This window comes from Abramis brama (genome assembly GCF_963993115.1).
Source record: "Abramis brama genome assembly, chromosome: 22".
Taxonomy (NCBI): Eukaryota; Metazoa; Chordata; class Actinopteri; order Cypriniformes; family Leuciscidae; genus Abramis; species Abramis brama.
In genome coordinates, this window is record NC_139984.1 from 11,728,469 (window position 1) to 11,800,557 (window position 72,089).

General features: G+C 40.7%; 1 protein-coding gene and 1 long non-coding RNA gene across 3 annotated transcripts in view; both read right to left on the reverse strand.

Moving 5' to 3' along the window:
- The window catches only part of LOC311072765 (uncharacterized protein), a 17,568-nt gene extending 5,517 nt beyond the window's left edge, over positions 1-12,051 (reverse strand). For both annotated transcript variants that reach the window (XM_084097994.1, XM_084097993.1), the window contains exons 1-2: positions 11,942-12,051; positions 6,559-6,708 (exon numbers count right to left, since the gene is read on the reverse strand). In XM_084097994.1, coding sequence (XP_083954120.1) covers positions 6,559-6,708; positions 11,942-12,023 — 232 coding nt within the window. In that variant the 5' untranslated portion in view covers positions 12,024-12,051. The remainder of the gene's footprint in view (positions 1-6,558; positions 6,709-11,941) is intronic.
- Positions 12,052-44,491: 32,440 nt separating this feature from the next.
- On the reverse strand, positions 44,492-50,827 carry LOC311072766. Its single transcript, XR_014604054.1, has 3 exons — positions 50,044-50,827; positions 48,352-48,453; positions 44,492-44,906 (listed from the first exon to the last, which is right to left on the reverse strand). It is a non-coding gene; the product is annotated as an uncharacterized lncRNA (long non-coding RNA).
- Between the last annotated feature and the right edge of the window lie 21,262 nt (positions 50,828-72,089).

Genomic DNA, 72,089 nt, shown 5'->3' on the forward strand with positions numbered 1-72,089 from the left:
AAGTGCCTTTATTGTGTGTGTATGTGTGCTGGGGGATTAGAATAAAGAGCAGGCAAAATTAAAGGACCTGATAAGGGAGAAAAAAGCAATTCAGAATTGAACATCTTATAGTTTTACACCAGTATTCTTAATGTTGCCAGATTGGATAGTTTTCCAGCCATTTGGTTGGTTCTCTTACGAGAGGTCTCTCGTACTGCGAAATATCTTACACTAGGGGAAAATCTCTTTTCCGCGAGATATTGAATCATTATTATTGAAAAATTATTGAAATTATTGAAAAATTATCCTTAATTTTGAATTAATTCTTGCATCGCTGGATCCTGTGAGGAAGAAGCTGCGCTGTCTGAGAAAGCCTTCTGCGGGACGAGTCTTTGCATCTGAAGCCGCTGGTCGACAACTCGCCGCCTTCAGTCGCCGTTCCTGCTACTCTATCCGGCGTATTATATCCTTTTCTCTGCTAGTGTGTGTTCGCCGCTGTGACACTCTTCTAAAAGAGTAATTTCCTACGAGGCGCTGTTTCAAATGCCTCGCACACTCCCGCTCTCTCTCTCCCTCTGTTCGAGCCGTGCAAACTGCGCCGTTCACAAGGGATGTCGGAAGCAGACAGTCACGGGGCTAGTTTTCTTTACGTTAAAGAAATTCTCAGTCCCCTCTTAAGTTCAGGAGGCTGGAAATATTAATATTGCAGTAAACAAGCCTGTTATAATACACGCACGCCTGCAAACAAACGGCGACACAAAGCATGACACTCTCTTATATGCTCGCGCTAACTGAAAGCTCATGTGTTTCCCCCTGTGGCTCAGTGGTGGAATCTTAGGCTTTCGTGCCAGAGACCCGTGTTCGAATCCCAGGTCTAGCAGCAGATAAAAATTATGCCGTCAAAGCTTTTCGCTCTGTCAGTCACCTTAAAAAGGCGACTGCAGATGTGTATTTTGCAGCCAACGAACGCGTTGTACAACCCGCTCGCCTGCACCCACACCGTTTCTAAAAACGAGACCTCAAAGTCTTCCTAGCCCGCCTAGGAAAGCGACGGTGTTCAAGTCCCGCTGTGGCCAGACTTCCACCAAAACTTCCCGCTCGTTCAGTTCCAGAAAATGCGACTGTTCCAGCGGTTCCACAGCCGGTTCCACAGCCCGTTTGCCTGCACACAAACACCGTTTTTACGGAGACCCAGATGAATCTCGTAAAGAGTGTAATTTCTGGTATTCCGGCCATGGCCGATGGTGTTATGAGTGTAGTAAAAATGCCCACAGCCCAGTGCTCATTCCTACACACAAGCACAGCCCACCACACAGGGCTTGCACGCATAAAATCGACTCAGGTCGATCGTGCATTAAATGTAGTGAATGTGCCCACGACCCAGCTCCCACAAACACTACACACTGCATGTCTCACGGTTTCTGTAAAACGAAAACCAAAACACGTACAGTCAGCTCAAGCCGACGGTGTTTTCAGTGTAAATGTGCCTGCTGTCCCGCGCCCACATCCACTCACAGACATGACAAGCCCCACGGGGCTCACCCCGCTCGCTCTCTCTCAGCAAACTGCCATAAGAGAACCGAGCGCGGGCAGGCTGCCCGTTGTGATCAACGCGCCCCCCGCCTCGAACGCTGCAAGCACGGCGTCCATGTTACAGCACACCGATGCTCTCCGGTCACCACCATCTCGCGGCCAGAGCCGCATGCACTATTCATGCAAGTGCATGGGCAAAGCTTCCCGGGGTATCAGAATGGGTGCTGAACATTATAAAGAGAGGCTATTCGCTACAGTTTGCGCGTCGCCCCCGCCGTTACGCGGCGCGAGTCGAAACTACGGTAAAAAAGGAAGTAGCACATCTACTTCGAGCCGAGATAGCGAAACTTTGAGCAAAGGAGCCATAGAGCCTTTATCTCAAGCTCAGAGCGAAGGGGGTCTATACAGCAGATACTTTCTGGTACCGAAAAAAGACGGGGGTCTCAGATCCATTCTAGATCTAAAACAACGAGACGCAGGTTCAGGATGCTCACAACCAGGAAAATCCTCGCGCAAATTTGCCAAGGGGACTGGTTTATGTCAATAGATGGGTTAACAAATAGATTTATTTCAGGGACTGGCTGCATCGAAACAGAGTCTATCCAGGTGGATAGTTGATGCTATAGCGCTGGCTTACACTTCTAAGGGCCTGCAGTGCCCGTTAGGTGTCAGGGATTGCCTTGCAAGATATATGTATGGCGGCAGGCTGGGCCTCCACGTCTACATTCATAAGGTTTTATAACCTAGAGGTTCCCGCTTTACAGGCTAAGCTGCTTTCGGTCAAATAAATCAGTATTATCTGCCCCGAAGCTACTGGCTCAGAATACTGAAACTGTTCGAGCGCCGCTCGATGATCGATTAAATAGCTCTATGGGCATTGTGTAAGACCCATTATATTCATCAGTCCAGGCCGAGTTTTTTGCCCTGGCTGAGTTAGTATTAATGATCCTGTGTCGGACCAGCGTACACCTGAGAAGGACGGTGAGAGTGTATAGATGCTAAAGACCTGTGTGCTCATGTGTGATTGAGATAGTGATAGTAGCTTCTTGACGGGACGCCGTCACCTTACTTCAGGGAATTGTATTGTATTTTTAACAACTGCAAGTTGTTTAAATTGTCCGTGGTGAAGTCAGATTCGTATTAAGAATTTCCACAACAACCTGCAGTTGAGCGTTGTTAAACTCACACCGCTGAATGCGGTTGCACACCACAATGAGCGTTGTTAAACTCACCGCTGAATGCGATTGCACACCATAAGCGTTGTTAAACTCACCGCTGAATGCGGTTGCCTGTGAACGCGCTAAACCTTTGCGCAGAGGCCACTTTGATATCAGATTGCGAGGGTATTAAACATCAAAAACCAGTTGGAGGGCCAGATAAAGATCATCTGGGGGCCGCCATTAGAAGTAAATCGGACTACCCTGCACGTTGAAAAATAACGCCAAAGGTATACCCAGTGCGTTAAAAAGTGACGCCAAGGGGTCCTGGCCAAGCGTCCATATGTGACGAGTCCAACTGCGTCCTGTAAAACGCCTGTAGGTTGCATTGATGAGCGCGTCTCTCACACATGATAAAGGGTGTGTGTTGAATTCGGCCAATATACTCCTGCGGGCAATTAAGGGATGATCATGGAACCTATATTGTTGTGTTTTTAGTTAGGATACCTAGCACACATTCACGTTTAAACTGAGTAGGCTTCCACAGGCTAATTTAAAACTAAACGAAATTGTAGCCTACGCACGCTACTGTTGCTGAAAGCGTCTGATATCACGCACTTGGATTGGCTAGCAAAGTCCAACTGCGTCCTGTAAAACGCGGGTGGGTTGCATTGGAGGTGGTTAAGTCAAACATCTATCACAGACAATAAGGGTGTTGAAAATGGCAAATAGACTCCTCTTGAAAGATAAATAATGGAAAACAATGACCTCCTATGTTAGGTGTAGGCAGTCCTAATCATAGAGCAAACATAAGTCGTTGTTGCTGAAAACGTCTTTAGTCTGTGTAGTCGGTCAATGTTTAGGTAAATTGATGACTGCCGAAGCCCTGAGCGTGTAATAACATTGCGGATGGTTTTACATTGAAGTTGGTTGAAAGCCATGGCCCATGTGCGTGTCATCTATAGCATAAGGGTGCTATATGCATGGGCAGAAAACGCAGAAGGCCAAGACAAAACAGCTTTTTATGGCCCCGTTCACACCGCAAGTCTTAATGCTCAATTTTGATTTTTTGCTCAGATCCGATTTTTTGATTGGCTGTTCACATTACCTTTTAAAATGTGACCTATATCTGATTGCAGTGTGAACTGTTTGAGGTTTCAAACTAACCCGCATGCGCAAAAGAACAATAACAATGACATCAGACGCAGCACACGGTTGCACTAAAGTTTGGGAGGTTATGGAGGAAGTAAACATATTCACATTTATTTAAAAATGTTTGTGTAATGGAAGCCGTAACATTAATGAGCAGGTGCTGAGGAGGAGAAGAACGAAGAGAAAGAGAGCAAAATTGGCTATTTTTGCCTTTTGCGGGTTTATGGCTGCAAATTCACTACAGAGGTCTGTGTGGATGCGTAGTTTGACACTGCAGCCACGTTCTCCTGTGTCCCCGTTCTTCCATTTCGTGTGCAATTTTTTCAAAAACGGAGCAGTTACGGTAGGATTCTTCTAATTTAGCTTGAATTGAAGTATCTCCCCATATACTAATTTGGTCTAACACCTCACTCTCAAGTTTTTAATGTTAGGCTACTGTCTATGTCTGTTGTGTCTAGGGCTTCATCGCCGACGCATAATTGTGACAAATGTCGACGTAGATTGACGTAAAAGTCGCATCAAATCCGCCTTGGTTGTTCACACTGCGGCCGCATTGAAAAAAATCAGATCTGGGTCTGATTCAGTACCACATATGTATGTGGTCTAAATCTGATGTGAAAAAATCAGATCTGGGCTAGATTTGAGTGTTCACACTACCTCTGAAGAAGTCTGACCTGGTCACTTGACCCCAAAAAAATCAGATTTGGGCCACTTTTGCCTGCAGTGTGAACGGGGCCTTAGATGCCCTGAGATGAGAACGGGTTGCAATGTGACAGTTAATATGAGTTTTTGTGAAGATTGTTTTAAGTTCACTTAAATTATATTAGTTATATACAGGCTTGGGAGGGTTACTTTAAAAATGTATTCCGTTACAGTTACAAATTACTTCATAAAAAAAGTATTCAGTAATGTAATCCAGGCTACCACAATATGAAAGGAATGTAATCTGATTACTTTTGGATTATTTCAAGGTCAAATATTATGAATAAAAACCTTTTATTTATTAAGAATTTCACAGCCCTGAATATATATTTATGTAAAGGACTATACAGACATCTAGTGGCTACAGTATGGTATTACAGATTATTTTGTTTTATTTTTAACTAACATGTACAAGGAAAAAAATAAAAATAAAAACACAACATTTAAAAATTTTACACACAATCTACATATTAGTTTATTTTAAAATAGGCCTACATGTTGACTCAAGCCGTGATCTTTCTTAATTTGCCTGACTGAACTTGGGCCGTTGGCAGTGAGTTCCCCTACGTTACCTAGACAGCAAACATCCGGTTAAGAGAGAAGAGATTAAGAAGGGACATTTTGGGTACTAAAATAATTTCTACAGATTCCAGCATCCATTAATTGAAAGCGTTTTTACCCGCGGGCTATGAAGGACTAAAAATGACAGAAAGAAAAATAAATAAATAAAAGTAGAAATAAATAAATAAATGCAGAAATAATAGTGAAAATAAATACATTTTGGTAATATAAATGGCTATTTATGTATTTTTACATGTATGTATTTATTTATTTATTTATTCATTTATGCATTTCTATATGTATTTATTTATGCATTTATTTATTTATTTATGTATTTCTACATTTATTTATTTCTACATTTATTTATTTATGTATTTCCACATTTCTACATTTATTTTTCCCTGTGCCTGTATGCTAATTGACCTATGCTAAGCCACGCCCCCAAACGCGATGAGCCAATCACAGTGCACATAGCTAACCCAATACACTCGGACATTCTCTGCTTCCACGTCCATTGAAATGCATTGCAGTTAGTCAGTTTTCATTCGTTTTTATATGTTTTTTCTTGTCATTTTTGCTTTTAAACAGCGCGCGCGTGTGTGTGTGTGTGATTTTGGTTGGGTGACAGTTGTAGGTTACAGTTTGACAAGAGTTTACAGTTTGACAAAAGCACAATGTTGTGTTTTACACAAATATAAGTAACGTTAGGCTAAACACTTGATCAGTTTTAATGATGTCCTGTATGAACAAAATGGAGTATGTTTTTATGTTTCCACTGTTCGATCGCGCCTGCGCCTCTCTCTCTCTGACACACACACACACACACATTACAGCATTGCAATCTTGACATCGCAGCCTGTTCATTATGCTGCGTTCGTACCAAACGCGAATAGAGCGTCAAATTCGCGCGTATCGCGTCTAGTTCGACGCTTGAACATTTTGAATCCATTCGCGCGTTCAAAGCGAATAGGACGCGCGAGCGTTTGAAGCGAAATAGCACCAAACTATAACGTTTACACTGTGAACTGTAAATCTTTGTCTGGAGCTGAAGCTTATCGACCTTCTCAACAATAAAATTATTAATATAACCCCCTCCAATGCATAGTTAAGGCCCCTTTGATGACTTCGAGATGATATATAATCTTTCTGTCTCCAAAAATCATCAATTGCCTCCTGTGAAATGTCTCCTACTGTGACAGCATATATATATATATATTTTTTTTTAAATAAATGTTAAAATTGATAGCTTTCAATTACACTGTAATGCTGAATGCCTATAATTAATGACTAAAATTAAGAAAGAAAAAAAAATCAATTTCATAGAGACATCAGGAGCAGTATTGGTATCAGTAATGCCTTCTTTCATAAAAAGATGCCATTAAACAAATATTTGAAATATTGATTGACCGCATATAATATAATATAATATAATATAATATAATATAATATAATATAATATAATATAATATAATACCTGTATCTGGAGCCATACACTGAAGTCCACATCCATTGCTGCAGCATTTCTCATTGTTGGCACAGTCACTGTCATTGGCACACATCACGAAACGTATCCGGGCACACACTTCTGCTTCATATTTTGTGCTCGGACACACTCCTGGATTTGCTGTTATACAGACACATGACAGAGAAGCCAAATCACTGAATGATGAATGTCTTTTTCACTGGGGTTTTTGGTTATTTTGCTGTTGTAGGCTGTAAGGACCTTTGAAATAACCGAAATCATTTGGCAAAGTGATATGGACATGCAGTGGCGTAGGTTTGATTTTGAAATTGGTGGGGACGGGGACATCAATATAAATATATTTTAAGTTTTGATCGAAATTATTGCTAAGGATATATCAGTGTCACTGGATATTGGTAGGGACACGTCCCTAGCGTCCCTACTAAATTCTACGCCCCTGTGGACATGTAATGCGGCAATTTCTGAATCTGATCTAAAACGGTTTCTGCACCAATTTTGTTTGTGTGTGCATGTGTGTTCCTTTTGAAAGACCTCTAGTATTATTGTCTATAACTGAAACTCACTGAAAGCAGGCGGCACACACACACACACACACACACACACACACACACACACACACACACACACACACACACACACACACACAGCATCTGTATCTTCCAGAGAAGTGTCTCTCGACTGGACGGCACGACTGCCAGCTTCCCGGAGAATGACCGGCCACTAAAGAGCAGGTTATAATCAGGGCAAGGGCCCCTGGGCTTAAGTATATGTTTGGGCCCTAGCAACGCTACAAATGATCTCAACTAGAACATCATTATGGATCACAAAATACACAAAAATGTAAATATGCTTTGAAGTTCCTAGAACAATTAATGCATTAACATGCCATGCCTAGCCTAGCACAAGGTTAGCAGTGATATATAATTAATACAATAAAATACTGGATGTGCTCTGAGTTGAGAGAAGATCAAAACCATGAAATAACACTTGAGGAATTAAAGGAATAGTTAAAATGAAAAGGCAGAGATGAACAGTATTTTTTTTTTTTTTACTTTATTGTCATATCTGTGTTCTCTTAGTCTCATGTCTCATTTCTTAATTTGAATCAAATTCAATCAGAATACAAAGACAATGTGACATGGCAATTCTCTGTAAATAATTACACATGAACGTGAGAATTTATCAAGATCTTTCTAAATGTGCGCTTTTTTGGGTAAAAACAAAACAAAAACAAGTAGCCATAGCCATGTAATTACAATGGCGCAGATGCGATTCAACTGTGTGTTTTTCTATGTAAAATAATGATAAATGTCAGTTTACGCCATTTGATTATGGCATCGAAGCTCGCAGTCAGAGGCTATTAGCCAAGGCTGGCCTGTTTAAAAAAATAGCACTCGCTCGCAGAGAGTGGAAATGTGGCTAATAATTGCTGACTGGCATATAGGCCTAACTGAAGCCCTTCTGCCGGCGGAGTTCTCGCCACCTTTTGAATGCTTTTTCCGATGTAAATTTGGGACAATGTAAGTTCCTTCTCCTTCTCCTTTTCCCTATTCTTTGTTATTTGTTCATCGTAACGTCGTCTCTTTGGTCGTGTGTCGGCCATATACAAATTCTCAAGAATATACAATTTTAACGTTACTCGCTGTTAGGGCATCTCTCCTCTAGCTAACTTCCCTCTTCATGCTTCTCTCTCCTCCACTCCCCACACACCCCCCTTCATGAACTTGCACACTAACCTCCCAACCCCCACCCCCAAATCATTCTTGTACATTATTGGCTGGAACACTGTTTGTTTTAAGCCAGTTTGTTTTTCTTGCCATTTGTGGAGCCTGGGCTACGGTGGCCGAGAGAGCTCAACGCGCTGCAACTGAAGAAAACACATGCAAATAGAAAAAACACCCGCAAATTAAGAAAACATCTTCATCAGTTTCACAACACATGTGTGCTCCAAATACTCACAACACAACCAAATACAGAAACGCGCTGCAAAAGTTCACAACACAACCAAATACAGAAACGCGCTGCAAATAGAACAGAACACAACGGAAATGTTTCCGGGGAACCCAATAAGTGACGGACCGGCTGGGACGTGCTTACAGTTGTCTACTTTTATTATTATTTTTATTTTTTTGCAAAACATACAGAGATGACACGTTTATGACATACAACTTTGTATACAATATACAAAATGTATTTACAATAAGTTCAATGTCATAAGAATACTAAAAAGAACAATGAGCTGAAGACTTAAAATAAATAAATAAAGATAGAGAAAAAGAACATGAGGGAAAGACATTAATCTATACATTGTACACATTTTGTCATGTTATGTTAAAATAAGTTTCATAAGAAATGTTAGAATGCAGCTAGGGTCCAAATATGAGACGGCAAGTTTTAAAGTTGAGACACTCACACACAGATATAACGCATATTTTAAAAACTTTGTTGTATAAAATGTATATTTATTTGCAACAGTTATGTTAACAGCAATAATACTATATTTCTGGTAATATTAATTTGCAACAGTTATGTTAACAGCAATAATACTATATTTCTGGTAAGAACAGCTATTCAGCTGATGTACACACGCTGCGTTGTCATGGGAACATCCCAAGTGAAAATAATGAGGAAATTACGTTGTCTTTCGTTGCTCCCTTCATCAACATAATGGCACACAAGTGCCCCGCTCCCTCCAAAGTGCCCAATTCAAGGGCTCTGCCGTCTTCCCTTTTAAGAGAGTAGGGCATAGATAAAGCACACGAGCAATAAGCACGTCCCAGCCGTCCGTCCGTCACTTATTGGGTTCCCCGGAAACATTTCCGTTGTGTTCTGTCCTATTTGCAGCGCGTTTCTGTATTTGGTTGTGTTGTGAACTTTTGCAGCGCGTTTCTGTATTTGGTTGTGTTGTGAGTATTTGGAGCACACATGTGTTGTGAAACTGATGAAGATGTTTTCTTAATTTGCGGGTGTTTTTTCTATTTGCATGTGTTTTCTTCAGTTGCAGCGCGTTGAGCTCTCTCGGCCACCGTACTGGGCTGTCTACAGAGACCGCGTTTTGTACAGTGTGTTCAGGGGACAGGCAGCTAGTGGATAGTGAGGAGATGTTTGCTGGATATGACGAAAAAAGTTTTTGCCTAGAAAACGTGTGACATCACTTAGAGCACCTTTAATATTTTTTTCAGCATTTGTACAGTGGGTATATAAAATAATCACAATAATCTTGCAACCCTCCCATACAAGCCAGATTTGCGGAGAATTTGTGATATTTTTGTCACATGCACACAATGACCACTCTTTGTCATAAATTCCTGCAACTGCTTCAGAGTTACTGTAGGCCTCTTGGTAGCCTCTCTGACCAGTTTCCTCCTGGCTCTTTCATCCAGTTTGGAGTGACATCCTGACCCAGGGAGGGTCTGTGTTGTACCAAATACCTTCCACTTCTTAATAATAGACTTCACTTTGCTTCTAGGCACTGATAAAGCCTTTGAATTTTTTTTGTATCCATCTCCTGACTTGTGCCTGTCCACAACTTTATCCCAGAGATCTTTTGACAATGCCTTGCCAGCCATAGTTGATTATTTTCTTCAGTTGCACTACCAAGGACTGAAATGCTTCAGGAAAAGCTTGTTTCATGCCGAGCTAATCAAAATGACCACAGCTGATCACAGTTGAAAGTCAGTTGGCTTTGTGTGCTATTGAGAAGGTGAACTACACCTGGTTGGGTTTACAAGTCATTTTTAGGAGGGGGGTGATTCTTTTTCCAATTCATTGATTCTGTTTTTTAATTTGTATTTTTTTTTTCTGACAAGTTGGTATTATATCTTTCACTTGGATGTTCTAAGTTGTAAATACAGCTGAATAAAACAAAAAATGTTTTTGTCTGTTTTCATTTCAGGCTGCAAAGCAACAAAATGTGATTATTTTAAAGGGCATCTTGCAGGTTAGACTACCCAGTGAGTCAATGTATAGAAAAAATAATGTAGGAACTAGATTTAAATATAAATATATACTTATATAAACGCTATTAAGGCTTCTAGAGTCGTTTTTGTGAGAAAAAGTTACTTCCGCATCTGAAAACCGCCGGAAGTGACAGGAGGGAGTGCGGTCAAAGTAAACAATAGGAAAGCAATGGATCGCAATGACAGTTCGGACGCTGAGGAAATTGTAAATGTTTACTTGTATGACGGACCTCAGCCATATAAGTTAATTATGAGCCTGCTATGCAGCCAAGAGAGCAGGACAGGCCAGGATTAGGCAGAACAAGAAATTGAGTTGTGGTGTGAGGAGACCAGGGCAGGTGTCTTGATGAGAGACCAGCGTTAGCTTATAGATATATCCACGTTATCAACACTATACTCCAATCACAATATTGTACAGATTATTATCATGTATCAGGCAATAGCAAAGTATTGGACCCTTAATATCTGCATGTGTTGTGTCAGCCATTAGGAGAAAGTTTCCAGAGAAAGTGGGACTTTATAAAGGCTTTGAATAGTCCCATTTTGGCGACAATGAATAAAAAATAATCATAACTGTCTTACTGTATAAAAACTTTATAAGTAGAAACAGCCAACACAAACATATAAGTGGTTTTGTACAGATTGAAAATGAATTATAGAACTATTTATAATAATAATAAGTTTCGGCTGCAGACTAATAACGAACACATAAATGCATTACATTACAAGTTTATGCAGGATATGTTCATGAATTAAATTAAGACAAGGCACATTTTGTAAAACAGATGTACAATGAGTGATCTCTGACGGATCCGTGAACATGATGTTTCCTACCGGCGCCCGAACCACATTCAGACGACGGACCGTGCGACCCGATGAAGATGCTGTGACAGCAGTGGTGTAGTCTAGTTTTTTGTAGTGAGTATACTGTAATACGGGCTTAAGTAAAAAGATGACTGTGAAAATAGCAGTATTAATTGGTGAGTATAGTACAGTTGGTGAGATACTACATTTTCATGTCAATTCGTGTTCATTCTGACTACGAGCATGCGCTTACTTTAATTCAGCGTGTACAGCACAGCAAAAATAGACTGGGTGCGGAAACGATCGCTGCACTGCTGTAAACGCAACAGGTGTTGTGCCAAATTCTGACCCCCGGTAATAATTTTCAGGGAGTTGAAACTAGGCACAAGACCGGTGACCGGACCACATCCACATGCAGTGTGAAAGCTGTTAACATGGGTATGGAAAAAATAGGCACAGTATACACACTCAATATAAAAGTATTTTCTATATTGACTGACTATAATATTACAATTTATATATTTACAAAGTTCATCTTTCACTGGTCACCTGAACTATTGTTCATACATTTCTTCAGGCTGCGTAATGAAGTTAAAGAACATGGATCTCACCTGTGGTTCCTGGAGCAGCTTCTGTTGTGCTCAAGCATCCAGACAGACACAATAACACAGAGCAATACACTCGAGCTGTCATCCTCTCCAATTACGTTCATACAATGAACTGCTGGAAAAGCATAGGCTACTTGTCTCAGGACGAGAGAGTATTTAAGTTAGCGCTCAACCAATGGCGTGAGTTTGGGGCGGGATGATCTGTTTTGGAGAACAATAGAACACACCCGCATGTTTTAAAAAGTTCCAATGAGGTCAGAGAGTTCTGATACAAGACAAGCTCCAGGCTATGATGCCAATCGGGAGAGCTCTAGGCTATATGAATATGATGCCAAACGGGTTTTTTTCTTCCAGAATACACAAACTAGTTTTCAATGGCCTCATAGAAGTATAATACTTATCCTATACACAATAGTTTGATTTAGATATCCAATACAATCCCACCGGACAGCCTTTTATGACAGTGTGTGGGTTGGCCAGTTCGGGCATTACATTCAATCCCAAAACTGACACTAATCTCTTGCGAAATGATAATTTTCCCTAATGTAAACTAAATGGAAACCCTTTATTTGTGCATGGAGTTTTAGAGGGCAGTTTTTCCCCCCCAAGTAATTTTGAAAGAAAGAAATAAAGTTTTTCGACGTTTCCTTATTCGTTGAATTTAACCCTTAGTTTATATATATAGACCCACCCTTAAACAGATAAAGCACGACTCAGGTTCATTATATAGAAAAATACCCAAGATTTATTTTTGGCTTACACAAAGATATATCACACACACAAGGATGCTTTCATCACAAACTACCTGAACAGAAGGAGCCTTTACACCACAAAGCAAAAAGAAATCAAACAGTCAAAATAAACCCATGAGTTAAATTCATTAAGCAAAACCTTGTGAATCACTCAGTTAATTCAAAGTAAAATACATGCAAAAAATAGCTCCTCTGTTCAAACACTAGACCTGTAGCATCCTCGTGCTGCAGTAATAAATAGTCCGGGAACAAACAATATACAAACAAACAAAAAAAGGAAAAGAAAACTAGTCCGCCCCAAGGGCCTTTCCCATTTCTTTTTGGCCCGATTACCAGCTCAAGCGCCCGGGCGGATTTTGTATTTAACTGCCTATAATCTACGCACATTCGAAGACCTCCATCCTTCTTCTGTACTAGTACAATTGGAGATGAATAGGGGCTACTACTTTCCCTTATTATTTGGCTATCTAACAGTTGTTTAATGTGAGCTCTCAACGCCTCATATTGCTCACATTAAACAACTGTTAGATAGCCAAATAATAAGGGAAAGTAGTACAGAAGAAGGATGGAGGTCTTCAAATGTGCATAGATTATCGGCATGAGTGTGGAAAGTGCATTCTAATATCGTGTTAAGTTTCATCCAAAAGAGGAATTTCATGAGTTATCAGATTAGTACACCCAACATCCATATCAGTCTTAGCAAACAAGGAACGATATTTAATTAATAACGCTTTAGCTTTCAGTTGCTCAGTCTCATCTAAACCATCAAAAGATGGAAAATCCATCCACTCTTCCTCCAAGTGCTCAACTTGCTGAGAGGTAACATAAGCCATACATTCATTACCACCAACCTTCTCAGAGAACTCAGCTTGTGGATCCTGCTCAGCCACCACATTAGCCACAGAAACAGTTGCTATAACCCTACGTGGGGTCAACCAAACATCAGAATAACTGACATTGGTTACAGGTACATAAGCAATTCTAGCCTGACGTCGTCATACTCAGATTCTAGTCAGAATGGGAGTCTGATACTGATCCATTGGGCTGTGATTATGGGGCGTGTTTCAACCGAACCAGGAAGGAAAATGCCTCTGCACTCAATTGGATAGACCTACAACCAATCAGAGCAACGGAGTAACTGACGTATGTTTTTCATTCATGTTTCCGATCGACAAATGCCTTGATCGCGGTTCTCTGTTCGTCTTTTAAAATTAATGCGCTGTCAATAGGCTTGTTTGACTTGAACCGGCGCTGCACAGACCGATCGGTTTATGACATCAAAGTACACGCAGCGCGTGTCCATCAGCTGAATAGCTGTCTTACCAGAAATATTATTGCTGTTAACATAACTGTTGCAAATAAATATACATTTTATACAACAAAGTTTTTAAAATATACGTTATATCTGTATGTGAGTGTCTCAACTTTAAAACTTGCCGTCTCATATTTGGACCCTAGCTGCATTCTAACATTTCTTATGAAACTTATTTTAACATAACATGACAAAATGTGTACAATGTAACTGATGTATAGATTAATGTCTTTCCCTCATGTTCTTTTTCTCTATCTTTATTTATTTATTTATTTTAGTCTTCAGCTCATTGTTCATTTTGTATATTGTATATAAAGTTTTATGTCATAAACGTGTCATCTCTGTATGTTTTGCAAAAAATAAAATAAAAAAAAATAAAAGTAGACAACTGTAAGCACGTCCCAGCCGGTCCGTCACTTATTGGGTTCCCCGGAAACATTTCCATTGTGTTCTGTTCTATTTGCAGCGCGTTTCTGTATTTGTTTGTGTTGTGAACTTTTGCAGCGTGTTTCTGTATTTGGTTGTGTTGTGAACTTTTGTAGCGCGTTTCTGTATTCGGTTGTGTTGTGAGTATTTGGAGCACACGTGTTGTGAAACTGATGAAGATGTTTTCTTAATTTGCGGGTGTTTTTTCTATTTGCATGTGTTTTCTTAAGTTGCAGCACGTTGAGCTCTCTCGGCCACCGTATATAAAGCCCGCCCTGACAATTTGATTGGTCCGAACAATTTTTGTTCGGGCATAATAGCTCCTCAACGGATCGAGTCCAGACCAAACTTCCCGACCTAAAAATTGTGTGGGCGGGGCTAAGTTCGGCTGGCATCCAGGCTAAAGCAATTCCCCTCTCGGATGAAATAAAAGCCGTAGATACCAACAGCCCCTCTGGCAAGACACCCTCATCAAAGTCTAGTGGTTCAACTAAAAATTTAATTTGTTCTCGTGAGGGAATCCTTAGGACATGTGACTGGAACAAATGTTAAAGCACCTGCAGCAACACACACTGAAGACCCACCCCGCACTTTTACCTTATAGGCCTCCAATGAATTTAATAAAGCTTCCTCGGCTTGGCAATGCCTCAGGCCTTGCCTCCATCCTAGGGCAGAATCCTGCACAGAAGGGATATCAAAAAGACTGGTGCCATGCTGTTGAAATAACTCAAAACCCTTTAACACTAGAAGTGCCATGGCGGTCATTTTGACCGTTTTGAATTTTATATCTGCAATAACTTTGTTGAAAAAATAAATAAAATCCAGCCGGTACCTGACTTTTACTAAAAGTGTCTATTTTCATTTAAAATGTTTTTCATATAAATTACACATAAGGCAAAAAATCAAATGAACATTTAGCCTACCTATATTTCGGCCATAGACGGTCAGATTGACCGCAATGAATTCCGCGGTATTATTATAGGCTATACATATACACAACAATAAAATGTGGTAAAAAAAATACACAAACATATTCAACAACAAATCATTTAAATGTAATGATATTCAGAACAGAACAAGAATGAAAAAATAACTATAAACAAGCCAAAATGAAATGCTTTATAAGTGAAAGTGAAAGTAAGCGGCGTTAGGCTCACGTAACTCTCTAATTAGAATCAAAATGTTTCAACATTTGCAATGTATTTGGATGGTAAACTATTCTTTATTACAGGCTTTGTACTTCACTCACGTTCCAATAGCGATGGAAAAATCATCCTCTTCACACGCGCAAAAATGGTACGAATTGTACTAGGCTACTGACTATATTCAGAGCAGTGGAATTTTTATATGTTAGGTTGACTATTTTATTATGGCTATAATGAACAGGCTGCAATGTCAAGATTGCAATGCTGTAATGTGTGTGTGTGTGTGTGTGTGTGTGTGTGTAGGCGGGCACGGGCGTGATCGAACAGTGGAAACATGAAAACATAGGCTAGGCTACTCTGTCATTTTGTTCAGGACATCTACGGATATCATTTATTTATAAATGTATAATTAAACTTGTTTAAATGTACAGTTTGGTGTTGTTTTGTTTTTAAAAGAAAATCCTAATACAATAAATGCATTAATCTCTCAATTGGTTATTTATCATTGAAGATAAAGAGTTTGGAATCTATTTGGACGCTTGCGGCAGTTCTAGTAGTTATGGAATTCTGGCACTTCTAGTGTTAATAATATTCATGCCTAACACAGCAGGGGTTTTCAATTTTTTATACTGCATTTGAGGGTCCCTGGGATCTTTCACTACAAGGATACCCATAGATGGCATGCAATTTCCAAGAACCATGATGTAATGCAACATGCCCCAACTGATCGCAGCGAAAACAATTCCAATTTTTAAGGGGCTCAGCACCTTCATTATTGAGTCCAACTGACTTTGTTGTGCCTCAATAAGAGCTCTAAGCTCTGAATATTCACACTGATTTGCACTTTTGGGCTCGCTAAACACCTTAACTTGGGCCTCATTAGAAAAGTACAAGGGGTCATTTTGTTTTTGTTTAAAAGACTGTCCTTCACATTGAGCCATCCACTGGACAGCTTCCCTACGTACTTTACGAATTGTCCAGTTAGGATGCACGCACTTCTCTCTGGGCCTCGAGTGAATTCACGTAGTATAACTGCGTAGCGCTTCTGTGTTATACGTCACATGTAGGCTCACTATTGGCCGACGCTGGTCATGTGTGTGATGCGTGTGACATACATGCACGTACATGCAGTTCTACTACGTGAATTCACTCGAAGCCCAGAGAGAAGGAAATGAATAGTGGAATATAGTCATTATTTTTGTTTGTTTTTTGCGCACAAAAAGTATTCTTGTCGCTTTATAAACTTAAGATTGAGCCACTGTAGTCACTTGGACTATATTAACGATGTCTTTAATACCCTTTCTGGGCCAGCAAGTTCTTCAAGGTGATTTTCTTTACAAACACCTACAGCTAATTTTTATACACCTGCCATCTAGTGGTCATATTAAACTATGCAGCTTTCCACTAGATGCACATTACTGTGTTAAAGGGTTAGTTCACCCAAAAATGAAAATTCTGTCAGTAATTACTCACCCTCATGTTGTTCCAACCCCGTAAGACCTTCTTTCATCTTCGGAACACAAATTAAGATATTTTTGATTAAATCTGAGAGAGCCTCAATCCTCCATAGGCTTCTAAGACATTATAACTTGCTGGCCCAGAAAATGTATTAAAGACATCGTTAATATAGTCCAAGTGACTCCAGTGGCTCAATCTTAAGTTTATAAAGCGACAAGAATACTTTTTGTGCCCAAAAACAAACAAAAATAACGACTTTATTCCACTTTTCATTTCCTTCACTCTGGGCCTCGAGTCTTTTCACGTAGTGTTTAAGCGTAGCGTGTCACCACGTATCACACACATGACCAGCGTCGGCCAATAGTGAGCCTACGTGGTGACGTGCAACACAGACACGCTAATAAATCCTTTAATAACTTAATAAATCCTTAATAAATCCTTATCTTGAGCAAAATATTCAATACAACATTCAATACAATCTATATCTTTCATTTTGAATATAGACAAATTTCAATCATGTCTTTTAGTTTGTCAAGAGATTTAAAGGGTGCGCATGTTAAAGGGTGCACATGTTAAAGGGTGCGCATGTGCATACGTGCTCTAGTAAGAATATTGATTCTGGAAATAAAGCAAAATAACTATAAAAATTAGAATTTATCCTCAGATGCCATGTCCAAAATTGATATGGCATTAATTCGAACTCAAATGGATTAATTAAAAGAAGTTATTACTCAACTACCGGCATGACATCGTAAACTAACGTGGTTGAACTACAAATTTGCGACAGTACGGTTTCAGGAAATATTTGTAACCAGCTAATTGATTTTCTTCAAACTATTGTAGTTAAGCAGCGAGTTACGTTGTTGTATGGGAAACACAGCATAGACTGCTGAATGGGAGGGTGGCTTTTCATCACCAAATCAGTTACTGTGCTGTTAATTCTGCCCATGTTACTTGTCCAGTTATAGGAAACAAATCATATAGTGGTAATACAATGGCCATGATTTAGAAGATTGAGGGAAATATTAACATACCTAGAAATTGGGTATATTAAGCACCTTGGCATACTTAACTCACAGTTATCAATCAGTAAGGAACCAACACAGTAAAGAAAAGCATCATGTTATCTTGGTTACACCATTCAGTATCATTGAATGGCGCACCGAGTGGGTCCCCGGCATTCACTGACCACTTGGTGAAAGTACACAGGAGGAAACTGGCTTTACATGGAGACTATAAAATTTGGTAAATGTGTTGGATGTCGCCCAGCCTGCAGCTCTAAATATATCTGTTAGCAACGCGCTGTGCTCAAAACCCAGGCTTAGTCGTCGTGCCAATTTTCCTCTGGCCAATGAATGAACATGGTTCATTAAGATTCAGGCTGAAAAGCAAGCATGACTCTAATCGGGCATTTCAGGGGGTCAACAGATCAATCACCAATCAACAAACAGGCTTTACTTCAAAGCATAATCACACCTCGTAGAGGGGGCTCTAGCCGAAGTGATTGTGTCTACCATTCCCGGGGGTAGACCACTTAAGCCCTCCGCTTCCCATCCAGAGACCATACATGGAGGTTCCAGATGTCTGAGCACGGGTGCTGAGTGCTGCATGAGTGTGTGAGATGAACAACGTGCCGACGTGGTCATGCTCTCATAAGTCTTCTGACTTATTTATATACCTTGAGCATGGAAGGGGTATGCCCCTTATCCAGCAGCTCCTGTAAAAAGGACAGAATGGTCAATACTTCACAAGAGGATGGGTCTTCATTTCTGACTGCACACCAGTCGGAGAAGACAGACTACTTAAGGGTATAGAGGCATCTTGTAGACGGCGCTCTGGTCTCTGCTATAGTTTTGGCCACCCTTACAGGGAGGTGCAAAGGCTCCCGTCGAGGGACCACAGATGTAGGCTCTACAACTCGGCTTGGGGATGCCAATGGGACCCCCTCGTCTGAGAAAGAAGGCCTTTTCTCAGCAGAATCGGCCACAGAGCTGTCAATGGCAGCTGTATCAGCTCAGGGAACGACTCAGGGAACCACGACTCGAACCATGATTCGTCTGATGACCTGAGGGAGTGGAGCGATCGGGGGAAAGCGTACAGGTGAGCATTGGGCCATTCTTGGGCCACTGTGTCCTGTCCCCTTGAAAAAAAAATGTTGGGCAATGAGATTTGTATTCTGAGGCAAAGAGGACTACCTCTGCCCCTTACTTTCAATAAGGGGCAAATCACATCACAAATAGTTTTTAGGTACAATGCAGTTTTCAATATATGACAATCGCGGGATAAGTGGTAAACCTAAACGTGTGTGTGAATGTCTATGTGTGTGTGTGTGGGTCTGTGTGTGTGTGTCAAGTTGAAACTCTTGTCAGGCTAGTTTTTGTAATTCCATTCTCAGCTCAGGCTGAAAGGAGTTTCAGTGCTCTTAGGAGACTGAAAAAATGGCTCAGAATAACAATGGCCCAAGTAAGACTTAACAGTATTGCTGTGTGCCATGTCCACCAGGACAAACTGGACAATACTGACGTGAAACATATGCCAAATGGTAATTTCTGTTAATGACAGATATAGATGTGCTTGGCTTCTTCAAATAGCAAGGAAAAAGACAGTAGACACATTGACATTAACTATTGCATTGCACTTTGAACTGAGTAAAGACGTCTCTGTTAAACTGCCTCCTTGTCATTATTAGTAACCTGTTACATTATAAGAGATTGTGTCCAGGTATTACAGCCTGAATTCGTCCATGTTTTTATGTTTTATTAATGCGTCAAAGGCATTTGATAGAATCAATCATGAACGACTGTTTGTAAAATTGCTTGATAGAGGTGCTCCTACATTTTTAGTGAGAATTTTAGTGTTTTGGTATGCCCATCAAACGTTTCAGGTTAAATGGGATAATGTTGTATCTGCTCCATTTCATGTCAGTAATGGAGTGAGACAAGGAGGAATTATGTCTCCTATTTTATTTAATGTTTATATGGATGAACTGTCAGACCAGTTAAATAGGTTAAAAACTGGCTGTCTTGTGGGCAACACTGTTGTTAATCATCTAATGTATGCAGACGATCTTGTCCTGCTCTGTCCATACAGCGTTGGGCTGCAGCAGATGCTGAAAGTCTGCTCGCAATATGGCCTTGATTATGATATTAAATATAACACTAAGAAAAGCCACATAATGGTAGTTAGAAGCAATGAGGACAATAAATCAACTTTTCCGACTTTTTATCTGTCAGACAGCCCTCTTGCTGTGTGTGAGGTAGTTAAATATTTAGGTCATGTTATATCTAATGACTGGACGGATGACAAAGACATATACCGTCAGCGCTGTAAAATTTATGCTCAAGCCAATATGCTCATAAGGAAGTTTTATATGTGTTCTGACTCTGTGAAGTGCTCTTTGTTTAGAACCTACATCACACCGCTATATACTGCTCAATTGTGGTCTAACTATAAGAAAAAGAGTATGCAGCGGCTAAAGGTAGCATACAATGATGCAATGAGGTTGCTGCTCCGTGTCCCTAGGTGGCATAGTGCCAGTCATTTGTTTGTGTCTAATAGAGTGCCAACCTGTGAGGCACTCTTAAGGCAACTGATGTTTGGTTTTATGTGTCGACTGGACAATTCAGTGAACCATATAATTGAAGACCTAGTCAGTCCTCTGAAAAGCTGTTATAGATACACTTCGAGGCTTAGACGACACTGGTGTAATAGCCTGTATATTCTATAGGCTATTATGGATTTTTTTATGTATTTTTGTATCTCCTTTTTTATGCTGTATGTTGTGCTATATGGACCTGTGTCTGCAATAAAGCTTTATATATATATATATAGAAATCACTAATTAACATAATGTTAAGGTCAGTACAGACTAAAAACCTTAACACATTATCCTTTTAATTTCCTGATTCCTTTGCTTACGGGGATCTCCCCGCCAGTTTCAAAATCAAATCTATGCCCTTGGAAACAATAGTGTGTGACATTTCCTTCTGGGAATTATGTCTCAATCCAGTACTTTAGCCGTAAAGACAGCAGTGTCTTTCTTGGTGGTAAAAAACTTCAACCCACATTAAGAACTTATCAACTATGACTAAAACATTCTGATAACCCTTGCATTTTAGAAAGAGTCATAAAATTCCATTGCAATTCACAACGCTGTCCTGAGAAGGGTTGGGTTCTCTTACGAGAGGTTCTCTCATACTGCGTAATATCTTACGCTATGGGGAAATCTCTTTTCCGCGAGATACTGAAGCCAGAAATTATCCTTAATTTTGGAATAATGTAAAACGCGTTGCAGCAGCATGCAGACATAGGCAAGACGGCTCGCGCGCCTATTGGCTGCCCTGCGGCAACTGCAGCAGCCTATCGAGAGGCCCCATGGTGACGCCTGAACCAATGGGGGCGCTTCGCACCCACTGCGTCACGTACCTCCGAAACGGGCGTGGTCTGGGCCTATAAATATAGCTCGAACAGGCTGGTAATCTGGTTTTTCATCTCTTCAGCGGAGCTCACGCATCGCTGGATCCTGAGAGAAGAAGCCGCGCCGTCAGAAAAAGCCTTTCAGCAGGACGAGCCTTGCATCTGAAGCCACTGGCCGCACCGCCTTCAGCCGCTGTTCCTGCTGCGCTATCCGGCGCACTATATCCTTTCACTGCTAGTGTGTGTTCGCTGCCGCGACTCGTACCCTCTGTGGCTCGTGCCGAGCCCCACTTTGCGACGGGGACCGCCATGTCATCTGCGTTTCCTGCCTGGGTGAGGATCATGCAGCTCTTGCGTTCGCTGACGGCGGATGCCCTCACTGCGAGCTATTGCCTATGGTGACTCTGAGGACTCGCCTGGCACTCTTCACCGAGACTGCACCTGCACCCGTTGCGGTGCCGCGCCGTAAAAAGCGTTGTGCTCAGCGGGTCCCAGAACCTCCTCCCACCGATCGAAGCTCGCCGGTTCTCCCGCCAGCTTCACCGCCTGCTTCACCTGAGTCTCTCACTCCCGGACAGCGGCCGCCGTCTGCCGCCGCTTCCGTTTTGGATGACGACGAAGAAGTGGCATCTGTAGAGGAGGACAGCTGCTCTCTCCTGGCGTCTGGCAGTGAGGATTGGTCGAGCTCTGTGGATCTCGCCCCCTCTGCTTGCGAGCCTTCCGGGAAAAGGGCTAGCATCGAAGCAGAACTGACGTGTCTGTAAGAAAAAATTAAGTGGACATCGAAGATCTCAAAAATGAAGTTTATTACAGCATAGCAGTGGCAAGGTACACAAAGCACCTTGGATTCAGCGGAGTCAAACAGAATGAATCTCATCATCTCAGCTCAAACATTTATCCTCTATTTTGTTTGTCTTCCCCCTCTACATGTAAATGAAGCTCTGTTTTTATGTGTAATTTAAGAATAACAGATTCGTCTTCCCTCTCAGCATGAGGCTGAAACTCTGTCTTAAATGTAAATTGAGGATCTTTCCTCTGTGCCCGCATCTCTGATGTTCTGTGAAGTCAGAACAGCAAAAGGTTAAGGTGATAAAATCTATCTGAAGTGGATTTTCTGTTAAAACAAAACGGTCAAATGTTTAAGGTGACAAGCTATTTGAAGTCCCTGTAATCAAGATGGTTGTTGGTTGCCCTCTGTGATACTATTTACATATTACTGAGATTAGATGTAATTGTCTCTATATGATAATTAAGCTCTTTTAAGTGAAGGAACATTTTGAGATATATATATATATATATTGTTGGGAACAGAACATCATTTCTTATACGTCTGCTCACGCAGGCCGTGGGGAACCTCGGCCTCGAGTGGTCGACGCCCGCGGAGCCTGCGCACTACTGGCTGGATGGTCTTTTTCTGCAAAAAGACCGCGTTTCGCCGCCTTCAAGACCCGCGCCGTTTCTTCCTGAGCTTCATGAAGAACTCGCAAAGTCTTGGAGCGCCCCCTTCTCAGCCAGGTTACGTACCTCTGCTTCAGCAGCATTCTCCGTGTTGGACGGTGCTAAAGACAGAGGCTACCATTCTCTTCCTCTGGTGGAAGAAGCTGTAGCGGCCCATCTTTGCCTGCCCTCTGCTGGACGGCGCGCTAAGACGGCGCTACCATCCAAAGCTTGCCGCACGACTTCAGCCATGCACAGTCGCACTTACACCGCCGCTGGACAGGCTGTGTCGGCGTTGCACACAATGGCCACCCTGCAGATCTTCCAGGCCGACCTTCTCCGCAAACTGGACGAGGAAGGACCGGAAGCCATCAGCTTGCCGGATTTAAGGAACGCTACGGATCTTGCACTCCGTGCCACTAAATCCGCTGCTCAGGCCATAGGACGGAACATGACCTTTCTCACCGTTGCTGAGAGACATTTATGGTTGACGCTCTCTGAGATGCCGGACTCGGAGCGCACCGTGTTACTCAACGCCCCCATCTCTCCAGCCGACGGGTGTTTTCAGTGTAGTAAATGTGCCCGCTGTCCCGCGTCCACATTCACTCACAGACATGACAAGCCCTACGGGGTTCCCCCCGCTCGCTCTCTCTCAACAAGCCGCCTTAAGAGAGTCGAGCGTGGGCAGGCTGCCCGCTGTGATCAGCGCGCCCCCCGCCTCGAAGGCTGCAAGCACGGCGTCTATGTTACAGCATACCGAAGCTCTCCGGCCGCCACTATGTCACAGCCAGAGCCCAGATCTCATTCAACCCTTAGCTATTCATGCAAATGCGTGGGCAAAGCTTCCCGGGGTATCAGAATGGGTGCTGAACATTATAAGAAGAGGCTATTCGCTACAGTTCGTTGCACGGCGCGAATCGAAACTACGGTGAAAAAGGAGGTAGCACATCTACTTCGTACCGAAATTGCGAAACTGTTGAGCAAAGGGGCTATAGAGCCTTTATCTCAAGCTCAGAGTGAAGGGGGTCTATACAGCAGATATTTTCTGGTACCGAATAAAGACGGGGGTCTCAGACCCATTCTGGATCTAAGACATCTGAACAAAGCGCTTTCGAAACGCCGGTTCAGAATGCTCACAACCAGGAAAATCCTCGCGCAAATTCGCCCAGGGGACTGGTTTGTGTCAATAGATCTGAAGGACGCGTATTTCCAAATACAAATAGCGTCACGTCACAGGCGATTTTTGAGATTCGCCTTCGAGGGCCAGGCATATCAATACACAGTCCTACCGTTTGGTCTGTCTCTAGCACCCCGTACATTCACGATGTGCATGGACGCGGCGCTCGCACCCCTGAAACTTCGGGGGATGCGAGTTTTGAACTACTTGGACGATTGGCTGGTTGTAGCTCAGTCACACTCAGAGCTCATAGAACACAGGACCATATTACTCGAACATCTCGAGAATCTGGGTCTCAAAGTCAATTGGGCGAAAGGTTCACTGTCTCCCAGTCAGAGAATATCTTTTCTGGGCACAGAACTGGACTCGCTGTCTATGACAGCACAGCTATTGCAGCAGCGCAGACTGGACATTCTGCGCATGACGGAAACCTTCCGCTGCGGCACTATAGTCCCGCTCAGAGAGTTTCAAAGGATGCTGGGTCTCATGGCCTCAGCGTCATCGGTACTCCAGTTGGGTCTGCTTCGCACACGCCCACTGCAGTTCTGGCTGAAAGCGCGAGTACCGCGCTGAGCGTGGACCACCGGTCTTTTTCGCCTCAAGGTTGATCAGAAATGCGTTTCAGCTCTGAAACCTTGGAAAGCGATCGACTGGTACCAGTCAGGTGTAAGCCTGGGGACTTCCTCGAGTGTGAAGGTGGTGTCTATGGACGCCTCCACCTCGGGATGGGGGGCGCTGCTCGAGGGCAGACCGTTCTTCGGCCAGTGGTCAGAACGGGAAAAGCTTCTACACATAAACTGCTTGGAAATGATGGCAGTCGACAACTCGCTGAGGCGTTTTGTCCCCAGATAAAAGGACACCACGCCTTGGTCCATTCGGACAACGTGTCAGTGGTGGCCTATATAAAATCGCCAAGGAGGTATCAGGTCCCGAAACCTTTACAGGCTGACGGAGCGCCTCTTGGTCTGGGCTCAGCACAATCTGCGCTCATTGAGAGCAGCACACGTGCCTGGCCACCTGAATGTGACCAGACAGACTGTCCAGGAACAATGTTCCAGCAGGAGAATGGTCTCTATACCCGCAGACAGTCCAGTTGCTGTGGGAGACATTCGGCAGAGCGGAAGTAGACCTGTTTGCGTCTCAGGAAAACGCTCACTGTCCGAAGTTTTTCTCCAAGAGCAGGGATGCGCTGGCCCATGTCTGGCCCCGCTGCCCGCTCTATGCTTTTCCCCCCGTCACGCTCCTACCTCAGACATTAGAGCGGATCAGGGAAAGCAGATGCTCAATGCTGCTAGTGGCTCCGTTCTGGAAGAATCAGGCCTGGTTCCCGGTTCTGATGCGGCTGACAAGCACTGCCCCATGGCCGATACCAGTGAGGAGGGACCTCCTCACTCAGGCCAAGGGCTCGATCTGGCATCCTCGCCCGGAGCTTTGGTCCCTACATGCGTGGGCCATCAACGGGTACCCGCTAACCTCCCGGTGGGAGTATTAAACACGATCATGCAGGCTAGGGCCCCCTCTACGAGACGGCTCTATTCCTCAAAATGGTCTGTGTTCTCTAGCTGGTGCACAGCCCGTGGCTTATCACCCCCAGATTGTGGTGTGGCGGAGGTTCTCTCCTTCCTACAAGAGCTACTGGATAAGGGCAGAACCCCATCCACGCTCAAGGTTTACGTGGCGGCCATAGCAGCTTTTACTAAACCAGCGCTTGGCCAGTCACTTGGAAGGAGCGGTCCTCCCAGACCTCCCTCAGTTCCCATGTGGGACCTTTCTACGGTCCTGGAAGCCATGAAAGGAGCCCCATTCGAGCCAATCCAAACGATAGACATTAAACAATTGTCTTTCAAGACAGCATTTCTTCTGGCTCTCGCTTCTGTGAAGCGCATAGGGGACTTGCAAGCGCTCTCTGTGAGCGCGACATGTATGGAGTTTGGGCCAAATGACTCGAAAGTCATACTCAAACCAAGGCACGGGTACGTTCCTAAATCCCTCAACACACCATTTAGGGCTCAGGTGATTTCCCTGTCGGCCCTGCCGGTCTCTAATGAGGAGAAGGACGCAAGCTTCCTTTGCCCAGTCAGGGCGTTAAGGGCTTATGTGTCTCGCTCGTCTGTCTTCAGACAGACAGAGCAGCTCTTTGTCTCGTTCTACGGATGTTCTAAGGGACTAGCCGTGTCGAAACAGAGCCTATCCAGATGGATAGTTGATGCTATTGCGCAAGCTTACGCTTCTAAGGGCCTGCAGTGCCCGTTAGGTGTCAGAGCGCATTCCACAAGAGGCATGGCCTCGTTGTGGGCTTGGTCTAGTGGGATTGGCCTTGCAAGATATCTGTATGGCGGCAGGCTGGGCCTCCCCGTCTACATTTATAAGGTTGTATAACCCGCCCTGCAGGCTAGGCTGCTTTCGGTCTAATAGATCAATATTGTCTGCCCCGATGCTTTCGGCCCAGATTACTGAAACTGCTTGAGCAACGCTCGCTGATCGATCATGCAACTCTATGGGCAGTGTGTAAGACCCATAATATTCATCAGACCAGGCCGAGTTTTTTCGCCCTGGCTGTGTGGAACACTATCAATATAATTGCTCCTTATAGGATGCAGTTTATTACAGGAATGATGCTATTCTAGCCTCTCTTCCTGGACTCTATGCGAGTCCCTGATGATTCATTCACTTTATGAGCCCAGGGCACCTGCCCTTGGGACTTTGGTATTGGATCTCAGCATGCACGGCGTTTTACACTGTGTTCCACATAGCGTAAGATATTACGCAGTACGAGAGAACCTCTCGTAAGAGAACGTACTCGGTTACTAACGTAACCGAACGAGTACTGCGTATCTTGCCGTGCCTGCAACACGCTCTGGTTCGCTCCGGCGATAAAAAAACAGATTACCAGCCTGTTCGAGCTATATTTATAGTCCCAGACCACGCCCGTTTCGGCGGGACGTGACACAGTGGGCGCGAAGCGCCCCCATTGGTTCAGGCGTCACCACAAGGCCTCTCGATAGGCTGCTGCAGTTGCCGCAGGGCAGCCAATAGGCGCGCGAGCCGTCTTGCTTATGTCTGCATGCTGCTGCAACGCATTTTACATTATTCCAAAATTAAGGATAACTTCTGGCTTCAGTATCTCGCGGAAAAGAGATTTCCCCATAGCGTAAGATATTACGCAGTACTCGTTCCCTCTCTAGAGAGAACAGAGGTTATGTTAGTAACCGAGTACGTTTTTTTATTTATTTTTTATCGATACTTTTAAAACGGTACTGGTGCCTAAATGGTGCCTAAACCGATACTTAAAAAAAAAGAGCCTCAAAACGATGGTGAATGACATTAAAGAACGGCTTTTTTATTGAAAAAATAAAATAAAATAATTCTCAAAATGTAATGTATATAAAATATACTAAAATATATAAATATAGAATGTATGTATTTAATATGCATTTAAAATACAAAACAACATATTTACAACCTAAGCCACCTAACCCAACTACAATAATTTAACACTAAATAACAGTTACAGTGCTAATAACAGCAAAGTAGTCTGTATTCTTGGTGTGCTACAAACCAGTTTTCCATTTCAGCAGTTCTTTAGCAGAAATATGATTTTTTTATTTGCCTTCTCTGGCAAAATACAACACATCTCATGACTTATTGCATGTCCTGCACATAGTGTGACCAGATGTTCCCAAAATTCGGGACAGTCCCGAAATCTAAGCTGTCCTGAATCCGGCCCTATACTTAAGCAAAATCTTGAGTAGTTATTGTCTGATAAAACATTAAAAACCAGCTCCTGCCGGCTGCTCATTGGCTGCAGCATCTTTTTTTTTTTCTTTTTTTTTTTTTCACACAGTGCCGCAACCAATCAATCACTACTTTACGACTGGAGTGATCCTTCCCATACCGGTCGGGGTACATAACGGTTACTTAGGTACCAGTTCTATATTGGTCCCGAAACTGTAGTCCTTAGGGTGCAGGATTTTCCCAACTGAATGGAATCGGTTACGAAATTAAGTTTTGACATCACGCATCCGTTAAAGGTCCAATATGTAACAATTTTGTAATAAAATTTCAGAAAATAACTTGCACAGTGTGCTATATTTCCTCCAGTTGTGTACTTACAATATCTCAAAAGTCTCCAAAGATTTTTTATTTCAGAGAAATTCCGATTTTAAATAACTGTCCGTCCCGGAAAAGAAATGTCGCCTCTCAGTGACGCAATGTCTCAGTGACGTTTTTTCCGGTGTGGACCATGTGATATTCCACCACACCGGAATATCACATGGTCAAATGCGGAAGTGGTGGTTATAGCGTTAGCCATAGACTGTATGGTTATCGTTGTTATGGATCACGATTACTCTTTGGCGAGTATTGAAGTGCCAACAAAACGAAAGCGTCCATATTCGGATACACGCAGACTGTATGACAAACAGAGGAATAAAACCCGGATAAATATCAGCCAGGCGTTTTCGAGATGGAGAGAGCTGTGCGACAATCTTGGACTTGACAGAGACTCTGCTCTCGCGAGTGTATTGATGGACAGGTAAGCAAATCAATTATTTTTTATTGTACAAGTAACGTAATAGTTACAGTAAAGATGATTTTAATAGATATGAATTACACCACATGCCTGTACATTCTGTCACTGTAGCATTTATCAATAACGACGTTACCTATGAGAAAACAACATGACGTGGCAAATGGATTGTTTCATAAACCATAAACACGTAAAACTGCACAACATTAACCCAACAAATCATTTGACAAATAGCTGTAAGTTGTAACGGGATAATATAGCATAACATTTCACGTTCCTTGCAGTTCATTAATTATGATGACATAAAATAATACGATCAGATATACAGGCAATACAAAAACGAATAAATTACCTCATCCGTGATCATGATTCATTAATTCCATTTAGATACGTCGCTAGATGGTGAAAACACATTAAAAACGACATCTCCCATCGTCACCTCCTTCATAGCGTCATCAAGCGTCGCCGTTGTTATTGTTGGAAACTGCGCCCTCTTGTGGTGAATTTTTTTACATATTGGAGCTTTAACTTCCACATTTCTTTAAAAAAACCTTTCGCCCATATTATTTAAACATGAAAACATTTAAAAAAGACAACTACTCCCAGAGAAAACAAAGGACTCTCCTGGAAATTCATATTTGAACACTCTTATATAAGTAGTGTCAGGTTTCAGACAAGAAGCAAACAGGAAGGTAAGTATATAATGTAATTTATTCAGCAGAATGGATCGGTTCCAGAGATAACAGTGAGTAAGCAGAATATAGAAAGTTTATGATGACTTAGCTGTAGAATAACAATGTCTCTCTTGCAGGTGATGATGACTAGGATCAGAAGCATACAGCAGCAGGCTGAAGAAGGTCGGGGATTCAGGTAAGTGTCAGGATACGAGAGGTGAGTCTGTGTGTCCATGTAGAGACGAGACCAGACAAGGACTGAAGGGGTGAGTGCAGTTTATGAAGGGTGAGCTGGTGATGGGATCCAGGTGGTGGTGATTAGAACTTGGGTGATAGTGAACGAGTGGGCGGAGTGAATGATGATGGTGGTTGAGGACTGATTGAGGGTGTAATCCTGACAAGTAGTAACACCATCCAAAACACATCATACAGAGCAGATCACACCTCACCATTGCCTTCACTCAATCACTCTCTTCTCTCTCTACATGTGGAGATCACCTAAAACACCAAAAAGTTAAGTTGGTCAGCTTATTTCTATGGTGATGGTCATGACCTCTGGTTAGATATAGTCTTACCTTAATTAATAGGTGTCATGTGGTGATTACTTATTTATTTATTTATTTTTATTTGGGACAGTGCACATTAATGAACAATCTAACATTTCTGTACAGACTGTAAATGAGCCAGGTTATAGCATAAATGCTAATTTTCACCTGTAGTCCCGAGGCAGGAAGACAACAACATAAAAAAAATAAAATATTTTTTTTATTTTAAAAATGATCTTTCGAATATCTGGGTGTGTTAAAAGATGTTCCACACATTCTACTTATTATTTACAGGACTCAGAAATGCTCTCCAGCCGTTGTTAGATTTCTGCATTTTAAATAAAGCATGCAGCATATCAATTGTGTTTTGCATTTGTGAAGTGTGTTTTATGATATACAGTAGTTTTATTTTACTATAGCAAACACTGACCACCATAATGGTGACTGAAAAATATATTATTTTCAATAAATCATCAACATCTAAACCTCTTTTAATTTTCAATAAGAACTTCTGTAGACGTATGACAGAAATAAAGTCCAACTGTTAGTGACAAGTGAAGCTGGTAATGCTGTTTTTGATGTTTAACTCTGCTGAGATCTTGAGATGACAGAAATAAATTTGTTTTGTGGGTCACCATTGTGCTGAAGAGCAGAGCCTGTGCTTCAGTCCAGCAGAAGACCAAGAAACATTGAGAATATGCTGGATGTTGCTTTATCTAAAAGGCAATAACTGTATTGGAGGGATTTTTTAGTTTTATTCTTTATTCAGTTAAGTTTCAGACATGCACAAAGCATTTGCAGTTTAACTAATACAAATAAGTGCGCAGTCTATCATTGTCCCAACACTCTTATGTCTTTGTATTAACAACTTTTTCCACATGTACACTCATCTAATGATATTTTACAGCGTGAATATATTGTAAATGTATATTTCAATATACATATAAAAAGCGGCAATTCCTTATGTATTATTCAATATATTGTAATATATAACACAATATATTATTTAATTATATTTACACCATATAATATATTGATCATAAATATATGGAAATATATTTTTGTTCCGTAAGGGATGCCTCAATTCTTTCTTGGACTTTTCCAAACTCCCTGAAAAATGCAGTTGTTAAGCCCCTCCTTAAAAAGAGCAATCTGGATAACACCATATTGAGCAACTACAGACCAATCACAATTCTTCCTTTAGACAAGATCATTGAAAAAGTTGTTTTCAATCAGCTGAACAAATTCTTAAGTTCGAATGGATACTTGGACAATTTTCAATTTGGTTCCGACCGCATAACAGCACAGAGACAGCGCTCATAAAGATAATAAATGATATTCGCCTCAGTACAAATACAGGCAAAATATCAGTGCTGGTACTACTCGACCTCAGTGCTACATTTGACACTGTCGATTACAACATACTTCTTGGCAGGCTGGAAAACCGTTTAAGGCTTTCTGGGATAGCCCTAAAATGGTTCAGGTCATACTTAGAAGGGAGAGGTTATTATGTGAATAGGTGACTATAAGTCTGAGTGGACAACTATGACATGTGGAGTCCCTCAAGGCTCAATTCTCGCACCGCTCCTGTTCAACCTGTATATGCTCCCACTGAGACAAATAATGAGAAAGAACCAAATTGCTTACCACAGCTATGCAGACGACATCGAGATTTACTTAGCCCTAGCCTAAAGACTACAACTCCCTGTGCAAATGCATTGATGAAATTAACAGTTGGATGTGCCAAAACTTTCTTCAGTTAAACAAAGAAAAAACTGCAATGTATTGGGGTCCTAGGCCACTGAGTGATTTATATACCAGTAATAATACTTTAAAATCAATCCTAAATGTAACTGGGAGCCAGTGTAAAGACCTGAGGACTGGTGTGATATGTTCATATTTTCTGGTTCTGCTCATGGTTCTGGTTCTGTCTTATGGTCTTTTTGGGAAGGCCAGTGAGGAGTCCATTACAATAATCCACCCTGCTGGTGATGAAAGCATGCACAAGTTTCTCTAAGTCTTGTCTGGAAACAAAGCATCTAATTCTTGCAATATTTCTCAGATGATAGTATGGTGATTTAGTTATTGCTTTGACATGACTACTGAAACTGCCTGGTTCAGATTACACGATTTTAGCCCGATTTTTGCACGATCCGTTTGACGTAGGGTGTCGTGGGGATTCGCAAACGACAACGGGCGTCAGGACGCAAGATTCGATCGATGTCATAGTGGGCGACAACCTACGTCGCGTCTGCGATGCTTCACGACATCACAACAAAAAGACTAGCATGTTTAATTTTTTAACGGTCCTCCACGACGACGGCGCACGAGTGAGTGAGAGTGTGTGTTCGCGAGTGAGTGTGACTGTGTGTGCGCGAGAGTGAGTGTGTGAGTGAGCATGTGTGGTGCGTGTGTGAGTGCGTGTAGGTTATGTGAGTGAGCGTGTAGCCTATGTGCGAGTGAATAAGTGTGTGAGATGGCTCGCGATGACTGGTTGGAAAACTACACGTCTGGCATGTTTCTTGTCCACAACATGACAAGATTTTTAGGAGTCAAAATAATCTGACACAGTGACTATCGTAACAGACAAAAAAATTGTGTAATCTGAACCAGGCATAAGGTCTGACTCTAGTGTCACACCGAGATTCCTGACTTGATTTTTAGTTGTTTGACCCCTAGAGTGAAGGTATGCATTCACCTTGAGAATGTCATCTTTGTTTCCAAATGCAATGACTTCAGTTTTGTCTTTGTTTAACTGAAGAAAGTTTTGACACATCCAACTGTTGACTTCAATGCATTGGCACAGGGAGTCAATGGGGCTGTAATCATTAGGTGATAGGGCTAAGTAGATCTGTGTATTGTCTGCATAGCTGTGGTAAGCAATTTGGTTCTTTATCATTATTTGGCTCAGGGGGAGCATATACAGGTTGAACAGGAGTGGCGCAAGAATTGAGCCTTGAGGGACTCCGCATGTCATGGATGTCCACTCAGACTTAAAGTCACCTATATTCACATAATAACCTCTCCCTCCCCACCCAGTTTTCTAGCCTGTTGTTACGTTCCCACTTTAGTCTAGGGGTTTCAAAGAGGGAGTAACAAATGATGTAACAAAAAGTAAATAAATAAACGTGAGAAATCTCCTTTCCGTCTATCCCAGCTCTAATTCCTTTTCACCTATATCTCCAAAAGGCTACACAACACCCATTGATTTACAACTAGCAACAAACGGAAACTGAGAGAGAGTATGCTGAATGAGTTTCTTTTTAATAAAGGTTTAATCAATATATTTATAAAGCAAACAAAGATCAACAAACAGACAAACAAACTTAAATAACCATATCGTCAGGAGAGGGCCAGGCCAAAATAACAAACAAAACAAGGACTTCCTAAAGTTTAAACCCAGATAACTTACCTAACAAAAATAAATGAGAAATTAAAGACAGTTGTCTTACCTCTCTCCCTGACTAGAAATAAACAGGAGAAAAGTCGTAGGGATGGATCATCCAAATAAATTGGCACCCATCTCCCTACACGGTTTAACTGTTTAAACTCACACAGTCTAAATGGTCGTTGGACTCAGACAACAGGTTTCACCAAAGAATATAAGTTCTCTTTTCAACAGCAATTCTCACACACAATAATGTCTGGTATAGCTGGAGAGGGATTCTGTCGATCACAGTCTCTTTGTGGTTTTATACAGGCTGCCAACAGCTAAGCCACGCTCCTGCTAATTGGCATCAGCTGCGGACGATTTGGAGTGCTGCATGAGAAAGAGAGAGAGATAGAAAAAAGAGAAAACAAATCACCAGCACAATATAAATAAGACTACGTCACAGGACGTAACACTGTCAAGAAGTATGATGTGATTGACAGTGTCAAATGCAGCACTGAGGTCGAGTAGTACCAGCACTGATAATTTGCCTGTATCAGTATTTAAGCGAATATCATTTATTATCTTTATGAGATCTGTGTGCTGTGGTGCGGTCGGAAACCAGATTGAAAATTGTCAAAGTATCCATTCGAGCTTAAGAATTTGTTCAGCTGATTGAAGACAACTTTTTCAATGATTTTGCCTATGAAAGGAAGATTTGAGATCGGCCTATAGTTGCTTAATATGGTCTTATCCAGATTGCTCTTTTTCAGGATGGGCTTGACAACTGCAGTTTTAAGGGAGTTTGGAAAACTCCCAGAGAGAAGTGAGGCATTTACCACTTCTAGAAGATCTGCTTCTAAACTGTTTAACACACTTTTGAAAAAAGATGTGGGAACTGTGTCAAGAGCGCAAGTTGATGTTTTAAGGTGCTGTACGGTTTCTTCCAAAATTTTGCCATCAATTTCTTTGAAATCAGACATAGTAACTTTCTGCAGATGTGGTCTGATCTGTCTGACCCCAGCGCACCTCAAGGATGTGCTGATCACCTTTCTGATATTATTGATTTTCTCAGAGAAGAAAGAAGCAAACTCACTGCACTTGCTGTCTGAGAGCATTTCACTGGGAATATGGCTTGGGGGGTTTGTCAGTCTCTCTACAGTACCCAAAAGAGTGTGTGTTGTTTAAATTACTGTTTATAATATTTGAGAAGAAAGTCTGTCTAGCTTTGCCTAGTTCCACATTGAAAGCATGGATGCTGTCTTTGTAGATGTTATAATGGACTACAAGTTTTGACTTCCGCCACATGAGCTCTGATTTTCTGCATTGTCTTCTCATATTTTGCACTGCTGTTGAGTTTCTGGTGTCAAAAGATCTTGCCAGCAGTACAAAGACTTCCTTAACAGTAGAAGACTGAAGCGCCATACCAATCGTCGTTAATGTTAAGGTTAATGTTACTCTGTTTTTGACACACAATAAGAGAATAAAGCTGTACAGTTTATGTGCATAGGGCACATTGTTTGTTCTTGGAAATAGTAAGTACCCAATGCTTTTATCAAAACTGTCTTGCAGCAGTCTTAACCCTGGAGCTTTCTTTGCTGAAAGCAAAGGCACATTAAATTGCTTATGACTCAATCCTTGACTAATTTGATTATTAATTAATTATATACATATTATATGGTATAAATGTTTGAGTTCATACTGAGACATTTGATTTGTAAAGTTAAGATCTCTTCTAAACTTTAGAGACAAATATGAGACCACCAGAGTCTCTAGGCAAGGAGAAAAATCTGAGCAGTGTATGATGTTGCTAAGAGCTTGTCTGAAACTTTGGAAGAAACAAATATCAGACCACTGTAGTCTCTAGTTTAGGAGAAAAATCTGAGCACAGGGTGTGATGTTGAGATCTTCTCTAATCTTTAGAGACAAATGTGAGCGATCCAGTTTCTCTAGCTAAAGAGAAAAATCTGAGCAAAGTGTGTGATGTTGAGATCTTATCTAATCTTTAGAGATAAATGTGAGTGATCCAGTTTCTCTAGCTAAAGAGAAAAATCCAGTTTATCCAGTGAATAAACTACTCAAGTCACTAGTTACTTCGGACATTATGCCTATATATACAGTATATTATATTATATTATATTATATTATATTATATTAATATATCAGAATTAAAGGCTATCTTTACCACAAAAACAGAACAGACAAGCATTATTTCTGGCATCTGTATTTATATTTATATTTGTATTAGCATATAAATCCGCATTGAAGCTCCACACCCCAAACAGTTGGTGGCGGTAATGCACCAAATTGGTATGCCAACCGCCAATAAATTTAAAGAAGAATAAGAAGAAGAAGACTGATAAGACACATAAAAGAAGACACATAAAAGGTGTGTTGGAAAGTTTTCTTTCAATTTCAATTTTCTTTCTTTCGCAAAACCAGGAGACGTTGGGATCAGGTTCAAACAAAGTTATTCTTTATTGAGGACGTGGCTGCAGGAATCCAACATTATCTAACTAAGGGAACTTTACATGGTATCTTATAGGCATTTTAGGAGGAGGGATTTTTGAAGGTGGAGACAAATTCAAACAAAGCATGTAACAAGTTTAGGTAACACCCTAGACTGAGGGTCTGGCCAATCCTAATTCAATCAGCATAACCATTCAAACGCATATGTGCTAATCCAATCAGCCCAACGATTCAATGTCTGGGCTGTGGCTCTGAGTGAAAACTGGGACTCCAGAGCCATTAAAGACAATAAGGAGAAAACAGGAATTGCAACTTTGCTGAGATCTTAACCTTAAAAGCTAAAATCAGTATTCTTCACCGTGATGTTATGTAAGGAAGCATATCTGAAATAGATTCTTAAATTTGTAACCCTTGAGTCCCCTCTTTGAGAGTTCTTAAAAACTCTCACAAAATACAAATTTAGACACTTAAAAGTTAATTCTTGTAACTTGAAAAAGTTACAGGCACAAGCATGTTCTGTGTTGTTCATCTGTAATTGCATGCTGACACAGAAACAACATGCAACTATGGTCCGTGAAGTCCTTACGAGTAATAGTCTTTTCTGGTTGAAAACTGTTATTTCCTTGTGCTGGACGTGAGTCATTTGTTGGTTGACACACTTTATACTAACAGGTTTCCGAACCATGAAGAGTTATCTTTAGTCATATGGTGTAAAGATCAAGAATGTCTTGTTGTAGTTTGTTCAAGTTTCTCTGATGGATGACTGAAGTTCCCGTAGGTCTCTGCGTTGTGCATTTTTTTCTTTTTCTTTTGTGATAGTTCGTTCAGCAGTTGTCGTCTTGAGGTTTTGGCTTCATATGCAGGTGTGACGGTCGTTGCACATGGGTCTCGGGACAAGTGTTTATCTGCGCAGAGTAAGAAAGAAAACAAGAGACGACAGAGCAGTATTTGTTCAAACACTAGGGTTGTAGCAGTATTTGTTTGAATACGGGTTGTATCGTTTTCAGAGTCTGCTGTTGTTGTTTGATTCTTTCCCTATTTCTTAATTTATTTGACACCTATGGACCAGTGAGGTGGGGATAAGAGGGGGGATGAGGAAATCTTCACCACAAGGTTTTGCCCCCGATGCCTGTTGCACTTCGGTTCTTCCCTGGGCTCCGCACTGGTCTGTGTGTCCTATTCTGTCCCTGTTGTGTGCACACTGTACAGTGTGTGAGAAAATTGGCACATTTCCATTCTCCAGTGAAACATCAGTCCTAGTAGACATCATATATAGAGCATGGGGGTCTGACTGGAATATTTCTGTGGTATAACATTTCAGGCTGTGAGTATACCGAATGTCCTCCAAACAAAGGCTGTGACCGTCAATAAGTCTTTCATCTTTGTTGTAAGTTACTGGGGAGACTAAGCAATCACAGCCCAAATGGTTAACACCTCAAAAAGTTGCCCCATGAGTTTAATGAGGAAGGGAGGGGTTGCTTCGAAGTAGCAAACAAATTTAGTAAAAGCTGCATAACATTGTTAACTTGTCTTAAGTTATTTTTGTTTTTTCTACATTCTTTTCCAAAATGTCCGTGCTTGCCACAGTAAGAACAACTGGCTTCTCCAGGACTTTTGCGTTTCTTTTGCTTCTCTGAGTTGACCTTAACAGAAACTGCTGCAATTATTACTCTCTCTTTGACATCAGAGTCTCTTTCCCAAGTGACTAAACTGTCCAAGTTGTCTTGCAGGGTTCTCGTACACCATGTGATGTTTAAGTAAGGCAACGCCTTTCAGTGTTCTGGCAAAAGACAATGAAACCATGTGCGAACCAAAGGGCCATTATCACCTAAAACCTTTTCTGGAGTGTCTGCAATTCCACTGTATGCTGCAGCTGACTGACAGAATCGTTCTGTGTACTCACAAACAGTTTCACCCTTCTTCTGTACACAATTGGTAATTTTCGACCAATCGATTTTGGGTCCTAAAATATTCTTTAGGATTTTCAAAACACCTTCTCTCAAATCGCCTTTACTGGCATGTTGTAGTTCAGAAGTAACAGCAGACTCAAAACTGTTGAATTCAGATTCAGTTAGAATTTGTGATATCAGCTGTGTAACTTCTGCCAACGACATGTCATAAAGACGCATTTTACTGATCAATGCTCTTCTAAATTCAGAAGAATTTGTGCGTGCTGAGGGTAAACTCTGGAAGAGTCTATCTATATCCTTAGGACCTAAAGCTGTGTTGACTGCTTGTATTGGGGTTGCAGATGGAACTGGTGCATCAACCTCTTTTCCCCTACTCTGAGCCTTTTGTCTAGCTCCGCACACTTCAATTGCATTTACATCTGGATTGACATTGTCCTCTATTCTATCAAAAGACTGTAAATCAGGATAGCTTTCATCTGACTGTTGGTTTTCTGAGTCACATTTGGTTGAGGCCTTGAGGCCCACCTTTTTCTTGAGAGAGAACACTTGAGTGTGCAATTGTTTGTTCTGTTCTTTTAACTTAGCAATACACTGAGCTTGTTCTTGTACAATGGATAAGCTAAATTCTCTGTGACAGAAGATAATACCTTTCACATTTTTCTTCCTGATACATGCACCCAACACTTTCTTGCAATCTTCAATTGACTATACTTTTTCTGCATCAATGCCAAATTTCTTTGTTAAATTCAATCTGACTGGCTCAGTCACGATGGAGTCCATGTGCTCTGATAACAAAGACTTGAATTCACTATCTGTCCATAAAGGTGTAATCAGTCTAGTACTTTTCCTAAACATTTTGTGAATTTCTATGTTACCACACAAACAAACACTAAAAACTTCTCTCTACTGTCTTACAAACAGAGGGTACAATCTTATTAGCACATGACGCTAAACTTCTCTAGCTTACAGAGGATAGGTCTTCTTCTAGCAAGAGCATACACACAAAATTAAAATGTAACTGTTAATCTTCCCTGCCTGAACAACAGAGGATAAATTTCATCTCTAAAAGAAAACTTTTTAGAGGATAAACTTAGTTAACCAAACTCTACAGCTGTTTGTTAACTTCTTCTCTGAACGGCGCAGAGGAAAAACAAATTTGTACTGGTCTGCATTGGTTCTTTGAATGGAGTGAAACTCAGCGAATCGTTGGTTGTACAGAAAAATTTCGTCTGGAACTCAGTCAGCTTTGTTGAGATCTTTGAGCTTGAAGTTTCAAGATTCAGTCTGGAACTCAGTCAGACATTGAGATCTTTTTGGAGCTTGAAGTTTTCAATCTGGAGGAAGCTGGAAAGATTCAGTCTGGCAATCTTTGTCAGATCTTTTGTTGAGCTTGAAGTTTCAAGATTCAGTTCTTTGAGCTTGAAGTTCTTTGAGTTTCCTTTTTCTCCATCCGGGTCACGGCACCATCTGTTGGAAAGTTTTCTTTCATCGACGCAAAACCAGGAGACGTTGGGATCATGTTCAAACAAAGTTATTCTTTATTGAGGACTTCGCGTTGACGTGGCTGCAGGAATCCAACATTATCTAACTAAGGGAACTTTACATGGTATCTTATAGGCATTTTAGGAGGAGGGATTTTTGAAGGTGGAGACAAATTCAAACAAAGCATGTAACAGGTTTAGGTAACACCCTAGACTGAGGGTCTGGCCAATCCTAATTCAATCAGCATAACCATTCAAACGCATATGTGCTAATCCAATCAGCCCAACGATTCAATGTCTGGGCTGTGGCTCTGAGTGAAAACTGGGACTCCAGAGCCATTAAAGACAATAAGGAGAAAACAGGAATTGCAACTTTGCTGAGATCTTAACCTTAAAAGCTAAAATCAGTATTCTTCACCGTGATGTTATGTAAGGAAGCATATCTGAAATAGATTCTTAAATTTGTAACCCTTCAGGTGTTAAAAGCTAAACAATTTTCTTTATTTGTTTGTTATTATTCTATTGTTGCGGGCCAAAAGTTGAATGGAAAGTAAGAATTGCTTTATGTATTAAAGTACAATAAGCTAGTTGCAAGGTTGTGAATGCATTTGTCAAGTATTTGTTGAAGTTCAATTAATCATCAATCACAACTCCAAGGTTCCTGGCTGATCTTGATGGAGTTATGGATGACGAACCCAGCTGAATGGAAAAGTTGTGCCGAAGTGCTGGATTTGCCGGGACCACAAGCAGCTCTGTCTTCGCAAGGTTTAGTTGAAGGTGGTGGTCCTTCATCCAGCCAGAAATGTCTGTCAGGCAGGCAGAGATGTGAGCAGCTACTGTCGGATCCTCTGGTTGAAATGAGAGGTAGAGTTGTGTGTCATCAGCGTAGCATTGATAGGAAAAGCCATGTTTCTTAATGACATATCCTAGTGATGACATGTAGATGAAGAGAAGTGGTCCAAGCACTGAGCCCTAAAGCACTCCAGTTGCTAGATTTTGCGATGTAGACACCTCACCCCTCCACGACACCCTAAAATGTGAGATGTCTGAAAGAGCTGTTGTCACACAGTGGTAGTAAAGGATAACATTTCCAATAGTTTGAGATGAGCATACCAGTACCTCCACCCCTTCCGGTCAGGCAAGGGGTGTGTGAGAAAGTGAAGTTAGTGGAGAGGGCAGCAGGTGTGGCAGTATCCTCTGGTCTGATCCAGGTCTCAGTCAGGGCCAATAGGCTGAGACCTAATTGAGTAGAATTAGATGTAATAAAATCAGCTTTGTTTACAGCAGACTGGCAATTCCAGAGACCAATAGGAAAAGAGAATAAAGTACTAGAAGACACCAGAAACACATGACATTTGATTTATGTGTGTTAGTAATAGTAGGTATTTGAAAGCACATAGTGAAAGAGAGGTGACAAACAGAGAGATGAGAAAAAGGTGTGTAGAAGAGAAAGCAAAGAAATATAATACTCAAGTGTCTAGTCAGTGTCCTTGCTCGGTGGAGTCGCGCAGGTAGAGTCGCTGGTCTTTACAATCTTCGGTCTTCACACGAGGGCTGCCGTGGTGACTTGATTTTATACTCACCTGAAATGTCGTTATTGAATACAGCTGGCCACAACTCACTACTGAAACTGTTTACCAACCAACGTGACCAGGAATGGCCTTAAAGCTGCAGTCTGCAGTTATTTTTAGAAAACGTTGACTAAGCCTGAAAATTTGAACAAGCACAACTTACAGGTCACTCCCCCTTGCTCTCTGTTGCGCTACAGCCCTCTCTCCACAGCTCCTCCCCCACAACGGAGCCTGCCGTGAATGCGCAGGCTAGTAAGCAGGGCCACCGATGACAGCGGATAAACAGTTATGGCACATTCACTGGTAGGGATGAAACATCAACAATATGCTTTACATTGACTATGGCCTGCCCATACTTTGACTACAAACTTGGTCCTCAAATCATTATGTATTTTGCAATACATATAATGTAACTTTATAACGTTGCACTCTTTCTAGAAGTTATAAATAGCTAATAAGATAATATAACGGTAACTATCGTTAAAGTATGCAAGTAATTATTCTAGTGATATGTAATGCTAAATAAGGTTTGCTAGTACATTATTTCAGCAACATGACAAGCCAGTGAATTAGCAGGTTTCAATTGTTGCTTTGCACAGTGTGTGACATTTTATCTGTATGTTATGCGGCTAGAGTTTTGACACTGAGTCAATGGGCTCCGACGGGCTTGTTTATCGTCATCGGTCTTTTTCCGTTTACCTGTCTTTGTTGTATGAGCAGGTGCCACTCGAGAAATTGGCAGTTTTGGTTGTTTGTCCCTCATTAGCACAGCTGCGGCACACCGGCAATCTTGATTTTGAATGACGGTACGCGCTGTGCGAGAGAGGGGTGTGATCAGCGCGTACATGAGCTTGATTGACACTGCTAAGACACTCCTCCTGGCTCTGATTGGTTGTTTCTGACCGGGAGTGGTGTATTTCTGCAAATGGCAATAGGACCACTGGGAGTGGTCAATATCACTGAATAAGAGACATCTTGAAATGTAGGAGATGGGTGTGGAGATAATTCAAGGGGCAATTCACACCTCATAGCACTCATACTGCAGCTCCATGGCCTCCCGGTGTAGCTCCGGAACTAAATTATACACCAGAGATTATGGTAGGAAAGACACCACCCATCTCCTATACACAAAGATACAGAACACAGCCTCACTACTACAACCTCACAACATCTCTACCTGGCATAGATCATAGGACTATCCAGGCCAAAAGCATTCATAATTTCTTTTCAATTGACCCTTCGCAGGGAGCTTGATTGACAGGTGATCTGACCAATCATACTTCGCCATCCGCCATTTTGTCCGACAAAGCAGTCAGGAGAGTTAGTAGATTAACATAGGAGGATTTGAACTTGAAAAACGGAGTGTACTGACGCCTTTCTGTGGTTAAAACAACATTCCTTTTTGTGTTTGTTCATGTTTATTTGAGGCTATAAATTAACTAGAAGGAAGAGATGATCGGTTCACGAGCAGCTTTAACTGATGCTCTACAGCGATCTGTCACGGCACATTAAAGAGCAACAAAACGGTATTTATTGTTAAAATTTCTTTTTAAAAATGACCAAATTTGAAAGGTGAGACTTTGTTTAATATGTTTAATATCAAACGTAACCGAAAAGTAACCTGCTCTGTCCTGTCTGTCAGCGTGTTGTCAGTCTCCTCTCTACTCCGCGATGTATTTTTCACTGCATAAGAACATGGTGTGGCATGAGAACGGCGTAGCTTGTCGGACATAGCGACAGTAACTAAGGGGGGCGGGTCTTTGCGAACGGTCAATTGTGTCAAACAATTTTACAGTGTTACAATTTTGTCAACTTCCTGTATGTAAACACTGTAATGTGCATTGGACATGTGCATGGCTATAGTCACACATCAAATGATTTAATTTCTAACCATTCAAATTCCACATTCAAATGCAGTGCAACTGGTCTCTTATAATAATATGTTTATTATGTCCAGTCATTCGCATTGTTGCAAACTAGGAGGACCCACAACAAATGACTAATGACAATACAAATTTAGAGTTAGTTCTGGAATGCAGTCATTTCTATCAATCAACCACACAGTTCCCAGTCAGACCTGCATTATCGAGTGGGACATAGCCTGTACATCAAATGCAGAGAGGATGATTGCAAAAGCTAAACTAGGGATTTTAAATCTCTGTTTCTGTAAATCTTATTCTCTAATTGACCTGATTGAAACTTTAGGTTTGCATTGATGATTTGCAATTAAAACAACTAATATAGACAATTTTATTTCTATATTTAATTATTTTTTATATTTTAATTATGCATACCGCTGATAAATATACTAGTTATTGAAAATGTTATTGTTATTTTGCTACCTTTCCTTTAATTCATCCAGACAAAGTCTAAATTCCACTGCCATATGGCAGGTTTACCTGTGAAATCGTTTAAGAAATTTCCAAACAGTAAACCGTGGGTTACAAAATCACTCAAGATTCTTCTGTCAAAAAGAAATAGGGCTTTCAAAGAGGGAAATACTGTAGAGTATTATATGCTAAAAAGAGAAATTAAGTGTGAAATAAAGAGGGCTAAAGCAGTTTATAAGGAAGATCTCGAGTTCAAATTGAAAAATGGAAATTTAGGTTCTGTTTGGGAGGGGATGCATTTAATTGCAGGTCAGGATAGTAGGAAAATAAATAATAGAATTAGTTTGAACGGATTCAGTTCAGATGCAGCTTTATCACATGATTTTAATCATTTTTATATGAGATTTGATACGCATGATTTTAAATTAGAAATTGAGGATTTGAAAAATAAGTGTAGAATAAACAGAGATAATGTTGGTGTCCCTTTTGATGTAGGAGATGTGATAACAGTTTTTAAACAATGTAAAATCAGGAAGGCACCGGGGCCTGATAATATAGGGGGTCGTTTACTCAAGGAATGTGCTGAGCAGTTAGGACCAATTTTTTATGACATTTTTGCCTGGTCCCTAAAAATACAAAAAGTACCTGCACGGTGGAAGCAGTCTACCCAGCTAGAAATTTTTTGTTCTAAAAATGTTCTAAGAACATTAGCATGTATTGTTCTATAAATGTTTTCAGCGGCTAGTTTTATTTTTGTTCCCAGAATGTTCTTTTAAAAGTTCGGAGAACATTCTTTAAAAACATTATTAAAATGTTTAGTAGTAACATTCTTTTAACATTATTCTCTAACGTTATTAGAAAGTTTTCAGCGGCTAGTTTTATTTTTGTTCTTAGAATGTTCTTTTAAAAGTTTGGAGAACATTCTTTAAAAACATTATTAAAATGTTTAGTAGTAACATTCTTTTAACATTATTCTCTAACGTTCTTAGAAAGTTTTCAGCGGCTAGTTTTATTTTTGTTCTTAGAATGTTCTTTTAAAAGTTTGGAGAACATTCTTTAAAAACATTTTTAAAATGTTTAGCGATAACATTCTTATAACATTATTCTCTAACGTTCTTAGAAAGTTTTCAGCGGGTAGTTTTATTTTTGTTCCCAGAATGTTCTTTTAAAAGTTTGGAGAACATTCTTTAAAAACATTATTAAAATGTTTAGTAGTAACATTCTTTTAACATTATTCTCTAACGTTCTTAGAACGTTTTCAGCGGGTAGTTTTATTTTTGTTCCCAGAATTTTTTCTTTAAATGTTTGGAGAACATTTTCTAAAAACATTATTAAAATGTTTAGTAGTAACATTTTTATAACATTATTCTCTAACGTTCTTATAATGTTTTCAGCGGGTAGTTTTATTTTTGTTCCCAGAATGTTTTTTTTAATGTTTAGAGAACATTTTTTTTAAAAACATTATTAAAATGTTTAGTAATAACATTCTTATAACATTATTCAAATGTTTAGGTGTAACATTCTTACAACATTATTCTCTAACGTTCTTAGAAAGTTTTCAGGGGGTGTTTTTATTTTTGTTCCCAAAATGTTCTCTTAAACATAAAAAATGCTTAGCTATAACATTGTTAAAACATACAATTTTATTAATCTCTAAAATAAAACAAAAATCTAACAGGATTATGAATGGCATCCACATAAATTATTAGAAGTTCTGCGTACAGTAGATGCCCAACATTACATGAAGAACTCAGTAAAGTCCAATGTGCAATCACACGTCTTGACTGCTGTTTGCTCAGAGCGCTCATCATCAGTCTTTGGTTGTCTTGGTTCTTGCAGAAAAAGAATAAAGTCATCTGCATTAATAGGTGTTCTACTGTTCTTCTCTTCTTGTTTTTCAGCTGCTATCCCAGTTAGCAGAATTGAGCTCCATTCTCTGTGTGCATGGTAGAGTTTTTCCTCATAGCCTATAAAAGAAGATCATGCAACAGTGTAAACAAAAATAATACAAATACATATTACATATTAAGATCACAAGCAATATTGACTTTGAAAACTTTCAAAATTAGCCAGCCTAATTATTAATCAGAAATTAATTAGATTAGTTTATTTAAAAGTATAAATATGATACCTTATGAGTATCTATTTTGTTTCTGTAATTTAAAACATATACTTAATCCATTATATACATGTTAATAACACAACTAGAGGCTAAATTATTTTAACAAACTACAAACTTGGCTTGAGAAGTGTTAACCTTGAACTCAGGTCACCTTGAGCACAGCTGCAGCATGTCACAGCACTGCCCACGATGCTTTTGCACTGCTCTGCTCACGAACAGCTCATTTTCATCAGTTATATTGTCTATGGATTGTTACATTTCTTACAGATTTCTGCTTGTTTTAAATCAGATACAGATAAAGTAGAACTGCATTTGAATGCATTGGCGATGGAACAATTTCTAGTGTGATTTAATCATACCTGTGTATCGTCTCTTTGCTATTAGCTAAGCTGTAAGTTTTAGTTACTTCAAAAGCAGAAAGAAATATGCTATAACTTCTGTTTCTACGCAGTTTCTTATTGAGAAATCACAGGACAGTGTTGACACTAACTTTCTGTGCTCCAGTAGGTTTCTGTGTGCGCACAATCTGCATGTTAAATGTGAGCTACTGTCTGTGCATATGAAAGCTTGTTTCCGCCATGGAATACAATTTTTAAAAAAGGTAATTGCGACTCACAATTCAAACTTTTTTTTCTCAGAAGTGCGATATATAAACTCGCAATTGGCTGTTTGTAAGTCAGAATCACAGGATAAATTAGTAAAACCTGAGAAAAAAAAGCAATTCTGGCTTATTTTGTTTTTGCTGTCTTTTCTATATGAGGACATTAATGCACTTCATCAATACAGCCGCTCTTCAGCAGCATTTTAGCTTCATTTGAGAAAAACTATCATCATAAAACACAGAGAGACTCAAAGGTCTACACGGCAATCCGTCAAATAAAAGTTTGGTTTAACCTTTGAAGAAAGTTTTGCTTAAATCATTACATTTTAAATAATTGGTTATAGCAATTTAATTAAACCATTAAAATGGAATCAAGAAAACAAAACAAAAAAAAACTTTTGGGAGATGCGAGAGCGAAGTAGTCCAGTGATAATTAACAGGCAGCCATGGTTAATGCAATTTGCAAAGACCCGCCCCCTTTAGTTACTGTTGCTATGTCCAACAAGCCATGGCGCTCTCACGCCACACATCATGTTGTCACGCAATGAAAAATACATTGCGGATCAAAGAAAAAACGTTGAAACGTCTAAACGCCGAGACAAGACAGAGCAGGTTACTTTTGATATGAAACAAAGTCTCAACGTTTAGGGACCGTTCGGTATTTATGGAAGGGGCCACCGGAGGAAAATAGGGGAGGGTCATGTCTTTTTATTCTTTGTTGAGGGGAGGGTCATCCAACTTTTTTTAGTCTAGGGGGAGGGTCACCCAACTTTTATATTCATGAAAACAGCAACATTTCAAAGTGGCTTGTTTGGTGCTATTTCTTTCCATTTAGCACCATGTTGATCTCGCGTTATCAGCCCCCCTTCGATATCAGATGGGTCTGACCCAACAAAAATCCAGTTTGGCGCTGTTTGACAGTGCGTGCGCACTTCAGTTTGCGCTTAGAAAAAGTGCATCATGTCAGAACAGAATGCCAAAGAAATGTTTACCCGGCAAAGCTTTAAAGCACGAGCAAATAATGAACTTTTGTGAAAGTGCACAGTGTCCTGTGAGTGTAACTCTACCGCTGCATTAACATGTGATGTAAACGTACGTCGAGTTTTACAGTAGGCTATTGGGACTGAGGCGCCAGAACTGCAGCTGATAGAATGTGCGCTGTAGCGCGATACTACCATATTTTAGTTTCCATTCTTATTTTGTTTCCACGATGTGTAAGATGTAGGGCTACCACATCTTTAAATTACTATTAGTATTATTTAAGTTAACATAATAAAATACGTAGACCTACACCACAAAAACTAGTTGAGGATAAATTCGTTAAAATTGGGCGATTCCAGTGTTATGGACGTGACATTTGCAGTCAAAACTTGAAATATAAATTCTCAGAAAATGCATTTAATACCAATATTTTGAAACGTCTGAGTCAAGACATTAGAAAAATATCAGTCTACACATGCGTTTTATATTTAATATGAGGGAAATACACATGTGACGTGACACAAAAAATCTTTAACTTTTAGATGGCAAAATATTTTTTAGTAATTCTATAAATTACACTGTGCAAACCAAAAGATATATACCCACCGGATGAATAAAGATCTGCCGCCACAGAACATAAAATATTATATTATTTTTATTTTATTTTTCGTGTTCACATTTATGTGAAAAAAAAAAAAAAAAAAAACAATGTTACAGGCGTGACAGTTCTCCATTACGGACACGACTGCTCTGAAAGCAACTTTAAAAATTTTACAGAGACCTCAAACAGAAAGCACAAAGCCTTTCTTTAAAGTGAACTTCGTTTTTTTATTAATTGTATCTTAATTTTAATCAATGTTTCATCTGGATTTAATAAATAATTAAATATAGTAGAAAATAGATAATCATGACACGGAGGCGCGGGCGAGTGAACTGGACTCTTGTCTCATAAATGAACCGAGACTCAGCGTATTTACAAGCTACTTGCCTCACAGACCTGAGAAATATATAGAAAGCTTGAAATGTCTACTTTTAAACAGAACAATTCATAACGAAGGAAAACAGACTGCTTTCTGCTTATGAAATGTGCATTTCTCTCTGGCGCGTTCAGAGAAGATCGCGACGCATCGTCAACTTCATCTTTGCAGTCGACACAGAAAACACTTGTTTATTAATAAACAATTAAAATGTCTCCTTGCTATATTTGACATATTAATAATCATTATTTTGCTGGTTCTTTATGACAGCTTTTAGATGCTTTATTCGCAACGCCACCCACATGTTAAACGAGTCACACCGCATCAGCACCGAAAACATGTTTTTTTTTCAAATCTAAAATAAAAAATCGTGATACGAACCGAATGGTAGGTTTGGTCTATCGTTACAGCCCTATATGAGAAAGCAAGAGTTTATGGTTTAAAAAAAAACAAAAAACAATGGCTATCTGAACATCTTTGCCAAACGCAAACCAGTACAGAAGTAGGCTAATCAATAAATTATCGGGGAGGGTCATGCCTTTTTTCACAATCATTTTGGAGGGTCATAGAAAAATGTATTGCTGGCGAAGGGAGGGTCATGTCTTTTTTGACAACAGATCTCAAAACTCCTCTGGTGGCCCCTTAAATAAAAAACGAACAGTCCCTTAATTTGTGTAATTTCTGTAGAAAAAAAATAATTTTTGTAAAATAGAAATGTAAAAAATAAATACCTGTCAATCAAACTCCCTCGAAGGGTGAATTCTGAGGGGAGTAAAAAAGACAGCTCACAATTCTGATATTTTCTTGCAATTGTGTGTTCCTGCCTCACAATTCTGAGAGAAAAAAAAACAAAAAAAACGGTAATTTTACTGATGGAAACAGACAGTAAAAAAGTGGACTTCAAAGATTTCTTATTCTGTAGCTCCCTGTGGGATTTTTTTGACAAGTCCATAAAAATGCATCCATCCATGATAAAAGTACTCCACACGGCTCTGGCAGGTTAATAAAGGCGAAAGGTGAAGCGAAGTGATGCGTTCGTGTAAGAAACATATCCATATTTTAGGGCTGGGAATCGATTAAAAAAAAGTAACTGATTATTTACACAATTTGCTGTAATTAAATGCAATTAATTGCATTTCCCCCAAGCTTGTAATCATCAATATTTAAACTTAGAATAACCTAATTAAACAACACAGGAAAAAAGGAACAGAAAATAGCCCTGTATTAAAATAATATTAAACATCAATATATCAATATATTATTATTTTTCAATAATCAATCAACATAATCAATTTAACAATTTATTATTATATTTTTTTTTTTACTAATTATCAAAATAAAACAGTCCTACAAAGCTATTATTACAAGAGCATGTGATCAGAGCAGGTAATTTTACCATTGTTGCCAGCATGACTATACCAGCTCAGTAGGGCTATTTCACAGAAGTCTACTACTGAGAAAATTCACGTTATTTGACTTTGCTTTCCAGTGCATGATCGGTACATGATTGGAGCGTTTGGGCCGTTAACAACAGAGCAGAACACGCAGCGCAAACACGGAGCAGAACATTGAGCAAAGAGCTCAATGTTTGCTCAATGTTGTGTGTGTGTGTCAGTGCGCCGACACACACACACGGAATGGAGAGCGCGGCGCGGAAAAGACCCGCTCATGAAAGCTGCGTGAGAATAAAACCTGATCGCCGAACACGGAGGGGCGGGACGGCATATTTTGCAGCCTTTTCCGCAACAGGAAGTCATTAAAACGAGGCAAAAAAAGTGCTGCGTTAATTGCGTTTTTTTTTTTTAACTCGTTATGCATCTCAAATTAATCGCAAAGATTAACGTGTTAATTCCCCCAGCCCTACCATATTTATAACTTTATCGACTTAAATAACTAGCTTCCAGCAGACAGCCATATGCAAGTCAAATTACGCCCAAAGAGTTATAGAGTCAACGCATCGATACGCATACGCGCCTGCAAGGCTACGCATCGCTACACTTCGGCTGCCATTATGCATCTATGCGTAGCAAAATGTGTCGTCCCAGTTTTTGATACGCGACGCACCATTGTATGCAATACTATGCGTTGTTGGTGGGGGCAAAACTGCAAGTTGCTTGCGTCCGACGTGTAGACTATAAAAGCCTCTTGTCCATGTATGACGTAGGAGTAGCATAAGCTTTGACGGCTCTCGCGGTTCAAACAAACAGGGCTAGGTAATAAATTCAAGCTCCTCCCACATTTCTCTTTATATGATTCTCTTTAATGATAATTTTTCTAAAAATCTCTGTGGAAAGAAAGTCAGATATAAATCTGGGACAGATATAAATCAGGCACGAGGGAGAAAAAAAGAGATCATTTTTATTTTGGAGTGCATTGTGCCTTTAAAATTGACTACGGTTTTATAAAATGCAGTGGATACTTACTAGTGATGGACTTGTTTCTCTGTTGGTGCCTGTTCTGCTCCGTGAACATTGTTCCAATGCTTGATCTTAAGAAAATTTAAAAAGTGTGTTAATGTGTGTTAACAGACTATTGATCTGGGTGACATAGGACCATTTTTTATGTTTTCCTTAAGTGTTAGGCTATATAAATCTGGAGAACCCTTACTAACATTAACCATGGTTTTGCTACACTAACTAAATGGTAATAAATTATTGTAATCAATCCACCATAAAAACATTGTTTCTACACTTTACTATAATAAAAACCATGGTTAATTTAGCAAAGGACCCTGGGAACATGTCCTAAAAAGTTCTCTCGTTATTTACCGGTACTCCATGTTGTTCCAAAACTGTATGAATTTATTTTGTATAACCTTAATTAAGATATCTTGAGAAATGACTTCACTGTTTTGTTTTTTTCCATAAAATGGGTTCCAATGTTGTTTTATTCCCAACATTCTTGTGTTTCACAGAAGTAAGTCATACAGGTTTGAAAATAATTTCATTTTGAAAGGACATTTATGTTATGTATAAAGACACAATGTTCTCAGTTCACTCATTGTAAAGCTCCTATGCTGAGGTTTATTTAATTTTTTTCAAAATGTTGCAAGTAAAATGTTCTAATTGTGTTAACTCGTCACATTAGAAAAACGTTTTATAAAGAACATTCAACATCTCATCTCTCAATGATATCCTCAAAACATTTTCCTAATGTGACAGAGAGAATGTTCTTCTTTTGTTTTTATGAAACATTGGGACAATGTTATATTGAGATCATTGTACAACTTTAACTTTAGCAACATTCCCAAAATATGCTCAAAATGTTGCAAGTAGAATGTTCTTCTTTTGTTATCATGAAACATTGGGACAATGTTATTTTGAGATCATTGTACAAACTTTAACTTTAGCAACATTCCCAAAATATGCTCAAAATGTTGCAAGAAGAATGTTCTTCTTTTGTTATCATGAAACATTGGGACAATGTTATATTGAGATCATTGTACACACTTTAACTTTAGCAACATTCCCAAAATATGCTCAAAATGTTGCAAGTAGAATGTTCTTCTTTTGTTTTCACGAAACATTGGGACAATGTTATTTTGAGATCATTGTACAAACTTTAACTTTAGCAACATTCCCAAAATATGCTCAAAATGTTGCAAGTAGAATGTTCTTCTTTTGTTTTCACGAAACATTGGGACAATGTTATATTGAGATCATTGTACAAACTTTAACTTTAGCAACATTCCCAAAATATGCTCAAAATGTTGCAAGTAGAATGTTCTTCTTTTGTTTTCACGAAACATTGGGACAATGTTATTTTGAGATCATTGTACAAACTTTAACTTTAGCAACATTCCCAAAATATGCTCAAAATGTTGCAAGAAGAATGTTCTTCTTTTGTTATCATGAGACATTGGGACAATGTTATATTGAGATCATTGTACAAACTTTAACTTTAGCAACATTCCCAAAATATGCTCAAAATGTTGCAAGTAGAATGTTCTTCTTTTGTTTTCATGAAACATTGGGACAATGTTATTTTGAGATCATTGTACAAACTTTAACTTTAGCAACATTCCCAAAATATGCTCAAAATGTTGCAAGAAGAATGTTCTTCTTTTGTTTTTATGAAACATTGGGACAATGTTATATTGAGATCATTGTACAAACTTTAACTTTAGCAACATTCCCAAAATATGCTCAAAATGTTGCAAGAAGAATGTTCTTCTTTTGTTATCATGAGACATTGGGACAATGTTATATTGAGATCATTGTACAAACTTTAACTTTAGCAACATTCCCAAAATATGCTCAAAATGTTGCAAGTAGAATGTTCTTCTTTTGTTATCATGAAACATTGGGACAATGTTATATTGAGATCATTGTACAAACTTTAACTTTAACAACATTCCCAAAATATGCTCAAAATGTTGCAAGTAGAATGTTCTTCTTTTGTTATCATGAAACATTGGGACAATGTTATTTTGAGATCATTGTACAAACATTAACTTTAACAACATTCCCAAAATATTCTCAAAATGTTGCAAATAAAAATGTTATAATTTTGTTAACTCGTCACATTAAAAGAACGTTTTATAAAGAACAATAAACATCTCATCTCTCAATGATATCCTCAAAACATTTTCCTAATGTGACAGAGAGAACATTCTTCATTTGTTATAATGAAACATTGGGACAATGTTATTTTGAGATCATTGTATAAACTTTAACTTTAACAACATTCCCAAAATATGCTCAAAATGTTGCAAGTAAAATGTTTTAATTTAGTTAACTTGTCACATTAAAAGAACGTTTTATAAAGAACAATAAACATCTCATTTCTCAATGATATCCTCAAAACATTTTCCTAATGTGACAGAAAGAACGTTCTTCTTTTGTTATGATGAAACATTAAGACATCGTTATTTTGAGATCATTGTACAAACTTTAACTTTAACAACATTTCCAAAATATTCTCAAAATGTTGCAAATAAAATGTTATAATTTTGTTAACTCGTAACATTAGAAGAACGTTTTATAAAGAACATTAAACATCTCATCTCTCAATGATATCCTCAAAACATTTTCCTAACGTGACAGAGAGAACGTTTTTCTTTTGTTATAATGAAACATAGGGACAATGATATTTTGAGATCATAGTACAACTTGTTACTTCAGAAACATTCCCAAAACATCTTTTGAATGTTGCAGTTAAAATGTTATATCTTAGTTTTCATATAACGTTATAGGAACATTTTTTAAAATGAGAAAACATCCTTAAAATGTTCGGTAAACATTACATTCAAATGTTTTCTTTAGAACATTAACCAAACTTGTAGGGAATGTTAGCGAAAGTTCTGAGAACGTTCCCTGCTAGCTGGGTACTCTGATTCCATTGCCAAAAAAGCAGAATGCACAGTTATTAGATGATTTTAGACCTGTGGCGCTTACATCCTTAGTGATGAAATGTTTAGAAAAATTAGTTAAGAGAGAAATTATGCACAAGACTGAGAGTTCTCTAGACCCTCTTCAATTTGCGTACAGAAATAAGCGAGGCATAGAGGATGCTGTCGCAACTCTCTTACATTTAGTATTTCAGCATTTAGAGAAGCCGAAAACTTTTGTTAAATTACTTTTTATCGATTTTTCATCTGCCTTCAATACCATTCAGCCACATATTTTAATTGACAAACTCATTGAAGAATTTGGGTTGGATTTTTATTTGGTAGGCTGGATTTTAGATTTCCTTGTGCAGAGAACACAGAGAGTCAAAGTAAACGACTGTTATTCTGAATGGTTGGTGTCATCGACTGGGTCACCTAAAGGGTGCGTCCTCTCTCCCTTTTTATTTATTTTGTACACTAATGCGTGTAAGAGTAGTTTTGGAAATAGGCACATCTTAAAATTTACTGATGACTCTGTAATCGTTAGCTTATTGAGTGAGGAGGATTCTACGCATGGTCCTGTGGTTGAGGATTTTACTGTTTGGTGTCAGAATGCTTTTTTAAAACTTAATGTTCTGAAAACTAAAGAGATGACTATTGATTATAGATTGAGGGGGAAATCAATTGATGATGAGCAAATAAGTATTAATGGAGCGGGTATCCAGAGTGTTGAACAGTACAAGTATTTGGGTACTGTATTAGATTGTAAATTGACGTTTTCCGCAAATACTGATGCTTTGTGTAAGAAGGGGCAGCAAAGATTGTATTGCTTACGGAAACTGAGGTCATTTAATGTGGATAAAACATTGATGTGCATGTTTTATAGATCCTATATTGAGTCGTTTTTATCCTTTTCATTGTTGTGCTGGTTCAACTCTCTGAATGTGAAAAATAAAAACCGTATTGAGAGGATGGTAAATCAGGGAAACAAAATAACAGGGAGAAAGCAGATGACTATGGCTCAGTTATACCATAGACAGGCTTTGGGTAAAGCCAAGAACATTTTGTTAGATGATTCTCACCCCTTGTATTCTGAGTTCCATCTTCTCCCGTCTGGTAGCCGGTATAGAACTCCGCTTAGTAAAACTAATCGGTTTAAAAATTAATTTGTCCCCTCAGCTGTAAAGTTTTTAAATTCTAGGTAAATGTATTTATTGGGTACCTTTTTTTTCTCCTATTTTTGTGTATGTGTGTGTGATACTGTTTTATGTGTATGCTTGTTTGCAGCAACCAAATTGCCTTCGGGAAATGAATAAAGATGAACTGAACTGAACTGACGTGAAGACTATGGTGATCAAATGAGCTCACTAAATATATGACTCTGAAAAGGAGACCTTATTTACCACTCGCACATGAGTTCATCATGTGCTATTTTATGTTCTTGTGTTTATCTAACAACTTCCTTCTCATCTTACAATAACACCAAATTCATCAGTGTGCAATTATTGCATCATCATTCAGAAGTTGTCCAGGTGTTTCGTACGCAATGGAGCGTCATCAGTGAAATGATTCCTTAACCTGTGGAGATCTGACCTGCCCGGCAAACCAAACCTTCTGCTTAGAGGTGACCGAGGACTTCTCAGAGGGTCAGTTAAGCCTACTGAGGAGGACACAGACCAACACAACATATTTGGTTCAAAAAGTCATTCTACAGACTAAATGCCACCACAACCAAGTGCAGGTAGAAGCAAACCCGATCAACAGGATCACAGACATCCTGTCCAGATGCTACCGATCCACTCAGCGCAGTACACCACACCTAAAGGTGTCACAGAGGTGCATTTTTCAGTGCTTTCATCTTAAGGCTCAACCTGTCTAAATGCTGTTTCAGGTGACTACTTGACTCCTGGTCAATCATCGACTCATGAAATGTCAAAAATGTCCAAAACAAAACATGAAATGTCCAAAAGTGGCCCATCAGAATTTGTGTCCTGGCTCTTACAAGCTTTATAATGAGAGTGAATGGCTGGAGAAAATTTGAAACCCCCCAAAAGTGCGTTTATCCATTATAAAAGTAATCCATATGGCTCCAGGGGATTAATAAAGACTTTTTGAAGTGAAGCCATGTGTTTGTGTAAGGAAAATACCCATATTTAAAACATATAAACCATAACCCCTAGCAGACGGCCACACGCATCAATTTACGGCGGAAGACTAACCCCTGACCCGACACAAAATGTAATGACGAACACGGAAGCTCCTCAGAGGCAAGATAAAAAAAAAAAAAAATTGGTTGTGAATTAGCCATTTTGAAGAGAAATGTCAGAGGATTTCTATATAATAGAAGAGGAGCTTCAGTTTGTTGCACAGCCCTATTTGTTTAAACCGCAAGAGGTTTCTAAGCTTACGGTACTCCTACATCCTACGTCATACATGTGTCACGGGTTACTCTTGTGGTGCAAGTCGACTTGCGTAGTGTGTGAATGGTCGTTTGGCGAAAGCTAGTTATTCTAGATTATAAAGTTATAAATATGGCTATTTTTCTTTTAAAAATACATGGCTTCGCTTCAGAAGGCCTTTATTAACCCCCAGAGCCGTGTGGAGTATTTTTTTATATTATTATTTTTTTTTTTTTTTTGTGGAGTATTCTTGTTTTCCTGTGAGAAGGGAGAAAACCCACCTGGGTTACAGATGGATGCACTTTTTTGCGCTTCAAATTTTCTCCAGCCATTCACTCTCATTATAAAGCTTGGAAGACCCAGGACATTTTTTAATATAACCCCGATTATATTCATCTGAAAGAAGAATGTCATGTACAACTAAGATGACTTGAGGGTGAGTAAATCATGGGCTAATTTTCACGTTTGGGTGAAATCAATAGTTCACAATAGCTTGTGAACAATATCACTTAATGTTGCATTTAAGTTATCCGGTGTTCACAGTTCATTAGTTAGCTATAGGAGAGCTTATTTACTGCTAATGACACTGCCTTTCAAAAGTTTTGGATCAGTAAGATTTTTAATGTTTTTAAAAGAAGTCTCTTCTGCTCACCAATGCTGCATTTATTTGAGTGTCGTAACTTTACAGATGTTGTTTATGCTCAAACAGCAACAATACCAACTGTTAAAAGGAGTGGTGGTGGGCGATGCTATTGTTTCTGCCGCCCTTCTTGGGGTCACGTTGTACATTAGTTGGGCATTGGTTCACCCATATGTGTATGTTTTTCTCTTTCTTTCTTTCTTTTATTATTGTAGCGAAGGGCAGGGTTGAAAAAAGTTTTTTTGTTTCTCCAGAAGTTTTGGGACTGTGTGAGGCGAGAGCATCGGCCACACAGGTGCTCACATTAATAAAAGAGCATTAAAACTGTTAAGTGAGTCTATCATTTTCTCCAATCGCTACATAATTAGTGGTGCTTGCTGAAAGCAAGGCATCACTATTGTTATTGCTCATACTTATTAGTGGTGCTTTTTTAAAAGCATCACTATTGTTATTGCTCATACTTATTATTAGTGGTGCTTTTTTAAAAGCATCACTATTGTTATTGCTCATACTTATTATTAGTGGTGCTTTTTTAAAAGCATCACTATTGTTATTGCTCATACTTATTAGTGGTGCTTTTTTGAAAGCATCACTATTGTTATTGCTCATACTTATTATTATTCTTTTACTTCTTTTTATTATTCTGGACAAAAGTTTGGCGCGTAATGCGCCCCGCACCGTTTGTCACAGACCCCTGAGTGAGGCGTCAAATCGAGCGGCTCATTGAGGAGAGGTGTGCTATGACTTTTCTAAGCGATCGGGTGTACGATGTTCGCACAGCGGACGAAAAAGCGGCCAAAAAAGTCCCATTGACTTTACATTGGGAGTTCTAAAAATATTTGAATCCCAACCGACGTTTTCACACACACAGACTCCAAAGGGCCTGACAGCCCTGCGTCTCTCCCTCTCTCTCTCCCTCAGAGGATTTATATTATCAAGCAGCCAATAAGTAATGGCCTAAAATCTTCATAGCCACACCCTAGCAACCAGTTTCAGCACCCTAGCAACCACTAAGAGCTCCCTAGCAACCACCCTAAACCAAAAAAAAAAATTTTTTTACATTTTTTTTATTTTTTAAAGCAATTTTACTCTCGTGGCCTTGCGATATCGCTCCATGCTTGTGCCTATTCGGCCATAGGCACGAGGCCGCAGGCCGAGTGCCGTACTGAAGGCACTCGTTATTCAAGATTTTAACAACTCTATAAAAACTCCATAGTAACCATATTTGACAACTACCAACCACCTAGTAACACCATAGCAACTAACAAAAATACCTTAGCAACCACCCTGAACACCCTAGCAACGTCTAGAAATGCTCTAGTAACCACCAAAAAACTCTAGCAACCACCCAGAACATCCTAGCAACTGCCTAGCAACCACCCAGAACACCTAGCAACTGCCTAGCAACCACCCAGAACACCCTAGCAACGCCCTAGCATCCACCCAGAATACCATAGCAACTGCCTAGCAACACCATAGCAACCACCCAGAACACCCTAGCAACTGCCTAGCAACGACCTAGCAACCACCCAGAATACCCTAGCAACTGCATAGCAACCACCAAGAATACCCTAGCAACCGCCTGGCAACCACCCAGAATACCCTAGCAACCACCTAGCAACACCATAGCAACCACCCAGAATACCCTAGCAACCGCCTAGCAACACCATAGCAACCACCCAGAATACCCTAGCAACTGCCTAGCAACGCCCTAGCAAACACCCAGAATACCCTAGCAACCGCCTAGCAACACCATAACAACCACCCAGAACACCCTAGCAACTGCCTAGCAACGCCCTAGCAACAACCCAGAATACCCTAGCAACCGCCTAGCAACACCATAGCAACCACCCAGAACACCCTAGCAACTGCCTAGCAACGCCCTAGCAACCACCAAGAATACCCTAGCAACCGCCTAGCAACCACCCAGAATACCCTAGCAACTGCCTAGCAACGCCCTAGCAACCACCCAGAATACCCTAGCAACCGCCTAGCAACAACATAGCAACCACCCAGAACACCCTAGCAACTGCCTAGCAACTGCCTAGCAACGCCGTAGCAACCACCCAGAATACCCTAGCACCCGCCTAGCAACACCATAGCAACCACCCAGAACACCCTAGCAACTGCCTAGCAACCACCAAGAATACCCTAGCAACCGCCTAGCAACCACCCATAATACCCTAGCAACCGCCTAGCAACATCATAGCAACCACCCAGAACACCCTAGCAACTGCCTAGCAACGCCCTAGCAACCACCAAGAATACCCTAGCAACCGCCTAGCATCCACCCAGAATACCCTAGCAACCGCCTAGCAACACCATAGCAACCACCCCAAATACCCTAGCAACCGCCTAGCAACACCATAGCAACCACCCATAATACCCTAGCAACGCCCTAGCAACCACCCAGAATACCATAGCAACCGCCTAGCAACACCATAGCAACCACCCAGAACACCCTAGCAACCACCTAGCAAAGCCCTAGCAACCACACAGAACACCCTAGCAACACCCTAGCAACCACCTGAACAACATGAATAAGCCATATCTCAACACCAGAACATCGTACAGACATGTTTGTTGGCTCGTATGCAATCATGTACCACACTCTAGCAACCGAGTGGCGAGTTTTGCCACTGCAAGCACCACTTCACATTTTCTTCAGGAAATGTACATTCTAGTTAATGGTGCTTGCCAAAGGCAAGGCATCATTAGTGTTCTCTTGCATACTTATTAGTGGTGCTTTTTTAAAAGCATCACTATTGTTATTGCTCATACTTATTAGTGGTGCTTGCTGAAAGCAAGGCATCACTATTGTTATTGCTCATACTTATTAGTGGTGCTTGCTGAAAGCAAGGCATCACTATTGTTATTGCTCATACTTATTAGTGGTGCTTTTTTAAAAGCATCACTATTGTTATTGCTCATACTTATTAGTGGTGCTTGCTGAAAGCAAGGCATCACTATTGTTATTGCTCATACTTATTAGTGGTGCTTGCTGAAAGCAAGGCATCACTATTGTTATTGCTCATACTTATTATTATTATTCTTCTTTTTATTATTATTCCACACAAAGTTTGGCGCGTAACTCGTCCCGCACCGTTTGTCACAGATCCATGAATGAGGTGTCAAATCGACCGGCTCATTGAGGAGAGGTGTGCTATGACTTTTATAAGCGATCGGGGGTGCGGTGTTCGCCCCAGGGGCGAAAAAGCGTCCGAAAAATCCCATAGACTTAACATTGCGACAAACTTTGACGAGTCATAACTCCGAGCGACGATTTCGCAGAAACGTGTGATTTGCCACATTTGAAGAGGCTGACAGGCTCTGTAAGAACATACCTCACAATGGGGTAAAAGTTGCACCCCTGGGGGGCAGGAGATGCCCAAAGTTTCCCCTTTGACTTACTATGGGGAAGGAACGTCCCGTGAAACACATGCTTTTCCTACTATGGTAAATTGCATAGGGACTTTGTATTGAACGTAGCTCTGGATCACAGTGTCATAGAGACAAGGGGGAGGGCTCATTTTACTCAGACGACCAATCAGTCTCTCAGGATCATTGTGAAGCTATCAAGCCACGCCCTAGCAACTATTTAGAGCCCCTTAGCAACAAGTTCCATAGACTTCCATTGAAAGAGTTCAAAGAGATATCTCCAGACTGAATTGTCATAGAAACATGGGGGTGGTCTCATTTGACTTGGGGCAGCAAACAGCCAATCATGAATCACCTCAACACTTCCAAGCCTCTCCCTAGCAACCATTGTCGAGCACCTTAGCAACCACAATCCAAAGAGGGATATCTTCCATTCTGAATGTCACAGAGGCATGGGAGTTGGTTTATATCATTCATAGTGACAAGAAGCCTTTGGAACTGCATCATTGGCAGCTGCCAAGTAACTCCATAGCAACCAAACAGAGTACCCTAGCAACCAAAATCCAAAGAGGCATATCTTCCATTCTGAATGTCACAGAGGCATGGGAGTTGGATTATATAATTCATACTGACAAGAAGCCTTTGGAATTTCATCATTGACAGCTAAGAAGCCACTCCCTAGCAACCAAACAGAGTACCCTAGCAACCAAAATCCAAAGAGGCATATCTTCCATTCTGAATGTCGCAGAGGCGTGGGAGTTGGTTTATATCATTCAAAGTGTCAAGAAGCCTTTGCAGTTTCATTATTGGCAGCTGTCAAGCAACTCCATAACAACCAAAAAGAGTACCCTAGCAACCGTTTAGCAAAACGTATATCTCTGCATCAAAACATAGTATAGACATGGGACTTGGCTCTTTTGACTAAATCATGGTAAACTATGGTAAATCATCCTAGAATCATAGTAAATCATACTAAAACATGGTAAATCATGGTATACTATAGTAAATCATAGTAAACTATGGTAAATCGTGGTAAATCATGGTAAACTATGGTAAATCATGCTAGAATCATAGTAAATCATACTTGAACATGGTAAATCATGGTATACTATAGTAAATCATGGTAAACTATGGTAAATCATGGTAAACTATGGTAAATCATGGTAAACTATGATAAATCATGCTAGAATCAGTAAATCATACTTGAACATGGTATATCATGGTATACTATAGTAAATCATGGTAAACTATGGTAAATCGTGGTAAATCATGGTAAACTATGGTAAATCATGGTAAACTATGGTAAATCATGCTAGAATCAGTAAATCATACTTCAACATGGTAAATCATGGTATACTATAGTAAATCGTGGTAAATCGTGGTAAACTATGGTAAATCATGGTAAACTATGGTAAATCATGCTATAATCAGTAAATCATACTTGAACATGGTAAATCATGGTATACTATAGTAAATCATGGTAAACTATAGTAAATTGTGGTAAATCATGGTAAACTATGGTAAATCATGGTAAACTATGGTAAATCATGTTAGAATCAGTAAATCATACTTGAACATGGTAAATCATGGTATACTATAGTAAATCATGGTAAACTATAGTAAATCGTGGTAAATCATGGTAAACTATGGCAAATCATGCTAGAATCATAATAAATCATACTTGAACATGGTAAATCATGCTATACTATAGTAAATCTGGTAAACTATGGTAAATTGTGGTAAATCATGGTAAACTATGGTAAACCATGCTAACAACGTGGTAAAACAAGCTAGCATCATGCTAGCTACATGCTAATCATGCTAACATGATGCTAGCATGATGCTAATAATTCTAGCATGATGCTAGCAACATGCTAATAATGCTAGCATGATACTAGCTACATGCTAATCATGCTAGCTTCTTGCTACAAACATGCTAGCAAACATGCTATTCATGTTAGCATCTTGTTAAAAAATGCTAGCATCATGCTAACAACATGCTAATCATGCTAGCTACATTCACGTTAGCTTTTGCTAAAAACATGCTAGCATGATGCTAACAACATGCTAATCATATTAGCATCATGCTAGCAACATGCTAGCATTATGTTAGTCACATGCTTATAATGCTAGCATGATGATCATTTTGTTATAATCTTGCTAAAAACTAGCTAAACGCACTTTAGCAACCGAGTGGCGAGTTTTGCCACTGCAAGCACCACTTCACATTTTCTTCAGGAAATGTACATTCTAGTTAGTGGTGCTTTTTTAAAAGCATCACTATTGTTATTGCTCATACTTATTATTAGTGGTGCTTTTCAAAGCAACACTATTGTTATTGCTCATACTAATTCCACACAAAGTTTGGCGCGTAACTCACCCCGCACCGTTTGTCACAGACCCTTGAGTGAGGTGTCAAATCGAGCGGCTCATTGAGGAGAGGTGTGCTATGACTTTTCTAAGCGATCGGGTGTACGATGTTCGCACAGCGGACGAAAAAGCGGCCAAAAAAGTCCCATTGACTTTACATTGGGAGTTCTAAAAATATTTGAATCCCAACCGACGTTTTCACACACACACCACTCCAAAGGGCCTGACACCCCTGCGTCTCTCCCTCTCTCTCTCCCTCAGAGGATTTATATTATCAAGCAGCCAATAAGTAATGGCCTAAAATCTTCATAGCCACACCCTAGCAACCAGTTTCAGCACCCTAGCAACCACTAAGAGCTCCCTAGCAACCACCCTAAACCCCAAAAAAATTTTTTTTACATTTTTTTGTATTTTTTAATGCAATATTACACTCATGGCCTTGCGATATTGCTCCATGCTTGTGCCTATTCGACCATAGGCACGAGGCCGCAGGCCGAGTGCCGTACTGAAGGCACTCGTTATTAAAGATTTTAATAACTCTATAAAAACTCCATAGTAACCATCTTTGACAACTACCAACCACCTAGTACCACCATAGCAACAAAAAAAAATACCTTAGCAACCATCCTGAACACCCTAGCAACGTCTAGAAATGCTCTAGTAACCACCAAAAATACCGTAGCAACTACCCAGAACACCCTAGCAACTGTCTAGCAACCCCCCAGAACACCTAGCAACTGCCTAGCAACCACCCAGAACACCCTAGCAACTGCCTAGCAACGCCCTAGCATCCACCCAAAATACCATAGCAACTGCCTAGCAACACCATAGCAACCACCCAGAACACCCTAGCAACTGCCTAGCAACGCCCTAGCAACCACCAAGAATACCCTAGCAACACCCTAGCAACCATCCAGAATACCCTAGCAACTGCCTAGCAACGCCATAGCAACCCCCAGAATACCCTAGCAACTGCCTAGCAACACCATAGCAACCACCCAAAATACCCTAGCAACTGCCTAGCAATGCCCTAGCAACCACCCAAAATACCCTAGCAACCGCCTAGCAACACCTTAGCAACCACTCAGAACACCCTAGCAACTGCCTAGCAACCACCCAGAACACCCTAGCAACCGCCTAGCAACACCATAGCAACCACCCAGAACACCCTAGCAACCGTCTAGCAACACCATAGCAACCACCCAGAATACCCTAGCAACCGCCTAGCAACTCCATAGCAACCACCCAGAACACCCTAGCAACTGCCTAGCAACTCCCTAGCAACCATCTAAAATACCCTACCAACCACCTAGCAACACCATAGCAACCACCCAGAACTGCCTAGCAACTGCCTAGCAACCACCAAGAATACCCTAGCAACCGCCTAGCAACCAACCAGAACACCTTAGCAACACCATAGCAACCGCCCAGAACACCCTAGCAACTGCCTAGCAACCACCAAGATTACCCTAGCAATTGCCTAGCAACCACCCGGAACACCCTAGCAACCGTTTAGAGCCACATATAAACCATATTGCAACATATAGAAGCTATATTTCAGCTCCACAACATCGTACAGACATGGTTGTTGGCTTGTATGCAATCATGTACAACACCCTAGCAACCGAGTGGAGAGTTTTGCCACTGCAAGCACCATTTCACATTTTCTTCAGGAAATGTACATTCTAGTTATTATTCTACTTCTTTTTATTATTCTGGACAAAAGTTTGGCGCGAAACTCGCCCCGCACCGTTTGTCACAGACCCCTGAGTGAGGCGTCAAATCGAGCGGCTCATTGAGGAGAGGTGTGCTATGACTTTTCTAAGCGATCGGGTGTACGATGTTCGCACAGCGGACGAAAAAGCGGCCAAAAAAGTCCCATTGACTTTACATTGGGAGTTCTAAAAATATTTGAATCCCAACCGACGTTTTCACACACACAGACTCCAAAGGGCCTGACAGCCCTGCGTCTCTCCCTCTCTCTCTCCCTCAGAGGATTTATATTATCAAGCAGACAATAAGTAATGGCCTAAAATCTTCAAAGCCACACCCTAGCAACCAGTTTCAGCACCCTAGCAACCACTAAGAGCTCCCTAGCAACCACCCTAAACCAAAAAAAAACATTTTTTTACATTTTTTTTATTTTTTAAAGCAATTTTACTCTCGTGGCCTTGCGATATCGCTCCATGCTTGTGCCTATTCGGCCATAGGCACGAGGCCGCAGGCCGAGTGCCGTACTGAAGGCACTCGTTATTCAAGATTTTAACAACTCTATAAAAACTCCATAGTAACCATATTTGACAACTACCAACCACCTAGTAACACCATAGCAACTAACAAAAATACCTTAGCAACCACCCTGAACACCCTAGCAACGTCTAGAAATGCTCTAGTAACCACCAAAAAACTCTAGCAACCACCCAGAACATCCTAGCAACTGCCTAGCAACCACCCAGAACACCTAGCAACTGCCTAGTAACCACCCAGAACACCTAGCAACTGCCTAGCAACCACCCAGAACACCCTAGCAACGCCCTAGCATCCACCCAGAATACCATAGCAACTGCCTAGCAACACCATAGCAACCACCCAGAACACCCTAGCAACTGCCTAGCAACGACCTAGCAACCACCCAGAATACCCTAGCAACTGCATAGCAACCACCAATAATACCCTAGCAACCGCCTAGCAACCACCCAGAATACCCTAGCAACCATCTAGCAACACCATAGCAACCACCCAGAATACCCTAGCAACCGCCTAGCAACACCATAGCAACCACCCAGAATACCCTAGCAACTGCCTAGCAACGCCCTAGCAAACACCCAGAATACCCTAGCAACCGCCTAGCAACACCATAACAACCACCCAGAACACCCTAGCAACTGCCTAGCAACGCCCTAGCAACAACCCAGAATACCCTAGCAACCGCCTAGCAACACCATAGCAACCACCCAGAACACCCTAGCAACTGCCTAGCAACGCCCTAGCAACCACCCAGAATACCCTAGCAACCGCCTAGCAACCACCCAGAATACCCTAGCAACTGCCTAGCAACGCCCTAGCAACCACCCAGAATACCCTAGCAACCGCCTAGCAACACCATAGCAACCACCCAGAACACCCTAGCAACTGCCTAGCAACGCCGTAGCAACCACCCAGAATACCCTAGCACCCGCCTAGCAACACCATAGCAACCACCCAGAACACCCTAGCAACTGCCTAGCAACCACCAAGAATACCCTAGCAACTGCCTAGCAACCACCCATAATACCCTAGCAACCGCCTAGCAACATCATAGCAACCACCCAGAATACCCTAGCAACCGCCTAGCAACACCATAGCAACCACCCAGAACACCCTAGCAACCGCCTAGCAACCACCCAGAATACCCTAGCAACCGCCTAGCAACCACCCAGAATACCCTAGCAACCGCCTAGCAACACCATAGCAACCACCCAGAACAACATGAATAAGCCATATCTCAGCACCAGAACATCGTACAGACATGGTTGTTGGCTCGTATGCAATCATGTATAACACCCTAGCAACCGAGTGGCGAGTTTTGCCACTGCAAGCACCACTTCACATTTTCTTCAGGAAATGTACATTCTAGTTATTATTATTCTTCTTTTTATTATTATTCCACACAAAGTTTGGCGCGTAACTCGTCCCGCACCGTTTGTCACAGATCCATGAATGAGGTGTCAAATCGACCGGCTCATTGAGGAGAGGTGTGCTATGACTTTTATAAGCGATCGGGGGTGCGGTGTTCGCCCCAGGGGCGAAAAAGCGTCCGAAAAATCCCATAGACTTAACATTGCGACAAACTTTGACGAGTCATAACTCCGAGCGACGATTTCGCAGAAACGTGTGATTTGCCACATTTGAAGAGGCTGACAGGCTCTGTAAGAACATACCTCACAATGGGGTAAAAGTTGCACCCCTGGGGGGCAGGAGATGCCCAAAGTTTCCCCTTTGACTTACTATGGGGAAGGAACGTCCCGTGAAACACATGCTTTTCCTACTATGGTAAATTGCATAGGGACTTTGTATTGAACGTAGCTCTGGATCACAGTGTCATAGAGACAAGGGGGAGGGCTCATTTTACTCAGACGACCAATCAGTCTCTCAGGATCATTGTGAAGCTATCAAGCCACGCCCTAGCAACTATTTAGAGCCCCTTAGCAACAAGTTCCATAGACTTCCATTGAAAGAGTTCAAAGAGATATCTCCAGACTGAATTGTCATAGAAACATGGGGGTGGTCTCATTTGACTTGGGGCAGCAAACAGCCAATCATGAATCACCTCAACACTTCCAAGCCTCTCCCTAGCAACCATTGTCGAGCACCTTAGCAACCACAATCCAAAGAGGGATATCTTCCATTCTGAATGTCACAGAGGCATGGGAGTTGGTTTATATCATTCATAGTGACAAGAAGCCTTTGGAACTGCATCATTGGCAGCTGCCAAGTAACTCCATAGCAACCAAACAGAGTACCCTAGCAACCAAAATCCAAAGAGGCATATCTTCCATTCTGAATGTCACAGAGGCATGGGAGTTGGATTATATAATTCATACTGACAAGAAGCCTTTGGAATTTCATCATTGACAGCTAAGAAGCCACTCCCTAGCAACCAAACAGAGTACCCTAGCAACCAAAATCCAAAGAGGCATATCTTCCATTCTGAATGTCGCAGAGGCGTGGGAGTTGGTTTATATCATTCAAAGTGTCAAGAAGCCTTTGCAGTTTCATTATTGGCAGCTGTCAAGCAACTCCATAACAACCAAAAAGAGTACCCTAGCAACCGTTTAGCAAAACGTATATCTCTGCATCAAAACATAGTATAGACATGGGACTTGGCTCTTTTGACTAAATCATGGTAAACTATGGTAAATCATCCTAGAATCATAGTAAATCATACTAAAACATGGTAAATCATGGTATACTATAGTAAATCATAGTAAACTATGGTAAATCGTGGTAAATCATGGTAAACTATGGTAAATCATGCTAGAATCATAGTAAATCATACTTGAACATGGTAAATCATGGTATACTATAGTAAATCATGGTAAACTATGGTAAATCATGGTAAACTATGGTAAATCATGGTAAACTATGATAAATCATGCTAGAATCAGTAAATCATACTTGAACATGGTATATCATGGTATACTATAGTAAATCATGGTAAACTATGGTAAATCGTGGTAAATCATGGTAAACTATGGTAAATCATGGTAAACTATGGTAAATCATGCTAGAATCAGTAAATCATACTTCAACATGGTAAATCATGGTATACTATAGTAAATCGTGGTAAATCGTGGTAAACTATGGTAAATCATGGTAAACTATGGTAAATCATGCTATAATCAGTAAATCATACTTGAACATGGTAAATCATGGTATACTATAGTAAATCATGGTAAACTATAGTAAATTGTGGTAAATCATGGTAAACTATGGTAAATCATGGTAAACTATGGTAAATCATGTTAGAATCAGTAAATCATACTTGAACATGGTAAATCATGGTATACTATAGTAAATCATGGTAAACTATAGTAAATCGTGGTAAATCATGGTAAACTATGGCAAATCATGCTAGAATCATAATAAATCATACTTGAACATGGTAAATCATGCTATACTATAGTAAATCTGGTAAACTATGGTAAATTGTGGTAAATCATGGTAAACTATGGTAAACCATGCTAACAACGTGGTAAAACAAGCTAGCATCATGCTAGCTACATGCTAATCATGCTAACATGATGCTAGCATGATGCTAATAATTCTAGCATGATGCTAGCAACATGCTAATAATGCTAGCATGATACTAGCTACATGCTAATCATGCTAGCTTCTTGCTACAAACATGCTAGCAAACATGCTATTCATGTTAGCATCTTGTTAAAAAATGCTAGCATCATGCTAACAACATGCTAATCATGCTAGCTACATTCACGTTAGCTTTTGCTAAAAACATGCTAGCATGATGCTAACAACATGCTAATCATATTAGCATCATGCTAGCAACATGCTAGCATTATGTTAGTCACATGCTTATAATGCTAGCATGATGATCATTTTGTTATAATCTTGCTAAAAACTAGCTAAACGCACTTTAGCAACCGAGTGGCGAGTTTTGCCACTGCAAGCACCACTTCACATTTTCTTCAGGAAATGTACATTCTAGTTATTATTCTTTTTCTTATTATTATTCCGGACAAAAGTTTGGCGCGTAATGCGCCCCGCACCGTTTGTCACAGACCCCTGAGTGAGGTGTCAAATCGACCGGCTCATTGAGGAGAGGTGTGCTATGACTTTTCTAAGCGATCGGGTGTACGATGTTCGCACAGCGGACGAAAAAGCGGCCAAAAAAGTCCCATTGACTTAACATTGGGAGTTCTAAAAATATTTGAATCCCAACCGACGTTTTCACACACACACCACTCCAAAGGGCCTGACACCCCTGCGTCTCTCCCTCTCTCTCTCCCTCAGAGGATTTATATTATCAAGCAGCCAATAAGTAATGGCCTAAAATCTTCATAGCCACACCCTAGCAACCAGTTTCAGCACCCTAGCAACCACTAAGAGCTCCCTAGCAACCACCCTAAACCAAAAAAAATTTTTTTTTACATTTTTTTGTATTTTTTAAAGCAATTTTACTCTCATGGCCTTGCGATATTGCTCCATGCTTGTGCCTATTCGACCATAGGCACGAGGCCGCAGGCCGAGTGCCGTACTGAAGGCACTCGTTATTAAAGATTTTAATAACTCTATAAAAACTCCATAGTAACCATCTTTGACAACTACCAACCACCTAGTACCACCATAGCAACAAAAAAAAAATACCTTAGCAACCATCCTGAACACCCTAGCAACGTCTAGAAATGCTCTAGTAACCACCAAAAATACCGTAGCAACTACCCAGAACACCCTAGCAACTGTCTAGCAACCCCCCAGAACACCTAGCAACTGCCTAGCAACCACCCAGAACACCCTAGCAACTGCCTAGCAACGCCCTAGCATCCACCCAGAATACCATAGTAACTGCCTAGCAACACCATAGCAACCACCCAGAACACCCTAGCAACCACCAAGAATACCCTAGCAACTACCTAGCAACCACCAAGAATACCCTAGCAACTGCCTAGCAACCACCCAGAACACCTTAGCAACTGCCTAGCAACACCATAGCAACCACCCAGAACACCCTAGCAACCACCTGGCAACAGCATCTTGCTAAAAACATGCTGGCAACATGCTAATCAAGCTAGCATCATGCTAATCATGCTAGCATTATGCTACCAACATGCTAATAAAGCTAACATCATGCTAACAACATGCTAATCAAGCTAGCATCATGCTAGCAACATGCTAATCAAGCTAGCATCATGCTAGCAACATGCTAATCATGCTAGCAACATGCTAATCAAGCTAGCATCATGCTAGCAACATGCTAATCATGCTAGCATTATGCTACCAACATGCTAATAAAGCTAACATCATGCTAACAACATGCTAATCAAGCTAGCATAATGCTAGCATCATGCTAATCAAGCTAGCATCATGCTAGCAACATGCTAATCATGCTAGCATCATGCTAACAACATGCTAATCAAGCTAGCATAATGCTAATCAAGCTAGCATAATGCTAGCAACATGCTAATCATGCTAGCATTAGGCTACCAACATGCTAATAAAGCTAGCATCATGCTAACAACATGCTAATCAAGCTAGCATAATGCTAGCATCATGCTAATCAAGCTAGCATCATGCTAGCAACATCCTAATCATGCTAGCATTATGCTAGCAACATGCTAATCAAGCTAGCATCATGCTAGCAACATGCTAATCATGCTAGCAACATGCTAATCATGTTAGCATCTAGCTAAAAACATGCTAGCAACATGCTAATCATGCTAGCATCTTGTTAAAAGCATGGTAGCAACATGCTAATCATGCTAGCATCATCCAACCAACATGCTAATCATGCTAACAACATGCTAATCCTGCTAGCATCATTCTAACAACATGTTAATCATAGTAAATCATGCTGGAATGTGTTAAATCGTAATAAATCATCTTAGAAACATGGTAAATCGTGGTAAATAATGCTAAAACGTGGTATATCATGGTATCACAACATGTCAATTGTGTTAGCATCTGCCCAGTGGCGAATTTTGCCACTGCAAGCACCACTTCACATTTTCTTCAGGAAATGTACATTCTAGTTATTATTATTATTTTTATTCTGGACAAAAGTTTGGCGCGAAACTCGCCCCGCACCGTTTGTCACAGACCCCTGAGTGAGGCGTCAAATCGACCGGCTCATTGAGGAGAGGTGTGCTATGACTTTTCTAAGCGATCGGGTGTACGATGTTCGCACAGCGGACGAAAAAGCGGCCAAAAAAGTCCCATTGACTTTACATTGGGAGTTCTAAAAATATTTGAATCCCAACCGACGTTTTCACACACACACCACTCCAAAGGGCCTGACACCCCTGCGTCTCTCCCTCTCTCTCTCCCTCAGAGGATTTATATTATCAAGCAGCCAATAAGTAATGGCCTAAAATCTTCATAGCCACACCCTAGCAACCAGTTACAGCACCCTAGCAACCACTAAGAGCTCCCTAGCAACCACCCTAAAACAAAAAAAAAATATTTTTTTATTTTTTTTTATTTTTTAAAGCAATTTTACTCTCATGGCATTGCGATATCGCTCCATGCTTGAGCCTATTCGGCCATAGGCACGAGGCCGCAGGCCGAGTGCCGTACTGAAGGCACTCGTTATTAAAGATTTTAAGAACTCTATAAAAACTCCATAGTAACCATATTTGACAACTACCAACCACCTAGTAACACCATAGCAACTAACAAAAATACCTTAGCAACCACCCTGAACACCCTAGCAACGTCTAGAAATGCTCTAGTAACCACCAAAAAACTCTAGCAACCACCCAGAACACCCTAGCAACTGCCTAGCAACCACCCAGAACACCTAGCAACTGCCTAGCAACCACCCAGAACACCTAGCAACTGCCTAGCAACCACCCAGAACACCTAGCAACCACGTAGAACACCCTAGCAACTGCCTAGCAACGCCCTAGCATCCACCCAGAATACCATAGCAACTGCCTAGCAACCCCATAGCAACCACCCAGAACACCCTAGCAACTGCCTAGCAACGCCCTAGCAACCATCCAGAATACCCTAGCAACTGCCTAGCAACGCCCTAGCAACCATCCAGAATACCCTAGCAACACCATAGCAACCACCCAGAATACCCTAGCAACGCCCTAGCAACCACCCAGAATACCCTAGCAACCGCCTAGCAACACCATAGCAACCACCCAGAACACCCTAGCAACCGCCTAGCAACTGCCTAGCAACCACTAAGAATACCCTAGCAACCACCCAGAATACCCTAGCAACCGCCTAGCAACACAATAGCAACCACCCAGAATACCCTAGCAACCGCCTAGCAACACCATAACAACCACCCAGAACACCCTAGCAACTGCCTAGCAATGCCCTAGCAACCATCCAGAATACCCTAGCAACCACCTAGCAACATCATAGCAACCACCCAGAATACCCTAGCAACTGCCTAGCAACGCCCTAGCAACCATCCAGAATACCCTAGCAACACCATAGCAACCACCCAGAATACCCTAGCAACTGCCTAGCAACGCCCTAGCAACTACCCAGAATACCCTAGCAACCGCCTAGCAACACCATAGCAACCACCCAGAACACCCTAGCAACCGCCTAGCAACTGCCTAGCAACCACTAAGAATACCCTAGCAACCACCCAGAATACCCTAGCAACCGCCTAGCAACACCATAGCAACCACCCAGAATACCCTAGCAACTGCCTAGCAACCGCCTAGCAACCACCCAGAATACCCAAGCAAACGCCTAGCAACACCATAGCAACCACCCAGAACACCATAGCAACCACCCAGAACAACATGAATAAGCCATATCTCAGCACCAGAACATCGTACAGACATGGTTGTTGGCTCGTATGCAATCATGTATAACACCCTAGCAACCGAGTGGCGAGTTTTGCCACTGCAAGCACCACTTCACATTTTCTTCAGGAAACGTACATTCTAGTTAGTGGTGCTTTTTTAAAAGCATCACTATTGTTATTGCTCATACTTATTATTATTCTTTTTCTTATTATTATTCCGGACAAAAGTTTGGCGCGTAATGCGCCCCGCATCGTTTGTCACAGACCCCTGAGTGAGGTGTCAAATCGACCGGCTCATTGAGGAGAGGTGTGCTATGACTTTTCTAAGCGATCGGGTGTACGATGTTCGCACAGCGGAC